The 67,488-nt window shown below is 45.4% G+C and overlaps 1 protein-coding gene across 2 annotated transcripts; it reads right to left on the reverse strand.

The window, feature by feature from the left end:
• Positions 1-21,579: 21,579 nt before the first annotated feature.
• On the reverse strand, positions 21,580-40,292 carry LOC138372386 (probable thiopurine S-methyltransferase). Of its 2 annotated transcripts, none has more exons than XM_069337746.1 (7): positions 40,134-40,292; positions 35,920-36,142; positions 33,412-33,533; positions 31,095-31,221; positions 29,747-29,874; positions 26,984-27,114; positions 21,580-21,814 (listed from the first exon to the last, which is right to left on the reverse strand). In XM_069337746.1, the coding sequence occupies exons 2-7, from the start codon at positions 36,118-36,120 to the stop codon at positions 21,705-21,707; spliced, it is 819 nt and encodes a 272-aa protein (XP_069193847.1). In that variant the 5' UTR covers positions 36,121-36,142; positions 40,134-40,292; the 3' UTR covers positions 21,580-21,704. The 2 variants fall into 2 exon arrangements, with proteins under 2 accessions (XP_069193847.1, XP_069193848.1); XM_069337747.1 differs by having other exon boundaries at positions 35,920-36,158; positions 40,134-40,239.
• Positions 40,293-67,488: the final 27,196 nt, after the last annotated feature.

The raw sequence follows: 67,488 nt of genomic DNA on the forward strand, positions 1-67,488 counted from the left end.
ACGCACTTCCAGAACACCCTTGAGTGACGTACACACTTCCAAGACACGCTTGAGTGACGTACACACTTCCAGGACACCCTTGAGTGACGTACACACTTCCAGGACACGCTTGAGTGACGTACACACTTCCAGGACACTCTTGAGTGACGTACACACTTCCAGAACACCCTTGAGTGACGCACACACTTCCAGGACACGCTTGAGTGACGTACACACTTCCACGACACGCTTGAGTGACGTACACACTTCCAGGACACCCTTGAGTGACGTACACACTTCCAGGACACGCTTGAGTGACGTACACACTTCCAGAACACGCTCGAGTGATGTACACACTTCCAGGACACGCTTGAGAGACGCACACACTTCCAGAACACGGAGAGAGACACGCTACACGAGGGGATTAGCTCATGACCTCAGGGAATATGACGTACTTGACTGCTGTTAACCCTCTCGACAGTGTAATATGTCTGCTCCCTGGAAAGTACAGAAAATAGACGTCGAAATTGTACCCCTCAAGGTGAAAAAGATTCATCATGAACCGGGACAATTACGGTGTGTGTATGGAAGCATGATATCTCGGTTACCAAGAGGCAACAGTTTACATGTATATTGCGACGGGTCGGTGGCGGAGGATGGCAGGGCAGGGTGTGGTGTCCTAATAAGGCCATATACTGAGTTTGGAACTGTGGACAGGTAAATTGAACTTCGACTTGGTAATTATATATCATCCACACAAGCTGAACTGCAGGCCATTCTGGCGTGTTTGGAGGAAGTACGTCATGACGACAAAGATGTTTTTGTATTTGTCGATAACCGAAGAGCACTTGAGTCCTTAAACAGTCTATATCTAGTCTTCCTGTCCATAGTTGAGGATTGTCGGAAAAGGATAACTGAGATACAGCTGAAAGGTCACAAAGTGAAGTTCATGTGGATTCCATCTCATGTTGGTATAGTGCTCAACGAGGTGGCGGATGACTTGGCCAAACGTGCCACAAGTTGACATTAAATGTGTTTTCACAATGAGACAAAAAAGAAGCAAAATCAGAAATATTCAGGCACAGGCAGGAGTAGAGAGGAGAGGTATAATGTATGAGAGAAGTCAAACCATGCAACACTACATGTATGTGAGTCAAAACACCCATTACCCATACGGTAAAAGGAGAAACGCTTGGAGTGACTGTGCACATGCGGCTCAGGCTTGGGTACAAACATTACTGGGAATATGGGATAGATGTTCATGGTAATGACACCAAGTGTAAACTATGTGGTATGTTAAGGTCTCACACCCTTGCCCATTATGTTAAGGTCTCACACTCTCACCCATTATGTTAAGGTCTCTCACCCTCACCCATTATGTTAAGGTCTCACACTCTCACACATTATGTTAAGGTCTCTCACCCTCACCCATTATGTTAAGGTCTCACACTCTCACCCATTATGTTAAGGTCTCTCACCCTCACCCATTATGTTAAGGTCTCACACTCTCACCCATTATATTCTTGATTGTCCGTTGATTAATGTATATAGCAACACTGAGATAAGGACTGTTCCTGAACCAATAGCCTGGATGTGTCACAACGGAAAGGTTGATAATATTCTGGTGAGATATAAGAATTTTGCACCAAGATTGTATAACCTTTTGTTGAATTGTCTGAATATCTATTGCAAATTGTCTGTGTATCTAAGTCATAAAAGTATTTGTGTGTACGTCTAGTAACATATTTCTTGTGTATTGGAAGAAATGTATATGTTTATCTCTCAGAATGTTCGGTAATATGTATATTGTTATGTGTTGCTATATGTATCTCTCTCTTTCTCTCTCTCTCTCTCTCTCTCTCTCTCTCTCTCTCTCTCTCTCTCTCTCTCTCTCTCTCTCTCTCTCTCTCTCTCTCTCTCTCTGTCTCTCTCTCTCTCTCTCTCTCTCTCTCTCTCTCTCTCTCTCTGTCTGTCTCCCTCCCTCTCTGTCTCTCTCCCTCCCTCCCTCCCTCCCTCCCTCCCTCCCTCCCTCCCTCCCTCCCTCCCTCTCTCTCTGTCTCTGTCTCTCTCTCTCTCTGTCTCTCTCTCTCTCTCTCTCTCTCTCTCTCTCTCTCTCTATATATATATATATATATATATATATATATATATATATATATATATATATATATATATATATATGACAGCGTCAGATCACGAAGGAAGAATTGAAACAGGAATTTCCTTAAGTACTTTCGTATTCAATAATACATCTTCAGAAAGATGATATTGAATACGAAAGTACTTAAGGAAATTCCTGTTTCATTGGTGCGGTGGTCACGGTACTGTGTACGTTCAGGGGTGATCCTGGACGGCATGGGCTCGAACCCTGGCCGGGTCAAATAGAGTTCTTAGTCATCTACGGCTTGCGCGTTGATGCAGCTTTCTCACATATATATATATATATATATATATATATATATATATATATATATATTAATATAATATAAAGTTGTATCATTCCATAAGAACACATTTAGAAAACTATATAATTCTAGGAAAAAATCAGAAATATATTATTGGTGGTAATACTTTTAACATTTAACAAGTATTTGCCTCAGTTAATACTTGACAGTGTAGCACAACCTTGGCTAAATTTAGGGTACTTGCCAAAACTTAACCAGTCTAATTTTGTCATGGTTAAGTTAATATTAGTGTGTTAAAACAAGTTAATATAGTAGTGCGTTAACTTCCACGTATCCAGAAATGATAACAAAAGATGATAGCAGCTTAAACAAATGCGACAAATAGGTCTATTCTAACTAGACCTACTTATCAAGTTTTTATTTTTTTTAACCAGCTGTGTTGTGGAGGATTGAACCCCACTGTGTTTAACAAAACGCTTCTCGACCCTGGCATTATATATATATATATATATATATATATATATATATATATATATATATATATATATATATATATATATATATATATATATATATATATATATATATATATATGTATATATATATGTATATATATATGTATATATATTTGTATTGTATAAACATAGATGCTGGCCTGACCCATCTCTTCTGAGTCATTGTACCTCTTAGTAAATAAATGCGTCTATAACAATCTATGTGAGTTTATATGTGTGTGTATATGTGTCTATGTACTTATTTATGCCTGCAGGGTTGAGCACTTGGTCCCCGCCTTTCCCCACACACACTCTCGCAGTATAGTAGTATAGTGAGTATAGTATACTCACTATACTAGGTGAGTATACCCCCTAGGATGTATCTAGTACCTATACCCCCCCGGGGGAGATATATTAGCTAACCTGGGCGTTAGCAACCTGGTATCTATATGCTGCTAGGTGAACAGAAGCATCAGGTGAGAGAAACGCTATCCAATTGTTTCAAATCAAATCCAGTCTCAGCTGGGAGTCAAGCCCGGGTCCGTGGATTTTGAGACGCGGACGCTCACCACTCAGCCGAGGTACCCTGATGTTTGAGTGCAAGTAAGCCTAGGGCCGGTGAGTATGCTTAGGGGAGGTGAGTATACTTGGGGCAGGTGGGCATGATAGAGGCAGGTGGGTATACTTGGGGCAGGTGGGTATACGCTAGAGACGGGCGGGCGGGCCAGCACGTGGACAGCGGGTGACAGGCCCGTGCCTGTCTCACAGAGTCACGTGGAGGCTGCCGGTGTTGGGGGTGGCGGGGAGGGGGGGGGTGTGCCCCGAGTGGGGGATGGAGGGGGGGCAGTGGGAGGGGAAGAGAGAGGGACTGGTGGAGATCTCACTACCTTCCCCTACATTTTTACACACAGCCCCCCCCCCCCCCTTCCTCCCCTCTCCCTCTCCCTCTCTCTCTCATTCTCTTTCTCTCTCTCTCTCTCTCTCTCTCTCTCTCTCTCTCTCTCTCTCTCTCTCTCTCTCTCTCTCTCTCTCTCTCTCTCTCTCTCTCTCTCTCTCTCTCATTATTTATATTTATCTCTACCGTTATCTCTTTAACTTTATCTCATTATCATTGTAAATGAATACTGCAAGCCAGGAGCAGTTATCATTCATCCCCTCAATGGAAGCACGTGGCCCCACAAGAAAGTGGTCAAATCGCTTATTAATACCTTCCACTGGACATAAACGTTAATGAAGGAGTGGATTTTTAATTTTGCCCCGAGGGGCGAATTTATTGGGCAGCGCCACTCATCCTGTGAGTGGACACACCGCCATAGTGACAGTATTGGGCAGCGCCACTCATCCTGTGAGTGGACACACCGCCATAGTGACAGTATTGGACAGCGCCACTCATCCTGTGAGTGGACACACCGCCATAGTGACAGTATTGGGCAGCGCCACTCATCCTGTGAGTGGACACACCGCCATAGTGACAGTATTGGGCAGCGCCACTCATCCTGTGAGTGGACACACCGCCATAGTGACTGTATTGGGCAGCACCATTCATCCTTTGAGTGAACACACCGCCATAGTGACAGTATTGGGCAGCGCCACTCATCCTGTGAGTGGACACACCACCATAGTGACAGTATTGGGCAGCGCCACTCATCCTGTGAGTGGACACACCGCCATAGTGACAGTATTGGGCAGCGTCACTCATCCTGTGAGTGGACACACCGCCATAGTGACAGTATTGGGCAGCGTCACTCATCCTGTGAGTGGACACACCGCCATAGTGACGGTATTGGGCAGCGCCACTCATCCTGTGAGTGGACACACCGCCATAGTGACAGTATTGGGCAGCGTCACTTATCCTGTGAGTGGACACACCGCCATAGTGACGGTATTGGGCAGCGCCACTCATCCTGTGAGTGGACACACCGCCATAGTGACAGTATTGGGCAGCGCCACTCATCCTGTGAGTGGACACACCGCCATAGTGACAGTATTGGGCAGCGCCACTCATCCTGTGAGTGGACACACCGCCATAGTGACAGTATTGGGCAGCGTCACTCATCCTGTGAGTGGACACACCGCCATAGTGACAGTATTGGGCAGCGCCACTCATCCTGTGAGTGGACACCACCATAGTGACAGTATTGGGCAGCGTCACTCATCCTGTGAGTGGACACACCGCCATAGTGACAGTATTGGGCAGCGCCACTCATCCTGTGAGTGGACACACCACCATAGTGACAGTATTGGGCAGCGCCACTCATCCTGTGAGTTGGCACACCGCCATAGTGACAGTATTGGGCAGCGCCACTCATCCTGTGAGTGGACACACCGCCATAGTGACAGTATTGGGCAGCGTCACTCATCCTGTGAGTGGACACACCGCCATAGTGACACTATTGGGCAGCGCCACTCATCCTGTGAGTGGACACACCGCCATAGTGACAGTATTGGGCAGCGTCTCTCATCCTGTGAGTGGACACACCGCCATAGTGACAGTATTGGGCAGCGCCACTCATCCTGTGAGTGGACTCACCGCCATAGTGACAGTATTGGGCAGCGTCACTCATCCTTTGAGTGGACAAACCGCCATAGTGACAGTATTGGGCAGCGCCACTCATCCTGTGAGTGGACACACCGCCATAGTGACAGTATTGGGCAGCGTCACTCATCCTGTGAGTGGACACACCGCCATAGTGACAGTATTGGGCAGCGTCACTCATCCTGTGAGTGGACACACCGCCATAGTGACGGTATTGGGCAGCGCCATTCATCCTGTGAGTGGACACACCGCCATAGTGACAGTATTGGGCAGCGTCACTTATCCTGTGAGTGGACACACCGCCATAGTGACGGTATTGGGCAGCGCCACTCATCCTGTGAGTGGACACTCCGCCATAGTGACAGTATTGGGCAGCGTCACTCATCCTGTGAGTGGACACACCGCCATAGTGACAGTATTGGGCAGCGCCACTCATCCTGTGAGTGGACACACCGCCATAGTGACAGTATTGGGCAGCGCCACTCATCCTGTGAGTGGACACACCGCCATAGTGACAGTATTGGGCAGCGTCACTCATCCTGTGAGTGGACACACCGCCATAGTGACAGTATTGGGCAGCGCCACTCATCCTGTGAGTGGACACCACCATAGTGACAGTATTGGGCAGCGTCACTCATCCTGTGAGTGGACACACCGCCATAGTGACAGTATTGGGCAGCGCCACTCATCCTGTGAGTGGACACACCACCATAGTGACAGTATTGGGCAGCGCCACTCATCCTGTGAGTTGGCACACCGCCATAGTGACAGTATTGGGCAGCGCCACTCATCCTGTGAGTGGACACACCGCCATAGTGACAGTATTGGGCAGCGTCTCTCATCCTGTGAGTGGACACACCGCCATAGTGACAGTATTGGGCAGCGCCACTCATCCTGTGAGTGGACTCACCGCCATAGTGACAGTATTGGGCAGCGTCACTCATCCTTTGAGTGGACACACCACCATAGTGACAGTATTGGGCAGCGCCACTCATCCTGTGAGTGGACACACCGCCATAGTGACAGTATTGGGCAGCGCCACTCATCCTGTGAGTGGACACACCGCCATAGTGACAGTATTGGGCAGCGTCACTCATCCTGTGAGTGGACACACCGCCATAGTGACAGTATTGGGCAGCGCCACTCATCCTGTGAGTGGACACCACCATAGTGACAGTATTGGGCAGCGTCACTCATCCTGTGAGTGGACACACCGCCATAGTGACAGTATTGGGCAGCGCCACTCATCCTGTGAGTGGACACACCACCATAGTGACAGTATTGGGCAGCGCCACTCATCCTGTGAGTTGGCACACCGCCATAGTGACACTATTGGGCAGCGCCACTCATCCTGTGAGTGGACACACCGCCATAGTGACAGTATTGGGCAGCGTCTCTCATCCTGTGAGTGGACACACCGCCATAGTGACAGTATTGGGCAGCGCCACTCATCCTGTGAGTGGACTCACCGCCATAGTGACAGTATTGGGCAGCGTCACTCATCCTTTGAGTGGACACACCACCATAGTGACAGTATTGGGCAGCGTCACTCATCCTGTGAGTGGACACACCGCCATAGCAGCATGTACAACACTCCTCAATAGGAAGAAAACCCGCTGGGTTGTTCATCCTGTCACTTGTACCCAGACACAGCTGGGACTTGCTTGAGGTTATCTTGAGATGATTTCGGGGCTTTAGTGTCCCCGCGGCCCGGTCCTCGACCAGGCCTCCACCCCCAGGAAGCAGCCCGTGACAGCTAACATCCAGGTACTTATTTTACTGCTAGGTAACAGGGGCATAGGGTGAAAGAAACTCTGCCCATTGTTTCTTGCCGGCGCCCGGGATCGAACCCGGGATCACAAGTCCAGCGTGCTGTCCGCTCGGCCGACCGGCTCCCTCCCAACTGCTTAATTGTCTCAAGTGAACAGCTCCTCAAACAAGAAGATTAACATTTGTCAACCCTTAAAATCTTATGTTATCTTGCGGGTGCAATATGGGGGAATCTTCTAAGAACAGTATCTATGTTTGACAAATGGTATTTTCCTAACTCAAACAATTTGGGGTTTATTATTCAACACATATTTCTAATGGCTCATAGATGTTCACATTCACGTAGATAGTGGTCAAGGCGGTGGCCGTCACTCTCACCACAGATTCTGCAACTCCTCTGATCAATTGATGTTTCTATTCCATATCTCCATGGATATTTGTATCCAAGACGGATTCTCGCTATTACTGATTCTCTCCTGCGTCCAACTCCTCTTCGGCCATAATGATTGGGATTGCCAGCTGCAACCATGTTGTACCATCGTACAGATTCACTGGTTTGTGCTTCTATCCTCCTTTCCTCAGTTACCTTGTCACGGTGATGTTGCCTGACAATACCTCTAATTTGTAATTGAGTCTTGGGTATGAAGTATTCAATATGGTCTCCTTCAGCGCCTTCAGCAGCCAGCACATCTGCTCGTTCATTCCCACATATTCCAACATAGGAGGGGATCCCCAACATGGGAGGGGCTCCCCAACATGGGAGGGGCTCCCCAACATGGGAGGGGCTCCCCAACATGGGAGGGGCTCCCCAACATGGGAGGGGCTCCCCAACATGGGAGGGGATCCACAGAAACTTGACGACTCTTCCCTGGTTGGTTGCCATTAAAGCTCTGTTAATTTCAGCGACTATCGCAAAGTTTTCTGTCCGATTTGTATTCAGGGTCTGTAGCGCTGCTTTTGAATAAGTGCAGATCACTGCACCATTAGTATTTCCTTCAAGGAATTTTAACGCCATAACAATGGCAGTTAATTCGTTTTGCGCTGAGGAGGTGTAGTTCCCAATATGTGTTTTTACTTCATTTCTGCATTGAAAGGCATTATTCCTAATTACAGTGTATGCTGCACCAGCCCTGTATTTTCTGCCTGTAAAAAGTGTCCCTTTTACCCATGGGAGGTCGGTCCCGCAGAGGTGCCCCCTATCTATGATCCTGTTTATTCTGTTTCAGGAACCTCTGAATATGGCTTTGTGGTCTCATCGTTCTCTTGTGCCGCCGCCTCTCCCGAATGGATTCCTGATCCCCGTTGTTGGGTGTGTGGATGACACGACTGTGTTTGTCTCCACGGAGGAGTCAGTTCTGGTGGTACCGGATGTTCTGACTCGGTATCGGGCGACGGGGGCGGTGCTTAATCGGGAGAAATCTTGTATGATGGGGCTTGGTGGTTTGGTTTCGAAGACTTCTTAGTTTGGTTCCTCTTTCCAGATTGTGGATTCGATTCGGACTCTTGGCATCCGGTGGTGTAAATCGATGCGATGTCGTTGCAGGACATCGGGAAGTAGGAGGCTGGGAAGCGGTCTCTAGAGGGATATTGGATTCATTTTCCTGTATGTATGGGAGGAAGTTGACTGTTTCAGAGGGGATGCTTCTTAACTATAAGATTCTTTCCAAAGTTTGGAACATTGCCCATACCTTTCCATTGAGGAGGAAGTTCGCCTTGGCCATCAATAAGGGGATTAGGGGTATATCATAAGGCGTTGGCGATATTTTTGGTCACGTTTAGGGAGGGACTGTTGTAAGGGGACGGTGTGTTCTCTCTGGGATTATATTATTGTACGATGTAATGCGTGTTAGTACTTTGTTGAGGTTGTCTTTGGTTGTAGATTGCATTTGTGTCGCCTCCATTTTATACTTGTGCTATTGATGTCCTTCGGAGGCTTTTTCGTGTGGAGGGATTCTTGCTTTTTCCGGCAAGGGGAGGAGTTGTGCCCTCTTGTCGCCCCTGCTGTGGAAGGTTCATTCCCTCTTTTTGATTGGACAGAGGTGTGGCGTACGGTTCATTTGAAGTTTCTAGCTCCATCGCAGAGAGAATTCCTGTACCGGTATTTACACGAGGCGTTGCCAACTATCGAGCGACTGCTGGTGTTTCAGATTAAGGATGATGCCGTGTGTGATCTTTGTGGACGGCTGGAAAATGCATTTCATGTGTTTTATTTTTGCCCAGTTCGGGCGAGGTCGGTGGATTGGTTGACTGGAACGATTGTGCGTTTTTGCTGGTCGGCGTTTCGTATTAATCCTTCACGGTTGTTCTTTGATTTTCAGGCTCTTTGTAAGAAGGTCCGCAATACTATGTTTTTGGTTTTATCAGATTATCTTTATTGTAAGTGGGTTGGGAGGCAGGAGGGGTATACAGTGGAGAAAACCCTGGGGGTTTCTGGAAGGTCGGTTACCTTACTAGAGTTGGCATTTACGTTGGATGTTTGGTGGATCATTTTACTGATAATTATGTGCATTAGGGGGGTAGTGCATGGAGTTATTTTGGGTAATGCGGCGCAGCTATATCTTGAAATCATTGGATTCATGGTGGGGCGGTATGTTCCATTGGGTCGGATAAATGGGGGAGCGTGTTGTTATTTTGTTGCGTGGGAATTCTACCTGATATTTTCTAGCTTCGTTGGGTTGATGGACTCTGGGTTCTGTAGGTCTGTTGCCATTTGTTCTTGGGTTTTTATTGCTTTTGGCGACTTTGCTGAGTATCGTTTGTTGTTCCTGATTGACATATGTATGGCACTTACTTAAATTGACATATGTGTGGCACTTATAAGGACATGTAAGGTACATTTAAAGACATGTATGGTACTTTTAAAGACATATGTTTGATATGTATAGCGGCATATGTATGGTACTTCTAAAGGCATATGTATGATACTGATAAATGCATATGTATGGTACTTATAACGGCACATGGAATATACTTATATGGGCATATATATGGTAATTACACGAGCCATATGTATGGTACTTATAAGGCCATGTAAAAGGTACATATATTGGCATGTGTATGGTACTTATATGGGCAGGAGTATGGTACTTATATGGGCATAAGTATGGTACTTATAAATCCATATGTATGATATTTATAACGGCATATGTATGGTACTTATAAAGGCATATGTATGACACTTATAAATGCATATGTATGATACTTATAAATGCATACGTATGGTACTTATAACGGCACATGGATTATCCTTATATGGGCATATATATGGCAATTACACGAGCCATATGTATGGTACTTATAAGGCCATGTAAAAGGTACATATATTGGCATATGTATGGTACTTATATGGGCTTACGTATGGTACTTATATGGTCCTCCTAATGTTTCCCAACGTCAAGAAAACGGTAAATTGTAAGTGTCCTATCCTAACCTACCAGAGGACCAAACTCAGAAAACGGGACAGTACGTCACTTTGGCGAGCAGCTTACATTTTCTGCCACACAGCCCTTTGCCAGGAAAGAATCGCAGCCCGGGCGAAATCGTCATTTTTCTCAAAACTCAAAATCAAAACCAGCCATAGAATCGTTTTGAAAATGGTACCATTGTGTTTACCACAGCAATTTACGTTTCTTTCTGTAAAGGCTTTCTTTGCTAATTTTCAATATCAAGGCCCAAACACCCATATTTACCGAGATACAGCCATCTCAAATATCAAACATATCATCGTGTTTTCTCAACAAATTATTAAGGAAAATGAGTTGAAAAACATGTAATAATAATTATAAACAGCTGAATAAAAAATGGGTAATGAAAAATAAAGTAATTTCTATATTATTCATTTACTTAGAGATTATTTCGAATGGTACTTATATGGGCATATGAATGTTACTTATAATGGCATAAGTGTGGTACTTATAGGCATATGTATGGTACTTATAACGGTAAATGTATGGTACTTATAATAGCATATGTATGGTACGTATATGGTGTATGTACGGTACATATAATGGCATATGAATGGTACTTATAAAGATGTAAGTACGGTACTTTTAAACATATACGTATGGTACTTATATGGGTATATGTATGGTACTTATATGGGTATATGTATGGTACTTAAATTGACATATGTATGGCACTTATAAGAACATGTAAGGTACATTTCAAGACATGTATGATACTTTTAAAGACATATGTTTGATATGTATAGCGGCATATGTATGGTACTTATAAAGGCATATGTATAATACTTATAAATGCATATGTATGGTACTTATAACTGCACATGGAATATACTTATATGGGCAAATATATGGTAATTACACGAGCATATGAATGGTACTTATAAGGCCATGTAAAAGGTACATATATTGGCATGTGTATGGTACTTATATGGGCAGGAGTATGGTACTTATATGGGCATAAGTATGGTACTTATAAAGGCATATGTATGATATTTATAACAGCATATGTATGGTACTTATAAAGGCATATGTATGACACTTATAAATGCATATGTATGATACTTATAAATGCATACGTATGGTACTTATAAATGCATACGTATGGTACTTATAACGGCACATGGATTATCCTTATATGGGCATATATATGGTAATTACACGAGCCATATGTATGGTACTTATAAGGCCATGTAAAAGGTACATATATTGGCATGTGTATGGTACTTATATGGGCTTACGTATAGTACTTATATGGTCCTCCTAATGTTTCCCAACGTCAAGAAAACGGTAAATTGTAAGTGTCCTATCCTAACCTACCAGAGGACCAAACTCAGAAAACGGGACAGCAAAAACACTTTGGCGAGCAGCTTACATTTTCTGCCACACAGCCCTTTGCCAGGAAAGAATCGGAGCCCGGGTGAAATCGTCATTTTTCTCAAAACTCAAAATCAAAACCAGCCATAGAATCGTTTTGAAAATGGTACCATTGTGTTTACCACAGCAATTTACATTTCTTTCTGTAAAGGCTTTCTTTGCTAATTTTCAATATCAAGGCCCAAACACCCATATTTACCGAGATACAGCCATCTCAAATATCAAACATATCATCGTGTTTTCTCAACAAATTATTAAGGAAAATGAGTTGAAAAACATGTAATAATAATTATAAACAGCTGAATAAAAAATGGGTAATGAAAAATAAAGTAATTTCTATATTATTCATTTACTTAGAGATTATTTCGAATGGTACTTATAGGGGCATATGAATGTTACTTATAATGGCATAAGTGTGGTACTTATAGGCATATGTATGGTACTTATAACGGTAAATGTATGGTACTTATAATAGCATATGTATGGTACGTATATGGTGTATGTACGGTACATATAATGGCATATGTATGGTACTTATAAAGATGTAAGTACGGTACTTTTAAACATATACGTATGGTACTTATATGGGTATATGTATGGTACTTATATGGGTATATGTATGGTACTTAAATTGACATATGTATGGCACTTATAAGAACATGTAAGGTACATTTCAAGACATGTATGATACTTTTAAAGACGTATGTTTGATATGTATAGCGGCATATGTATGGTACTTATAAAGGCATTTGTATGATATTTATAAATGCATATGTATGGTACTTATAACGGCACATGGAATATACTTATATGGGCATATATATGGTAATTACACGAGCATATGAATGGTACTTATAAGGCCATGTAAAAGGTACATATATTGGCATGTGTATGGTACTTATATGGGCAGGAGTATGGTACTTATATGGGCATAAGTATGGTACTTATAAAGGCATATGTATGATATTTATAACGGCATATGTATGGTACTTATAAAGGCATATGTATGACACTTATAAATGCATATGTATGATACTTATAAATGCATACGTATGGTACTTATAAATGCATACGTATGGTACTTATAACGGCACATGGATTATCCTTATATGGGCATATATATGGTAATTACACGAGCCATATGTATGGTACTTATAAGACCATGTAAAAGGTACATATATTGGCATGTGTATGGTACTTATATGGGCATGTGTATGGTACTTATATGGGCATACGTATGGTACTTATATGGTCCTCCTAATGCTTCCCAACGTCAAGAAAACGGTAAATTGTAAGTGTCCTATCCTAACCTACCAGAGGACCAAACTCAGAAAACGGGACAGTACGTCACTTTGGCGAGCAGCTTACATTTTCTGCCACACAGCCCTTTGCCAGGAAAGAATCGCAGCCCGGGCGAAATCGTCATTTTTCTCAAAACTCAAAATCAAAACCAGCCATAGAATCGTTTTGAAAATGGTTCCATTGTGTTTACCACAGCAATTTACATTTCTTTCTGTAAAGGCTTTCTTTGCTAATTTTCAATATCAAGGCCCAAACACCCATATTTACCGAGATACAGCCATCTCAAATATCAAACATATCATCGTGTTTTCTCAACAAATTATTAGGGAAAATGAGTTCAAAAACATGTAATAATAATTATAAACAGCTGAATAAAAAATGGGTAATGAAAAATAAAGCAATTTCTATATTATTCCTTTGCTTAGAGATTATTTCGAATGGTACTTATAGGGGCATGTGAATGTTACTTATAATGGCATAAGTGTGGTACTTATAGGCATATGTATGGTACTTATAACGGTAAATGTATGGTACTTATAATAGCATATGTATGGTACGTATATGGTGTATGTACGGTACATATAATGGCATATGTATGGTACTTATAAAGATGTAAGTACGGTACTTTTAAACATATACGTATGGTACTTATATGGGTATATGTATGGTACTTATATGGGTATATGTATGGTACTTAAATTGACATATGTATGGCACTTATAAGAACATGTAAGGTACATTTCAAGACATGTATGATACTTTTAAAGACGTATGTTTGATATGTATAGCGGCATATGTATGGTACTTATAAAGGCATTTGTATGATATTTATAAATGCATATGTATGGTACTTATAACGGCACATGGAATATACTTATATGGGCATATATATGGTAATTACACGAGCATATGAATGGTACTTATATGGGCATATATATGGTAATTACACGAGCATATGAATGGTACTTATAAGGCCATGTAAAAGGTACATATATTGGCATGTGTATGGTACTTATATGGGCAGGAGTATGGTACTTATATGGGCATAAGTATGGTACTTATAAAGGCATATGTATGATATTTATAACGGCATATGTATGGTACTTATAAAGGCATATGTATGACACTTATAAATGCATATGTATGATACTTATAAATGCATACGTATGGTACTTATAACGGCACATGGATTATCCTTATATGGGCAAATATATGGTAATTACACGAGCCATATGTATGGTACTTATAAAGCCATGTAAAAGGTACATATATTGGCATGTGTATGGTACTTATATGGGCTTACGTATGGTACATCCTCCTAATGTTTCCCAACGTCAAGAAAACGGTAAATTGTAAGTGTCCTATCCTAACCTACCAGAGGACCAAACTCAGAAAACGGGACAGTACGTCACTTTGGCGAGCAGCTTACATTTTCTGCCACACAGCCCTTTGCCAGGAAAGAATCGCAGCCCGGGCGAAATCGTCATTTTTCTCAAAACTCAAAATCAAAACCAGCCATAGAATCGTTTTGAAAATGGTACCATTGTGTTTACCACAGCAATTTACATTTCTTTCTGTAAAGGCTTTCTTTGCTAATTTTCAATATCAAGGCCCAAACACCCATATTTACCGAGATACAGCCATCTCAAATATCAAACATATCATCGTGTTTTCTCAACAAATTATTAAGGAAAATGAGTTGAAAAACATGTAATAATAATTATAAACAGCTGAATAAAAAATGGGTAATGAAAAATAAAGTAATTTCTATATTATTCATTTACTTAGAGATTATTTCGAATGGTACTTATATGGGCATATGAATGTTACTTATAATGGCATAAGTGTGGTACTTATAGGCATATGTATGGTACTTATAACGGTAAATGTATGGTACTTATAATAGCATATGTATGGTACGTATATGGTGTATGTACGGTACATATAATGGCATATGTATGGTACTTATAAAGATGTAAGTACGGTACTTTTAAACATATACGTATGGTACTTATATGGGTATATGTATGGTACTTATATGGGTATATGTATGGTACTTAAATTGACATATGTATGGCACTTATAAGAACATGTAAGGTACATTTCAAGACATGTATGATACTTTTAAAGACGTATGTTTGATATGTATAGCGGCATATGTATGGTACTTATAAAGGCATTTGTATGATATTTATAAATGCATATGTATGGTACTTATAACGGCACATGGAATATACTTATATGGGCATATATATGGTAATTACACGAGCATATGAATGATACTTATAAGGCCATGTAAAAGGTACATATATTGGCATGTGTATGGTACTTATATGGGCAGGAGTATGGTACTTATATGGGCATAAGTATGGTACTTATAAAGGCATATGTATGATATTTATAACGGCATATGTATGGTACTTATAAAGGCATATGTATGACACTTATAAATGCATATGTATGATACTTATAAATGCATACGTATGGTACTTATAACGGCACATGGATTATCCTTATATGGGCAAATATATGGTAATTACACGAGCCATATGTATGGTACTTATAAAGCCATGTAAAAGGTACATATATTGGCATGTGTATGGTACTTATATGGGCTTACGTATGGTACATCCTCCTAATGTTTCCCAACGTCAAGAAAACGGTAAATTGTAAGTGTCCTATCCTAACCTACCAGAGGACCAAACTCAGAAAACGGGACAGTACGTCACTTTGGCGAGCAGCTTACATTTTCTGCCACACAGCCCTTTGCCAGGAAAGAATCGCAGCCCGGGCGAAATCGTCATTTTTCTCAAAACTCAAAATCAAAACCAGCCATAGAATCGTTTTGAAAATGGCACCATTGTGTTTACCACAGCAATTTACATTTCTTTCTGTAAAGGCTTTCTTTGCTAATTTTCAATATCAAGGCCCAAACACCCATATTTACCGAGATACAGCCATCTCAAATATCAAACATATCATCGTGTTTTCTCAACAAATTATTAAGGAAAATGAGTTGAAAAACATGTAATAATAATTATAAACAGCTGAATAAAAAATGGGTAATGAAAAATAAAGTAATTTCTATATTATTCATTTACTTAGAGATTATTTCGAATGGTACTTATAGGGGCATATGAATGTTACTTATAATGGCATAAGTGTGGTACTTATAGGCATATGTATGGTACTTATAACGGTAAATGTATGGTACTTATAATAGCATATGTATGGTACGTATATGGTGTATGTACGGTACATATAATGGCATATGTATGGTACTTATAAAGATGTAAGTACGGTACTTTTAAACATATACGTATGGTACTTATATGGGTATATGTATGGTACTTATATGGGTATATGTATGGTACTTAAATTGACATATGTATGGCACTTATAAGAACATGTAAGGTACATTTCAAGACATGTATGATACTTTTAAAGACATATGTTTGATATGTATAGCGGCATATGTATGGTACTTATAAAGGCATATGTATGATACTTATAAATGCATATGTATGGTACTTATAACTGCACATGGAATATACTTATATGGGCAAATATATGGTAATTACACGAGCATATGAATGGTACTTATAAGGCCATGTAAAAGGTACATATATTGGCATGTGTATGGTACTTATATGGGCAGGAGTATGGTACTTATATGGGCATAAGTATGGTACTTATAAAGGCATATGTATGATATTTATAACAGCATATGTATGGTACTTATAAAGGCATATGTATGACACTTATAAATGCATATGTATGATACTTATAAATGCATACGTATGGTACTTATAACGGCACATGGATTATCCTTATATGGGCATATATATGGTAATTACACGAGCCATATGTATGGTACTTATAAAGCCATGTAAAAGGTACATATATTGGCATGTGTATGGTACTTATATGGGCATGTGTATGGTACTTATATGGGCATACGTATGGTACTTATATGGTCCTCCTAATGTTTCCCAACGTCAAGAAAACGGTAAATTGTAAGTGTCCTATCCTAACCTACCAGAGGACCAAACTCAGAAAACGGGACAGTACGTCACTTTGGCGAGCAGCTTACATTTTCTGCCACACAGCCCTTTGCCAGGAAAGAATCGCAGCCCGGGCGAAATCGTCATTTTTCTCAAAACTCAAAATCAAAACCAGCCATAGAATCGTTTTGAAAATGGTACCATTGTGTTTACCACAGCAATTTACATTTCTTTCTGTAAAGGCTTTCTTTGCTAATTTTCAATATCAAGGCCCAAACACCCATATTTACCGAGATACAGCCATCTCAAATATCAAACATATCATCGTGTTTTCTCAACAAATTATTAGGGAAAATGAGTTGAAAAACATGTAATAATAATTATAAACAGCTGAATAAAAAATGGGTAATGAAAAAAAAGTAATTTCTTTATTATTCCTTTGCTTAGAGATTATTTCGAATGGTACTTATATGGGCATATGTATGTTGCTTATATGGCATATGTATGGTGCTTATAATGGTATATGTGTGGTACTTATAATAGGAAATATATGGTACTTATAATAGCAAATGCATGGTACTTATAAAGTCATCAGTATGGTTCTTATAAAGACATATGTATGATAATTGTAATGGCATATGTATGGTACTTATAATGACATGTATAGTACTTATGAAGACATATGATGGTGCTTATAAAGATATATGTATGGTACATATAAAGACATGAAAAGTACTGGACCCCATACCCCACCCTGTGGGTGGTATAATGGACCCCATACCCATCCTGTGGGTGGTATAGTGGACCCCATACCCATCCTGTGGGTGGTATAGTGGACCCCATACCCATCCTGTGGGTGGTAGTAGACCCCATACCCATTCTGCGAGTAGTAGTGAACCCCATACTCACCCTGTGGGTGGTAGTGGACTCCATACTCACCCTGTGGGTGGTAGTGGACTCCATACTCACCCTGTGGGTGGTAGTGGACTCCATACTCACCCTGTGGGTGGTAGTGGACCCCATACTCACCCTCTGGGTGGTAGTGGACTCCATACTCACCCTGTGGGTGGTAGTGGACCCCATAGCAATTCTGTGAGAAGTAGTGGACCCCATACCCATCCTGTGGGTTGTAGTGGACCCCATACCCATTCTGTGAGTGGTAGTGGACCCCATACGCACCCTGTGGGTGGTAGTGGACCCCATACCCAACCTGTGGGTGGTAGTGGACCTCATACCCATTCTGTGAGTAGTAGTGGATCTCATACTCACCCTGTGGGTGGTAGTGGACCCCATACCTTTCCTGTGAGTAGTAGTGGACCCCATACCCATCCTGTGTGTGGTAGTGGACCCCATACCCATCCTGTGGGTGGTAGTGGACCCCATACCTTTCCTGTGAGTAGTAGTGGACCCCATACCCATCCTGTGTGTGGTAGTGTGGTAGTGGACCCCATACCCAACCTGTGGGTGGTAGTGGACCCCATACCTTTCCCGTGAGTAGTAGTGGACCCCATACCTATCCTGTGTGTGGTAGTGGACCCCATACCCAACCTGTGGGTGGTAGTGGACCCCATACCTTTCCTGTGAGTAGTAGTGGACCCCATACCCATCCTGTGTGTGGTAGTGTGGTAGTGGACCCCATACCCAACCTGTGGGTGGTAGTGGACCCCATACCTTTCCTGTGAGTAGTAGTGGACCCCATACCCATCCTGTGTGTGGTAGTGGACCCCATACCCAACCTGTGGGTGGTAGTGGACCCCATACCTTTCCTGTGAGTAGTAGTGGACCCCATACCCATCCTGTGTGTGGTAGTGGACCTCATAGCTGCTTCTCTGTGTGCTCTTCTGAGGTACTCAAGTGATTATGGAATCACTTATGGTGTTAGAAGCATCACAGTAACAATAATAATAATTATTAGTCTGATAGTTCTAGCACCATAAGCAATTTCACGTTCTAATGGTTCTAGCACCGTTACAGACTCTATAGCCTGATGATTTTAGCACTATCAGAATTAGTTTAGTTAACGATACCCTCATCGATATTTAGTTATCCCTGAATGAGTCGTTTTCTTTAATATGTTAGATTTTAGAGAAAACGAATAATATTTGGGAGACTTGTGTAAATCTTCAGCTAGACGAAACACTTAATTAACTTCCTCTCTTATTATTCTAGAACCATCAGACTCTGTAATCACAGATGGTTAGAATAAGATTATGGAATCGCATACAGTGTTAGAACCTTCAGAGTATGGAATCACTGATTGTTATAAAACCATCAGTTGATGTAATCTTTTATGGTGAGAGAACCATCAGACTATGGAATTATTTATAGTTGTAGAACTATTTGACTATAGAATAGCTTATATTGTTAGAACCATCAGACAATATAATCTGTTATGGTGCTAGAACCGCCAGACTATGGAATTCTTTATCGTGCTACAAACATTGGACTATAGAACCTGTTATTGTGCTAGAACTATCAGACTATGGAATAGCATATAATGCTAGAACCATATGACTATAGAACCGCATATGGTTCCACAACTCTCCGTTACAAAAATGCGTATTATATACCCAGGAAAAAAAGAGAGTTATCGTGCATGCAAATTACGAGGGAATATATTAGTGAACCCCTCAGACAGCCTGAGGGAAAATTAATGAATCAATGAACAATTTAGTATAAAAAAAATGCATTGAAAGTCAATTTAATGCCTCTATGCGTACTAGTGGCTTTAGGTATTGTATGTACTATCTCTATCATTAAATCCATCATTGTGCATGTAACTCAATGGATGTACCTTTACCTGAATACAAAATCTAAATCTAAAATTTAAATCTATAAGGCAGGTCACAGAGCCAGCCAGCCGGCCTCCAGGACCTTGGTGATCTAGGCTTGAGCGACCAGGGAATCATCACCTCACCGAATTCATCATTTTCCGCAAAACTCAAAATCAAAACCATAGAATCGTTTTGAAAATGCGACCAATGGATTGCATATTGCATTTCTTTGCTTAACTCTTTCTTTCCTAATCTAATCTTTGATCATTTCTTTACTAATAATCTACTTCATTAACTCCGTACCAGATCTTCCTGCTTCATCAATATTAAGGCCTTAAAAGCCATATTTACCTCGATACAGCCAACTTAAATATTAAAAAATCATCATGTTCGCTCAACATGTTATTAAGAAAAATGAGTTGATGAGCAAGTAATAATAATTATAGTGAGCGTAATAAGAAATGGATATTAAAATATATTCGTATTTTTTTCCCTATTTGTCCGGATATATTTTTGTTTATTTGTTTAAGCTGTTGGAAGATTACTATCCAATCACTATGTAGATACTCTTCTGTCTGCAATGTCATCAGGATGTTGGATAACTACTGAACAGAGACCTTCCTGAATCAGGATGTTGGATATCTACTGGAGAGAGAGAGAGAGAGGGAGGGAGAGGGAGAGGGAGAGAGAGAGAGAGAGAGAGAGAGAGAGAGAGAGAGAGAGAGAGAGAGAGAGAGAGAGAGAGAGAGAGAGAGAGAGAGAGAGAGAGAGAGAGAGAGAGAGAGAGGGAGAGGGAGATATATATCTGCCTGTATAAGGATGTTGAATATCTGCTGGAGAGAGAGATCTGCCTGCATTATCAGAAGCATATAGGATATGTAAGCATGCGAGCTATCCTACCTTATCAGGATGTAGTATACCCGCGGAGATGGGTACAGAGGAATAATTAGCCAGTGTATCGTCAGGACACATGATTCCCACTGAGGCTACACATAACTGAATTGTCAAGAGAATGTAGATATCCATAGATTGGTGATGTTCCCTGCAGTGTAGGATATCAACAGCTGTGCAATATGCCGTTATTCACGTCAGGATGTAGGATATCCAAAGACACGAGTGTAGGATATCCAAAGACACGAGTGTAGGATATCAGATCTTCCTCTTGTATTACCAGTATGAATGACATTCCAGAACATATCCTTCCTGTTATCAATAAGATAATCGATATCCCAGGATCTCCTTTGTGATCTGTTTCATCAACTCTGTACCAGACCTGCTTCATCAACTGGATGAACCCAACACCAAACTTGCTGGTTGGTCAGTAAGGTATTGTGGTGGTCTTAATAACCCTCCAGAGGTTGACAGGTCTTAAGCCCAACACCAAACTTGCTGGTTGGTCAGTAAGGTATTGTGGTGGTCTTAATAACCCTCCAGAGGTTGACAGGTCTTAAGCCCAACACCAAACCAATACTAAAAATGCAAATCAATATGTATATTTAAGCTATAGCAATACAGGAATGGTATATGTACACATACATTATAATGAAATTTAAATAATTCCTTGACGAATATGGAGTTTTGAGTCCTGAAGGATGATTCTAGCTACTTCGAGTCCTTAGGAACCATAAGGATATGGCTATCAAACAGGGAATCCACCCCCCATGCCTCGCTGATGTCCAGAGTCTTCAAGACCAGCATGTCCCTGGATGGTCCTGTGGGTTGGGATTTGGGGTATGCAATTAGTACTGTGATTTAATAATTTGTAAAAATCCTTTGAAATGTAATTTATTAATGGTGATTAGATGTATTAAAGTTCCCAAATGGTAAAGGAAATTGTAATTGGGGGCTTAATAACATTCTTAAATACTGAACTTACTAAGAAACCAATGTAATTATATTTTTTATAAATATTATTAGTTTATTATTATTTTTGTAAATATAAGTTGGTCATATCTACACGGACATATTAAACCAACTATGTGTACAAGAAAATGTAGCTATTACTTGGTACAAAATTACAGCAATAAATACAGCAACTAACAGATGAGTAAAGGAAACTAGCACTGTTTACAGTCATTCAAGGCTAAGTGTAATGTGATTACAAGAAAGTAAGTATTTATCAAAAGAAGCCACCAAACAGGGAAGGCTGTGTAGCACCATCAAATGTGCGGAATAATCAGAGGGCGCCTGATTATCACCAAGGATGACAATACAAGAACAGAAACGCATAAGGCGAACGATATCAAAAGTATCCGAGTCACCAAGAATTCTATCGAGGGACAGGCGACCGCGAGGGGCGGTCGGAAAGCAAGACACACGCTCGTCCTGGAAGTCAGGACATTCAAGAAGGACATGCACGACCGTAAGAGGGACAATGCAATTTGGACAATAAGGAGCAGGGCGGCACTCCATTAAGTGACCATGAGTTAAGCGAGTATGGCCAATATGCAACCTCGCCAGAGCCGTTTCCCATCGCCGGTTACAGTGGTAGGAGGACGGCCATAAGGACACAACTCTTAAGAGTATGCAGTTTGTTACTAGTAACAGAAGACTAACAAGCCAGCCAACAGATAAGGATGGAGGAATGAATAACTGGGTAAAAATCGGAATAAGGAATACTTTTACGAGAGATGGGGCTAGAGCATACAGCTTCCCTAGCAGCAGCATCCGCACACTCGTTTAAAGAGACACCAATATGGCTGGAAACCCTGCAAACTCAACTGACTTACCCTGCAAAGGGTAAGATCGTCGACATAGAGAGAGAAGACGCCAGAAGGAAGTGAGGAAAGAAGACCTTAGAGGGCAATTAGAAAAAGAATAGTGCTCAGAACACTACCTTGGGACACACCTTCATATTGCTGGAAAGAGGCAGAGAGAGCGGTACCAAGGCGCACCCGAAAGGAACGACGAGAGAGGAAGCTTTGGAGAAAGTGAAGGAGATTACCACGAAGGCCAAAAGAATGAAGTTGGGACAGAATATGATATCGCTAAGTGGTGTCTTAAGCCTTTTCCAGGTCAAAATGGACGACAATAACGGAGGTCTTCGCAGCAAAAGCATTATGAATATAGACCTCTAAGTTCCCCAGGACACCTGTTGTGCTGCAGCACTTGAGGAAACCAAATTGAGAAGGGGAGAGGTGGTGATAGTGTTCTAAGAACCACATCAGACGAACGTTAACCATACGTTCAAAGAGTTTGCAGACACAACTCGTGAGGGCAATAGGGCGAAAGTCCTTAGGGGAAGTTTCCAGAGACCCTGGTTTTCGAACAGGGAGGACAACGGCATCGAGCGAGTCCTCAGGGACTGACGACGACTCCCAGATCCGATTATACAGGCTCAATAAATACTGAGACGTGCACGGAAGGAGATGGCGAAGCATCTCATAATGAATGCCATCGGAGCCTGCTGCCGTAGAACTGCAGAGGGCCAGGGCACCTTACCTTGAGGTTACCTTGAGGTGCTTCTGGGGCTTAGCGTCCCTGCGGCCCGGTCGTCGACCAGGCCTCCTGGTTGCTGGACTGATCAACCAGGCTGTTGGACGCGGCTGCTCGCAGCCTGACGTATGAGTCACAGCCTGGTTGATCAGGTATCCTTTAGAGGTGCTTATCCAGTTCTCTCTTGAACACTGTGAGGGTTATGTTAGTTATGCCCCTTATGTGTAGCGGAAACGTGTTGAACAGTCTCGGGCCTCTGATGTTGATAGAGTTCTTTCTCAGAGTACCTGTTGCACCTCCGCTTTTCAACGGGGGTATTCTGCACATCCTGCCATGTCTTCTGGTCTCATGTGATGTTATTTCTGTGTGCAGGTTTGGGATCAGCCCCTCTAATATTTTCCATGTGTAAATTATTATGTATCTCTCCCGCCTGCGCTCAAGGGAGTACATATTTAGGCTCTTTAGTCGGTCCCAATAGTTTAGGTGTTTTACTGAGTGGATTCTAGCAGTAAAGGATCTCTTCACGCTCTCCAGGTCAGCAATTTCTCCAGCTTTGAAAGGGGCTGTCATTGTGCAGCAGTAGTCCACTCTAGAGAGCACAAGCGTTTTGAAGTGTCATCATCGGTATAGCATCTCTAGTGTGAAAAGTTCTTGTTATCCAACCTGTTATTTTTCTTGCAGTTGTGACGGATACTTTATTGTGTTCTTTAAAGGTAAGGTCTTCCGACATGAGTACACCCAGATCCTTTACATTGCCTTTACGTTCTATGTTATGATTTGCCCGAGTTTTGTACGTGGTTTCCGTTTTTATATTTTCATTTTTTCCATAGCGCATGAGCTGGAACTTATCTTCGTTAAACACCATATTATTTTCTGTAGCCCATAGAAAGACCTGATCTACATCTGATTGGAGGTTTGCCGTGTCCTTCTACTCTCATGAAGATAGACTCAGAGGTGGGGGGGGGGGGCCAAGGAAAAAAGCGAAGCCTTCTTTCCCGACGGGGAGGAGGAAGGAGACGAGCCAGGCTTACGGTCCTGACTCAAAGAGACAGGTGTTCCAGCACCAACATACTGGGCAACAGGCTCAAGCGTCTCAACAGGAGAAGAACAACGAAAGCAAACAACACGATGATCGCTAGGAGAGTGATGGACACCAGCCCGCACAGACAGGCGGCATGGAGAGCTAAGAGATGGAGGAGAAAGATGGGAAGGAGGATCGGAGGGAGATGAGAAAGAAGATACAGGAGACATGGGTAGATTGGGTAGAAAGAAGGGGGAACCCCACACAGAGAGCCAGAAGGGGGACCCTTTTGGACAGAACGTAAAAGAACTGGGGAGGAGGTAGTGGGCGTATCTGGGTCTAAGGCCTGGAAATGGTTGCGAGACTGAGGAAGGTGGGAAGGACGAGGAGAGGAAGAGCGCAACACTCGAGCATAAGAGACGCCAGTGAAAGGGGGGAGACGGCGGACTTGGCGCCTCGCCTCAGTAAAAGACAACGTTCCCGGTTCTTCAAGTTGAGGATGGCTGCCTCAAGTTTGTAATGTATACACGCGGGGGGGAGAAGGTAGGGTGGGCCTCACCGCAATAGAGGCAGCAAGCCTGGGGAGAAGAGCCCTCCAACTTAGAGTGACCTTCGTCCCCACACAAGGGACAGAGTACTGGAGCATCAGAGGGCACCATGCCCAAACCTCCAGCACTTATTACAGAGCCGAGGAGAGGGAATGTACTCCTGAACGGAGCACCTGCCACCAGCAGAAATGACAGGGCAGAAGGGTCCGACCATAAAAGGTAATTTTCACAACCCGTAGGGGCTGACGACGATGATCACGACGGGTACGAATAAACGTGTCCACCTGGAGGACAGAATGGCCCTGGGCTTCAAGGATATGCTCGATATCTTCGTGGCAGTCCTTTGGATTCCTAACACTGGTTGCATCATGGTGTGGGAGGAGAATAGTGCCAACACTGGCGTTTAACCGAGCGCCGCCCACCAAGCCCCCTCATGACAACAATGGACCGGACAGGGAGGGGGAAAAGGTGCAGTAGTCACAATGAGAGACCGAGCCATGTCAGACCGAGCCATGTCAGGAGACGAGGAGTTCACCACTGGGGGCTTGGGACTCGACCCTACCACAGAGGAGGGATGGAAGCGGGAGGAAGTAGTCTGGTCTGGGCCCAATGTAGCGGGGGCTACAGAGCCCGGTCTTCCAACACAGTCCGACTTGGGGGGGTGGGGGGGTTTTGGTTGCCCACCCCACGAGCCTGAGAAGTTATAAGAGGATCATTATTCAGCGACAGAAACGAGGCGGTAATACTTTCATTCACGAATGAGCCCCCACACCCACCATAAACCCACAATTAGAGAATAGGACACCCAACAAGAGACAGGCTGGGCCCCCAAAGGATGAGTTGTGAGTATACGCCCCACAATCCGTGGAACCGTTAGTCCATCGAGATCGGGTTAGCGACGAAAGAAGGATTGACAATAAAAGCGTCCTCTCGCTCGTGACATTGGGTACCACAGTTCTACGGGTGAGAGAGTGTGCCTCCCCAAACACCTGGGCATCAAAACAGAAGATGTCCGAAATAATAATCAAGACTGGCAAAAGGTCGACTGGCAATGATAAGTAGAAAGGAAAAGAGGGGGGGGGGAGAAAATGAAACATAAGAAAAAGGAAAAGACTTCCAGCATAATTAGTGAAGACAGCAGCAGGAGCATAAGGCCCCAAAAGGTCAGAGGACTGACCCATGGAGCATCACACTCCGGCAGCCGCCCACCAAGACCCCTCACGATAACGGGCTAGAAAGGGAAGGGGTACTAACATTTCAGTTAACCCAGCTCTATGTATGAAGCTAAATATATATTATTTAGTCCTTTCTAAATACGTTAAATGAAGTAAGTAAGTAATTATCAAAAGAAGGCACCAAACTGAGAAGGCTATGTAGACGTTAAATGAAAGTCATCGCCATATTGAGTGACATTCAAGAACAATTTATCACACGAAGGAAGATTTACAGATGCACGATGTTAAGGGCTTCAACCATCTACATCTAGTTTTCACCATGTACCTGGTATATTATTATATAGCGTCAGGCATTAACTACTATTGGTTTGTTTTATCATACTCGCCTTGCGTTCCTTCCACGCCTTCATTTACTCCTTTTGACATTTCATCTTTGAGGGCCTTTTTGTTTTTCTCTTTCATGCATTTATTTTTATTTCCTGTTTTAATATAGTTAAATCATTCCATTCTTATTTTGTACTTATTCTGTCCTCTTCTCCTCGCATCTCTTATCGTTTATAAAATCCGAGAACTCCCCCTTTCCCTCATCTTTACTACACTTTGGCCTTCTTCCCCATCTTTACAACATCTCACCTTCTTAGTCCAAGCAGTTCTACGTTCATTCTGACTTTACTGAAGTTATTTCATCTACTTTACTCTTACCGAACTCGAGCTTGACGGTTCTGAAGGAGATGGAGTGAGGGAGCCCAGGGGTGGGTGCAGGTCCATCATGGCACACCTCCAGGAAGTACCTGCAGTCCTCCTTCATCGCCTCCTTCACCACCTCCAGGTACCTGCCAACACAAGGACGTCACTAGAGGTACACAATGACCTCCCAACACCACCTCCAGGTACCTGCCAACACAAGGACGTCACTAGAGGTACACAGTGACCTCCCAACACCACCTCCAGGTACCTGCCAACACAAGGACGTCACTAGAGGTACACAGTGACCTCCCAACACCACCTCCAGGTACCTGCCAACACAAGGACGTCACTAGAGGTACACAGTGACCTCCCAACACCACCTCCAGGTACCTGCCAACACAAGGACGTCACTAGAGGTACACAGTGACCTCCCAACACCACCTCCAGGTACCTGCCAACACAAGGACGTCACTAGAGGTACACAGTGACCTCCCAACACCACCTCCAGGTACCTGCCAACACAAGGACATCACTAGAGGTACACAGTGACCTCCCAACACCACCTCCAGGTACCTGCCAACACAAGGACGTCACTAGAGGTACACAGTGACCTCCCAACACCACCTCCAGGTACCTGCCAACACAAGGACGTCACTAGAGGTACACAGTGACCTCCCAACACCACCTCCAGGTACCTGCCAACACAAGGACGTCACTAGAGGTACACAGTGACCTCCCAACACCACCTCCAGGTACCTGCCAACACAAGGACGTCACTAGAGGTACACAGTGACCTCCCAACACCACCTCCAGGTACCTGCCAACACAAGGACGTCACTAGAGGTACACAGTGACCTCCCAACACCACCTCCAGGTACCTGCCAACACAAGGACGTCACTAGAGGTACACAGTGACCTCCCAACACCACCTCCAGGTACCTGCCAACACAAGGACATCACTAGAGGTACACAGTGACCTCCCAACACCACCTCCAGGTACCTGCCAACACAAGGACGTCACTAGAGGTACACAGTGGCCTCCCAACACCACCTCCAGGTACCTGCCAACACAAGGACGTCACTAGAGGTACACAGTGGCCTCCCAACACCACCTCCAGGTACCTGCCAACACAAGGACGTCACTAGAGGTACACAGTGGCCTCCCAACACCACCTCCAGGTACCTGCCAACACAAGGACGTCACTAGAGGTACACAGTGGCCTCCCAACACCACCTCCAGGTACCTGCCAACACAAGGATGTCACTAGAGGTACACAGTGACCTCCCAACACCACCTCCAGGTACCTGCCAACACAAGGACGTCACTAGAGGTACACAGTGGCCTCCCAACACCACCTCCAGGTACCTGCCAACACAAGGACGTCACTAGAGGTACACAGTGGCCTCCCAACACCACCTCCAGGTACCTGCCAACACAAGGACGTCACTAGAGGTACACAGTGGCCTCCCAACACCACCTCCAGGTACCTGCCAACACAAGGACGTCACTAGAGGTACACAGTGGCCTCCCAACACCACCTCCAGGTACCTGCCAACACAAGGACGTCACTAGAGGTACACAGTGGCCTCCCAACACCACCTCCAGGTACCTGCCAACACAAGGACGTCACTAGAGGTACACAGTGGCCTCCCAACACCACCTCCAGGTACCTGCCAACACAAGGACGTCACTAGAGGTACACAGTGGCCTCCCAACACCACCTCCAGGTACCTGCCAACACAAGGACGTCACTAGAGGTACACAGTGGCCTCCCAACACCACCTCCAGGTACCTGCCAACACAAGGACGTCACTAGAGGTACACAGTGGCCTCCCAACACCACCTCCAGGTACCTGCCAACACAAGGACGTCACTAGAGGTACACAGTGGCCTCCCAACACCACCTCCAGGTACCTGCCAACACAAGGATGTCACTAGACTAACCGCTGACTCTTATTTAAAGAACCTGTTCATTGAATGCTCTCAGGGACAATAATTATGGAAAGGTCTATCTAAACTAAGTCGAATGGTATTTTTAGACGTAGTTGTATAATATATATATAAGCAGTCGGTACTAGACTTTGGTGTAGTACCGACTACATTGGCGTTTGCCTTTCCATTGGAACCTGCTGCATGGGTAACAGCTTCTTCCCCGTATCAAGCTATCCTGGCTGTGTGCCCTAGAGAGGCCACTCCAGACCGACAACCAGAGCACAACTCCATAGTCTCCTGAGACTGATGGATGCCTACTACTAAACTATACCACATTAATTAACTAAACCATAGATGATAGTGGGAACTAATTAACAGTCACAGCAGCTTCCTGTTCAGATTTGACGTGTGTCAGATGACCTAAGCTGACGTCCAGTTTTTTGTTTTTCAACTTTTTGTTTGACAGCTTAAATATCAGCTTCAGGAGCTGATACAGCTTAAATACTAGCTTCAGGAGCTGATACAGCTTAAATAAAAGCTTCAGGAGCTGATACAGCTTAAATAAAAGCTTCAGGAGCTGATACAGCTTAAATAAAAGCTTCAGGAATTGAATTAACGTGTCTGGCTGCTTAAGGCTTACATTCCATTTTTTTTATTTTCCCCATTTTTTGTTTACCAGCTGTTTTAATTTAACGCGAAAATGTATTAATTGTGGCTTTGTGGTGGTCTTTCTTGTAGGGTCGACGTTCGATCCCCAATGTCTTACCTTCCTAGGACATCGGAAATTAGGCCATAGGAGGTTGTTCCCTAACTGCGCCCCCCCCCCTTATCCTCAGGTGACCTACCGGAGCCTGTCGCCCGGCCGGATGGCGGTGTAGGCGCCCCAGTCGAAGACAGCGTCAAAGTTGCCCAGGGCTCCTGGCGGCACCTTGGTCACATCGCACACATACACCTGCAGGCGGCCGTCACTGCTCTGCGGGAGGAGGGAAGAGTGACAGAGTCCTGTCTGTTGACGACCACAGACAAGGTGGGTGATTATCCTGTCTGCTGCTGAGCACAGTGTCTCTGGGTGATGGATTAGTGAGAGCGATGACGATGGATTGGTGAGTGTCTGGTGGTGATGGATTAGCGGGAGGATTTACCCTGGTTATATTAAACATTTACAAAAGTGAACGACAGCTTCCTTATATACAGAGCAATAGTCTCGTAAGGGTATTATTAACCCTGCCTAGGCCTATAACAGGTACCATATGGTCAAACGTACAAAAATGGACTGTCGTAGACAACATGCTTCATACCTGGTTGATGGGGTTCTGGGAGTTCTTCTACTGCCCAAGCCCGGCCCGAGGCCAGGCTTGACTTGTGAGAGTTTGGTCCACCAGGCTGTTGCTTGGAGCGGCCCACAGGCCCACATACCCACCACAGCCCGGTTGGTCCGGCACTCCTTGAAGAAAACAATCTAGTTTCCTCTTGAAGATGTCCACGGTTGTTCCGGCATCAATGTCCATGTTCTGTATTATTTTGTAGAGGCACGACCAATGCCAAAACCCAAAGCTAAATATTCCAAGGCCTAGTGTAGCTCATATATGTACTATATTAGGCCTAAGATAGCGTACAATAAGCTGGAAATTACTTTACGCATTAAACACGTTTGGTTAAAAACAAAAAAGTACCTTTTTATTTTTTTTAGTATGTCGTTTGCCATTTTGTATGATATTCAGCGATACAAAAGGTGACTCTGTACAAGTCCAACAGTACATGCTGTGTACGTTTGACAAAATAGTTGCTGCAAAAAATATCATTACTGTAGTAAGAGATCACGTCTTTCTCCAAAGTTATGAATTTTCTCCAAAAAATTCGGTTTTCGGAGGTAGAGATCCATTATGAGGATTTGGTCCGTTATTAAGAGGAATCCGGTACACAGAGGTCCGATCTTTTTGGAGACGTTCCACTAAGCTCTTCCGATCCATAACCATCTCTACCACTCGTGCTCAACCACTTGGGGTGGACGGTAGAGCGACGGTCTCGCTTCATGCAGGTTCAATCCCCGACCGTCCACAAGTGGTTGGGCACCATTCCTTTTTCTCTCCGTCCTATCCCAAATCTTTATCCTGGTCCCTTCCCCGTGCTATATAGTGGTAATGGCTTGGTGCTTTCGCCCCCTGATAGTTCCCTTCCCTCCACCACCCATACCTTGTAGAGCTTCCCGAAGGCAAGGTCCTCGGTGGCGTGCTGGAGATCGGGGTACAGGTCGAAGAACTGCTTGACTGGCTTCTCCACTCCCTCCAAGCCCACCACGGTGTTGCCTCTGTCGTACAACCTGACGAAGGAGGAACTGGTTACTCAGAGTAAGTCGCAATAACGCAGCTAAAAATTTGACACCCTCGAACCCACACATCTGAAAATAAAATGGACGTTTTGGTCCGTCCTAGATCCTCATGTGACGACGTTCCGGTCCGTCCTGGACCCTTATGTGACGACGTTCCGGTCCATCCTGGACCCTCATGTGACGACGTTCCGGTCCATCCTGGACCCTCATGTGACGACGTTCCGGTCCGTCCTGGACCCTTATGTGACGACGTTCCGGTCCATCCTGGACCCTTATGTGACGACGTTCCAGTCCATCCTGGACCCTTATGTGACGACGTTCCGGTCCGTCCTGGACCCTTATGTGACGACGTTCCGGTCCATCCTGGACCCTTATGTGACGACGTTCCGGTCCATCCTGGACCCTCATGTGACGACGTTCCGGTCCATCCTGGACCCTTATGTGACGACGTTCCGGTCCGTCCTGGACCCTTATGTGACGACGTTCCGGTCCGTCCTGGACCCTTATGTGACGACGTTCCGGTCCGTCCTGGACCCTTATGTGACGACGTTCCGGTCCGTCCTAGACCCTTATGTGACGACGTTTCGGTCCGTCCTGGACCCTTATGTGACGACGTTCCGGTCCGTCCTGGACCCTTATGTGGGGACGTTCCGATCCGTCCTGGACCCTTATGTGACGACGTTTTAGTCCGTCCTGGACCCTTATGTGACGACGTTCCGGTCCGTCCTGGACCCTTATGTGACGACGTTCCGGTCCGTCCTGGACCCTTATGTGACGACGTTCCGGTCCGTCCTGGACCCTTATGTGACGACGTTCCGGTCCGTCCTGGACCCTTATGTGACGACGTTCCGGTCCGTCCTGGACCCTTATGTGACGACGTTCCGGTCCGTCCTGGACCCTTATGTGACGACGTTCCGGTCCGTCCTGGACCCTTATGTGACGACGTTCAGGTCCGTCCTGGACCCTTATGTGGCGACGTTCCGGTCCGTCCTGGACCCTTATGTGGCGACGTTCCGGTCCGTCCTGGACCCTTATGTGACGACGTTCCGGTCCGTCCTGGACCCTTATGTGACGACGTTCCGGTCCGTCCTGGACCCTTATGTGACGACGTTCAGGTCCGTCCTGGACCCTTATGTGGCGACGTTCCGGTCCGTCCTGGACCCTTATGTGGCGACGTTCCGGTCCGTCCTGGACCCTTATGTGGGTACGTTCCGGTCCGTCCTGGACCCTTATGTGGGGACGTTCCGGTCCGTCCTGGACCTGGACACGACTTGATAATGAAGCAAAATGTCATCACTTCATTCCCCGAAGTGTGGGTTGAGTGTGTTGACTAATTTACCCCGGATGAGCAGCGACGCCTCCTCCTATCTGACATTTTCCTCATGTTAACAAATGAGCAGGAAAATCATACCCATTTCAGTAAGATAATTAAGGAATGTGTAAGAAATACTACGCCTCAAGATGAAGGTTTCATAGCGCATGTGTTCAATAAATGATACATATAGCAGCCATGACACCTTACAACGTGATCTGGGACAATCATACTTATTGCTGTGACAATCATACTTATTGCTGGGACAATCATACAATTATTGCTCTAATTTGTGTTTTTAAATCTGCCATATCATACAGTATCTATAGTTATCATTACGATCTACGGTCTGTAGATCCGAGTAGCTCTTGCCCACATTACAGATAGGTACTCTGATTAACTACGACTGGTAAATCACATCTAATAAAGTTGTTAAATCACATAAACTACGTCTTCACAATAACAGGCTTAAGAACCACAGTATAATCATGCTACGATCACGGAGGACTAGCCTAGACCCCGCGTTCTGACTTAGAGGTCTCTGCTTACCAAAATACAATTAAACAAGTTACATAAAACAAATGACAAATTATTTTGTGTGTGTATCTATGTCCCTCTAGGACGCCTATGCCAGTGAATGACTTCTAGGTGAGCAAAGGCATCAGGTGTAAGGAAACGTACCCCTAATTCTCGCCTTGCACGGGAATTGAACCCGGGACCATTCTGTTGAGAGCTGTCTGCATTGACCAATCCCATTAAATAATAAACCAATAGCAAATACATAAATCTCGCATAACGCCAACATAGTGTTTGAAAAACAGGAAAACCTGTTTATGGAAAGAGAAGGGATACGAGACAGACTAACTCACCAGCGGAGGTCGGGCGACCTGCCACACAGGGGTACCAGCACTCTTCCAGGCTCCGAGGGTAGGAGCTCCTTCACGTGCTCCACCAGCTCAGCTGACGGATGTCCCTTCGACCCGCTCCAGGGCTGGCAGGGAGTAGTTGTAAGAGTTAAGTCAGGTAGATATGGTAAGAGTTGATGGGGAATTGTGAAGTGCACGGGAGAGTTAGGACTCCCAACCCACACAGCTGAGGATAAAGCCAGAGGCGAGTTGACCAGACCACACACTAGAAGTTGAAGGGACGAGACGTTTCGGTCCGTCCTGGACCATTCTCAAGTCGATTGTGAAGAGGAGGTAGAGACAGGCAATAAATAGGCAAGAGAGAGCTGAGGAGGAAAGTAAGGTGTAGGGGATAGTAGTAATAATGAGAACTGCAGAAGGCCTATTGGCCCATACGAGGCAGCTCCTATTAAAACCACCGAAGGAGATAGTAATAGGAATAAGAAGAGGATGGCAAGGGAGCGTAGGAGAAGACAATGAACAGAAAAAGGGGAGAAGAGAGAAAGAAAAGGAAAGAGAAAGAAAGATAAATGGAAGGGGTAAGCTTATGTTAAGTCACGTTTGTTAGAAAGATTACTGCATTTGAGTATATACTGTGAAAGGGAAGAGTCCACAGCAACAAAGCCAGGACTCAAGTTCATGTTGGGTACATTGTGTATTAGAGCCGATTCTACAAGACGGCGTCTGTGTAGAGTAGAGGCAGGAAAGATTAACGCCAGAGGCGAGATTTTAAATCATGTTATAAAAGTCCAGGATAGCTAAACGTTGCCACATAAGGGTCCAGGACAGCTAAACGTTGCCACATAAGGGCCCAGGACAGCTAAATGTTGCCACATAAGGGTTCAGGACAGCTAAACCTTGCCACATAAGGGTCTAGGACAGCTAAATGTTGCCACATAAGGGTTCAGGACAGCTAAACGTTGCCACATAAGGGTTCAGGACAGCTAAACGTTGCCACATAAGGGTCTAGGACAGCTAAACGTTGCCACATAAGGGTCCAGGACAGCTAAACGTTGCCACATAAGGGTCCAGGACAGCTAAACGTTGCCACATAAGGGTCCAGGACAGCTAAACCTTGCCACATAACGTTTAGCTGTCCTGGACAGTTACGTGACAACTTTTAGCTGTCCTGGACACTTAGGTGACAAAGGTCCAGGACAGAAACTGGACATCAATGATCTCTAAACTAAGCTCTTCACATGTATAGTGACCTACATTCAGTAGTCATTTGCCTATCAAGCATCCTAGCTGCACCCATCCAGTGACAAGGTCACGCACCTGTACACCTGTGACACTGTTACACCTGACAGTGTGTTTACCTGTAACACTGTTACATAGTGTTACAAGGTAACGACCTATAACACTATGTAACAATGTCCCCCCCCCCCCCTTGTTCTAATTCTTTATGCCTCCAAGGTATAGAAAGTGGCTGTTATTTCCCCTCTCAAACTCTGCTTTGACCTTTGACCCCAAGATAGCCGAGGGAAGAACTGTTGAAGGCTGGCAACTCCTTATCCAGATAAGAGCAGCCTCGTTATCTAGATAACGAACATGACACGGCCAGGACAGGGTGAGAAAGCTACCATCATTCTCCAGAAGCTAAATTAATACTTATTGACGGCTTCAGTATCAGCATTGTAACACACTAGAAGGTGAAGGGACGACGACGTTTCGGTCCGTCCTGGACCATTCTCAAGTCGATTGTGTCGACTTGAGAATGGTCCAGGACGGACCGAAACGTCATCGTCCCTTCACCTTCTAGTGTGTGGTCTGGTCCTCATACTTTAGCCACGTTATTGTGACTCATCGCCTGCACTGTAACACACGTTATAGAGATGAGTGTTACATAGCGCAACACTCCTTACAGAGTACAATTTAAAATCATTGTTTTGCATTGAATTTATTTGGATAATATTAATATAATTTGTTTCTGAATAAACACTGAAGCTCATTGATATTTGTAAGTACTGGCATGAGGTCCCTTGGTAATCTTTTATTTTCACGCAGTAAGTCAAAATAACGCGGCGGAATATTTGACACTCGACCCACATATCACAAAATAAAGGAACTGACAAGGTTTCGGTCCGTTTTGGACCATTATCAAGTGGTGTGATAATGGTCCGAAACGTCAGTTCCTCTATTTTCTGATTGTGGGTTGAGTGTCTTCTAATTTAAGGATTGAATAAATTGTTCTTAAAAGGGTTTCATATGACGTAATTTCATGTCTTTCAGTCAACTTCACTTCACTTCTCACTACCTTCCGATTTCTATATTTTAAGCAATAAATTACAATGTAATAAAAGTGAGATCGCCGGAGTGTTTCAAGCGTTGGTTAGACATAAGAGTAAATCTGGGTGGGTGATAAATAGGAGCTGCCTCACATAGGGCAAAAGGTGTTCTGTATTTTCCGATATGCCATCACTCATTTGCACCTTTCCTGCCATAAATATAGTGACAAAAGCCTTAACTCACCCACTTCTCATAGAGATGAGCCCAGTTGACCAAACTCCACTCCAGCTGTTGCAGTAGAGGGTCCTTCTTCATTTCAGAGACGGCGTGGTTGTTGAGGCCTTTAGCGTGGCTGTTGAGGCCTTTAGCGTGGTTACACTGCACGTCCTCCTCCTCCCCCCCTGGGTGAGCACCGTGGTGGTGGTGGTGGTGGGCGGCGTTCATGGTTCTCTATTGTAAAGATGTTCTGGAATTCAATATAACTTAAATTCAACCATTAGAAGTTGCTGACAACAATGAAGAGGATTGGTCGCATCAAGTTTCATAAATAAGTGGATAACGAGTAAGTAATTATCAAAAAAGGCCCCAAGCCAGGAAGGCTATGTAGCACCATCAAATGTGCGGGATATTCAAAAGGTGCTAAATATCACTAACGATGTCAACACGAGAACAAAGCACACAAGGCGAACGATATCAAATGCATCTGATTCACCAAGGATACTATCGAAGGACAAGTGACCGCGAGGGACGGTCAGGAAGCAAGACACACGAAGGAAGCAAGTGTCCGTGAGTTAAGCGTGTATCGCCAATACATAACCTTGCCAGAGCTGTTTCCCACCGCCGGTTACGGTGGTAGGAGGAAGGCCATGGGGACACACAACCCTTAAGAGCACGCAGCTTGTTACCAGTAACAGAAGACCAACGACCCTGCCAACGGGCAAGGATTGAGGAATGATTAACTGGGTAGAAGTCGGAAAAAGGAATACCTTTACGGGAGATGGGACAAGTGCGGGTAGTCTCTTTAGGGGGAGTGTCCGCATGCTCATTTAAGGACACGCCAAAATGGCTGCAAACCCAGCAAAACTCCACTGTCTTAAACCTGCTGAAGATAAGAAACAGCCATTGTTGAATTTCGACTACCACAGGATGGACTGGATTAAAGGACTAAGAGCCATGAGGGGACTGCAAGAGTCAACAACAACAAAGGAAGATTGACTGCGAGAAAGCAGTTGAAGAGCATACAAAATAGCATAAAGTTCTGCCGTGAAGACGCTAGTCTCCGGAGGCAGGCGACACACACAGGTGTGGTCAGGAAAAACAACAGAGTAGCCAACACCGTCTGCAGACTTAGACCCATCGGTGAAGATGGATATGGAGCGGGAGTGTGAAGACAAGTGTTCAGTGAAAAGCGTTTCAGAACTGTAGGAGTGGTAAAAGCTTAAGTCATGTGGGTCAGGGCTGTACAAAACTTAGGAAAGGGGGGGACCCTCCACGGGGGCAAGGATAGAATGACACGAGGAGAAATATTGCTGACACGAACCGAAGAGAACCTTGCAAGCAAGACAACCGCACAGAAAAAAGTACGAGGTGAAAGGGAACAGGGACGACAGGAGGGGTAAAGGTCAAAGAACAGCATAAGCGAGAGTGAGGGTGCTGTAGGGGCCATACAAGGTAGTGATCACGGCGATCCTGTAGAGACAGGACGCCGGTTTTAACATACAGGCTGAAGGTAGGAGTCGAACGTAAGGCACCAGAGCTGAGGCGCAACCCAGTATGGTGCAGAGCATCAAGACGGCAAAGGGTAGAGGGAGAAGCAGACGAGTAAGCAAGACAACCATAATCAAATTTAGACAGCATGAGAGGAATGTAAAGAGCGGTGTGTACCTATCAGCTCCAAGAAGTATAGGAAAAGACCTGAATTAAGTTAAAGGCCGTAGAGCATTCAACACGGAGGTAAGAGATATGGGGCGACTAAGACAAAGGAGTGTCAAAGAATAACCCCAAAAGCTTATCTCTGTACACAAGAGGGTGACCATAAAGTGACAGGGGGGGGGGGGGGACGAAGAACGACCTGCTTCTGAGTAAAAAGTTATAGCTCAAGCTTTAGTTGTAGAGAACCTGAAGCCATGATTGGTGGCCGAGGACGACACGGCATCAACGGCAAGTTGAAGCCACCGTTGGAGGGAAGGCGAATCATCACCACGACAACAAAGGCTAAAATCGTCAACATACAGAGCTGAGATGATGTCAGAGGGAAGAGAGAAGACCATTGATGGCAACCAGGAAAAAGAGTACAGCCCAGAACACAACCTTGGGGTACACCATCGTATTGCAAAAATAGAGGCAGAGAGAGCAGTACCAAGCCTCACAATAAAGGAACGACTAGAGAGGAAGCTTTGTAGCAAGAGAAAGAGACTACCACGAAGACCACCAGAACAGTTGGGACAGAATGTGGTATCGCCAGGTAGTGTCATATGCCTTTTCCAGGTAAAAAAGGACAGCAACAACGGAGGTCTTAGCAGCAAATGCAGTACGAATATAGACCTCCAACTTCAACAAGACATTAGTTGTGTTGCGACACTTGCAAAAGCCAAATTGAGAAGGGAAGAAGTGGTGATAGTGTTCCAAGAACCACAGCATATGGTCATTGACCATACATTCAAAGAGATTGCAGACAACTCGTGAAGGCAATGAAAAACGAACTTTCAACAATGGGTATTCATACCCATTGTTGAAAGTTCGTTTTTATGGGTATTCAATGAGTATTCATACCCATTGTTGAAAGTTCGTTTTTCACCTCATCCACCTCACCCAAATGTAGATATAAACCTCGAAGATGTGTAAGCTCTATTCAGTTTCAGTTGTGTGTTTGTAAACTAAAGTCTTTGAAAATGTAATAAGTTTTACGAAACGCGCTCAAGTATCGCGTCAGACTAGAAATAAAAATGAATTTTGGAGAATTGATCTTTGAATTACCATCAACAGTGAAAAGAAACATAAGAAAGATAGAGAAAATTCGTGTAAGAATTATTAATCTTACTTTTTCGGCCATATTTAATAATATATGTCTACAGGAAAGACTGCTACCAAAATATACTAAAATATATATATATATATATATATATGCAGAATAACCACATATGAAAAATAGAAAATGCTTAACGCGTTTTCGGCTAATTCGCCTTCATCAGAGCAAAGTAGAATCAATTTGATTCTACTTTGCTCTGATGAAGGCGAATTAGCCGAAAACGCGTTAAGCATTTTCTATTTTTCATATGTGGTTATTCTGCATACTTGGATCAGTGTTTTTGTGATCATTGTTGCATATATATATATATATATATATATATATATATATATATATATATATATATATATATATATATATATATATATATATATATATATGTCGTACCTACTAGCCAGAACTCACTTCTCAGCCTACTATTCAAGGCCCGATTTGCCTAATAAGCCAAGTTTTCATGAATTAATATATTTACTATAATTTTTTTCTTATGAAATGATAAAGCAACCCTTTTCTCTATGTATGAGGTCAATTTTTTTTATTGGAGTAAAAATTAACGTAGATATATGACCGAACCTAACCAACCCTACCTAACCTAACCTAACCTATATTTATAGGTAAGATTAGGTTAGGTAGCCAAAACAAGCTAGGTTAGGTTAGGTTAGGTAGGTTAGGTAGACGAAAAAACATTAATTCATGAAAACTTGGCTTATTAGGCAAATCGGGCCTTGAATAGTAGGCCGAGAAGTGCGTTCTGGCTATTAGGTACGACATATATATATATATATATATATATATATATATATATATATATATATATATATATTAGTACACGTTAGACTCTTATATCTAGTCACCCCCCCCCCCCCACAAGGGACTCAGGATGCAACCCCACAAACTCCCAGGTACCTATTTACTGGTAGGTGAACAGAGGCATTAGGAAACGCACCCAACTACCGGGAACGTTGTCTATCTAAACTAACCAATTTCCTGACAACTTGTAATGTGGTAATCATGTCTCGCCTAATTCTTCTGTCTTCCAGCGACGTGAGGTTCAATTCAAGGAGCCCTTCCAAGTAACTCAAACCCCTTCGGTCTGGTACTAGTCAAGTGTCATACAGTTTGAACCTTCATCAACTTGGTCTTATGTGTGACAACAGACCGGTGTGGACCAGGCTGGGGCCGTGAACCTGCATCGATTCTCAACAGGATTTATACTCCCTTCAGAAATGCATACTCTGTTGTGTACGTTTTCTTTGACATTACCCATTATTTGACATTACTGTACTGCAATAATGCATCATAATGGGAGGGGCACATAAAAAACGGGAAATTCAGACAAATAGGAATCATGCAATAGGCTACAACAATTAGCAACACAATAGGTTACCTCACTATTGGTTTGTTGCACTAATGTACTTAAGTAGCCTACCTGAGCCAGAGGGCATCAATATTGCAGGGAACAGGAGGAAACGTCGAGTGAGAGAGAGAGAGAGAGGAGCGTGACTCCTCCTCCTCCGGGTGTTGTTGGTACACTGACACAGAAAACGGGGACTTAGCACATTGTTTACATCGTGACTCGGCAAACCTTTATGGTGTAACCTTGAAGCTGCGACTAGATACCGCCAGAGAGCCTCACTTCCTCACGATGACTACGCCAGCCCGTCCTCCAAACAAAGAACATAAACTAAAGTCCATTCCATGCACCCGCCAACATAGGATATATAATCTTGATGAATGAAAAACGGTTTACGCACGACTCACAACTGATGACGTCCGAACACTTCCGGAACAAGTTTTTTTTTTTTTTTTTTTTTTTTTTTTTTTTTTTTTTTTTTTTTTTTTTTTTTTTTTTTTTTGAGATATATACAAGAGTTGTTACATTCTTGTACAGCCACTAGTACGCGTAGCGTTTCGGGCAAGTCCTTAATCCTATGGTCCCTGGAATACGATCCCCTGCCGCGAAGAATCGTTTTTTCATCCAAGTACACATTTTACTGTTGCGTTAAACAGAGGCTACAGTTAAGGAATTACGCCCAGTAAATCCTCCCCTGCCAGGATACGAACCCATGACATAGCGCTCGCGGAACGCCAGGCGAGTGTCTTACCACTACACCACGGAGACTGCCGTGGTGCTTCACTGACGACTTTTTTTCGAACCACAACGCTGTAAATGCTTCACCCACGTACTACAAATACAAATAATCGCCAACAGAACCTAAACACATAACCTAACTTATGCCTAAATATGCACACTATGCTATTATAATATTAATTTATATTTGAGAAAATTTCCGTTTTCAATGAACAGATTATTATTATTATCAACATCTTTATTGACAAAATTAATTACAATTTTGCCTAATCTGAGGATTTTGATAGTCTTATTAAAGTGAGGATAATGCTGGTATTCACTGTCACGCAGGACAGAGGGTCATACACAAGACAATAGGTCTAAACTGTAGGCTGAAGCACATATATATCACGGTTACAATCAATGTTTTAATGTATGGATATGTGAAAACAACTTTCTACTGTGCACTGCCACACAAGGGCAGGGATGGGTTCATAAGTGATGCAGCTTAGAAGTAATATAAATAAAAATTGTTCTTCATTCTTTAAAATGGACAAGCAAATTTTGGATAAATTGTTAGGATGTCGTCCAGAACACCTGAGTCAATAAAATAGTTACACAGTTGGTGGTACAATAGGCCAGGAGGTCTAAAGTCCTTTACGGTTTCACATTCAACAATATAGTGTTCTAGTGAATGCATTAGAGGTTTATCACAGAGTTTACAATCTGAGTATTCTGGTAGTGGCTCAGCCTCACTAACCTGCCAGATGTGTCTATTGCCAAGGCGAATTCGCGCAATGACTACATCACATTGCCTGGTCCGGTTACTGTGCTGACCATACAAATACCTATTATTACAAAACTTGTCATAACTTTTAATACTGCAGCTTTCAGGTCTCTGTGCATTTCTTAGTTCTTCTAAATCTGAATTAATTTCTTTAATTTGTATGTTTCTAATAACTGCATTAGATAGTCTGTCATGTTCACAGAAAACGGTACCATCCGTTTTCTATGTGCGGCGGCTCAGACGCCAGGAGGAGATAAACAACAGAGAGCGTACAGGACGCCCGCCAAGCTTGGAAGCTGCTAGTCTTGTATCAGTTCAAGTATTAAAGTCAATAACCAAGCAATGGCTTTATATCAACCCTACAACCAAGACTTCCTCAGTAACACACAACACCACATAGTCCAAAGTCATAATCAATGTTTTCTTTCCTGCAAGCTTCATTGGCCAATTGATCTACAAAGTTATGTTTCCCAACTCCAACATGGGATGGGATCCACACAAATTTTATTCAAGAGTTATTATCATTGGCAAAAATTACATTCCATTTAATATTACAAGCTACTTCAGACATACAATGTGATGGGTTATTTAAGGACTGCAGAGCACTTTTAGAGTCACAGAAAATAACTCCACCACCATTGAGCTTAAGGTATTCAGTGGCTAGATAAATGCCCAATAGCTCGGTCTGTGTCGTGCTTGCCCAGTTGTTCAATCTCTGTGTACTAGTCATGATCATTTCATTCCCTTTATACACTGCACATGCACAACCTGTTCTACCAGTGCCTAACTGCACAGAGCCATCAGTAAAGGCATAGGATTCAGTCGGTTTGCATGATAAAATTTATGAATGCCTCTGTGGGGTCGACCTCTGGATGGAATAGACTTAGAGTCGAGGACGGGTTGGTTTACTGGGAAGTGAGGTCTAGCTCCTTAGGCCCTGATTACTATATAGCCTTTTCGTACCTGTTCCGTTACAATTTAAATATTATCATGTTCGAATTCTTTGTCGAATCTGACCTTAGGGTGAAGTTAAAGGTGGCTTCCACATCTATTTTTTGTGCACTTCACGTGTTAGGCGCTTGTTCAGAGGGTACGAATATTTCCTATAATTTCTTACACATTTGCAGACAGTCTTCAGAAACCTGATTTAGGTTTTAAACGATGTTCTTACGTGTCTTAATACTTGCTGGTTGGTCAGTAAGGTATTGTGGTGGTCTTAATAACCCTCCAGAGGTTGATAGGCCTTAAGTCCAACACCAAACTTGCTGGTTGGTCAGTAAGGTATTGTGGTGGTCTTAATAACCCTCCAGAGGTTGATAGGCCTTAAGTCCAACACCAAACTTGCTGGTTGGTCAGTAAGGTTTTGTGGTGGTCTTAATAACCCTCCAGAGGTTGATAGGCAGTAAGTCCAACACCAAACTTGCTGGTTGGTCAGTAAGGTTTTGTGGTGGTCTTAATAACCCTCCAGAGGTTGATAGGCCTTAAGTCCAACACCAAACTTGCTGGTTGGTCAGTAAGGTATTGTGGTGGTCTTAATAACCCTCCAGAGGTTGATAGGCCTTAAGTCCAACACCAAACTTGCTGGTTGGTCAGTAAGGTATTGTTGAAGTTTACCTCAATATCCCCGAAACATCCCGATATATGGTCAGGACTACAACACAACAAACCAGACACGACAGGGCTCATCTCACCAAGACGTATCAAATAATAACCCAGACAATTTGTTGTTTTTTTAAGTTTAATGAAACTTCCGATTGATTCTAACTCCTACGTCGCAGATTCTCCTGCCGTCTCCCCTTAAAATACATTTTCTTTGATGATAAAATTCCAGTTTTCTATCACAAACTCTCTTAAGCATCCTTGAGCCTGACAATGCAGAGTGATCAATTACAACAAAACCATTTTACCTCGCAATTATACACAATTACATCAACTCACGCTTAAGATAATCACTATATTACTTATTTCTCAACTAAATCCTGCACATACTCAGTGCTGGCAAGAGAGTGGAACAAAATAATATACATTTTCAACAACAAATCATTCAGGCATCGCCATTGTTGATTACGTAAATAAACCAGACTGTTGATTGTTCTCCGGATGTATTATACAACAACCATAAGAGGCTGTTGTATAATACAACTCTTGGAAATATGGCCTATGTGTATTATCTTGTATCTCTATGTTGTATTATTGTGTCTGTGGGTGAGGGGGGGATGGTGTGAGGGTGGTGGGGGAGAGTGTGAGGGTGTGGGGGGGAGAGGGTGTGAGGGTGGTGGGGGAGAGGGTGTGAGGGTGGTGGAGGAGAGGTGGTGGTGGAGAGGGTGTGAGGGTGGTGGTGGGGGAGAGGGTGTGAGGGTGGTGGTGGGGGAGAGGGTGTGAGGGTGGTGGGGGAGAGGGTGTGAGGGTGGTGGGGGAGAGGGTGTGAGGGTGGTGGGGGAGAGGGTGTGAGGGTGGTGGGGGAGGGTGTGAGGGTGGTGGTGGAGAGGGTGTGAGGGTGGTGGGGGAGAGGGTGTGAGGGTGGTGGGGGAGAGGGTGTGAGGGTGGTGGGGGAGAGGGTGTGAGGGTGGTGGGGGAGAGGGTGTGAGGGTGGTGGTGGGGGAGAGGGTGTGAGGGTGGTGGTGGAGAGGGTGTGAGGGTGGTGGGGGAGAGGGTGTGAGGGTGGTGGTGGGGGAGAGGGTGTGAGGGTGGTGGTGGGGGAGAGGGTGTGAGGGTGGTGGTGGGGGAGAGGGTGTGAGGGTGGTGGGGGAGAGGGTGTGAGGGTGGTGGGGGAGAGGGTGTGAGGGTGGTGGGGGAGAGGGTGTGAGGGTGGTGGGGGAGGGTGTGAGGGTGGTGGTGGAGAGGGTGTGAGGGTGGTGGGGGAGAGGGTGTGAGGGTGGTGGGGGAGAGGGTGTGAGGGTGGTGGGGGAGAGGGTGTGAGGGTGGTGGGGGAGAGGGTGTGAGGGTGGTGGTGGGGGAGAGGGTGTGAGGGTGGTGGTGGAGAGGGTGTGAGGGTGGTGGGGGAGAGGGTGTGAGGGTGGTGGTGGGGGAGAGGGTGTGAGGGTGGTGGTGGGGGAGAGGGTGTGAGGGTGGTGGTGGGGGAGAGGGTGTGAGGGTGGTGGGGGAGAGGGTGTGAGGGTGGTGGGGGAGAGGGTGTGAGGGTGGTGGGGGAGAGGGTGTGAGGGTGGTGGGGGAGGGTGTGAGGGTGGTGGTGGAGAGGGTGTGAGGGTGGTGGGGGAGAGGGTGTGAGGGTGGTGGGGGAGAGGGTGTGAGGGTGGTGGGGGAGAGGGTGTGAGGGTGGTGGGGGAGAGGGTGTGAGGGTGGTGGGGGAGAGGGTGTGATGGTGGTGGGGGAGAGGGTGTGAGGGTGGTGGGGGAGAGGGTGTGAGGGTGGTGGGGGAGAGGGTGTGATGGTGGTGGGGGAGAGGGTGTGAGGGTGGTGGGGGAGAGGGTGTGAGGGTGGTGGGGGAGAGGGTGTGAGGGTGGTGGGGGAGAGTGTGTGAGGGTGGTGGGGGAGAGGGTGTGAGGGTGGTGGGGGAGAGTGTGTGAGGGTGGTGGGGGAGAGGGTGTGAGGGTGGTGGGGGAGAGGGTGTGATGGTGGTGGGGGAGAGGGTGTGAGGGTGGTGGGGGAGAGGGTGTGATGGTGGTGGGGGAGAGGGTGTGATGGTGGTGGGGGAGAGGGTGTGAGGGTGGTGGGGGAGAGGGTGTGAGGGTGGTGGGGGAGAGGGTGTGATGGTGGTGGGGGAGAGGGTGTGAGGGTGGTGGGGGAGAGGGTGTGAGGGTGGTGGGGGAGAGGGTGTGAGGGTGGTGGGGGAGAGTGTGTGAGGGTGGTGGGGGAGAGGGTGTGAGGGTGGTGGGGGAGAGTGTGTGAGGGTGGTGGGGGAGAGGGTGTGAGGGTGGTGGGGGAGAGGGTGTGATGGTGGTGGGGGAGAGGGTGTGAGGGTGGTGGGGGAGAGGGTGTGATGGTGGTGGGGGAGAGGGTGTGATGGTGGTGGGGGAGAGGGTGTGAGGGTGGTGGGGGAGAGGGTGTGAGGGTGGTGGGGGAGAGGGTGTGATGGTGGTGGGGGAGAGGGTGTGAGGGTGGTGGGGGAGAGGGTGTGAGGGTGGTGGGGGAGAGGGTGTGAGGGTGGGGGGGGGGAGAGGGTGTGAGGGTGGTGGGGGAGAGGGTGTGAGGGTGGGGGGAGAGGGTGGTGGGGGAGAGGGTGTGAGGGTGGTGGTAGAGAGTGTGTGAGGGTGGTGGGGGAGAGAGTGTGAGGGTAGAGGGAGAGGGTGTGAGGGTGGGGGGGGAGAGGGTGTGAGGGTGGGGGGGGGGGGAGAGGGTGTGAGGGTGGTGGGGGAGAGGTTGTGAGGGTGGTGGTGGAGAGGGTGTGAGGGTGGGGGGAAGAGGGTGGTGGGGGAGAGGGTGTGAGGGTGGTGGGGGAGAGGGTGTGAGGGTGGTGGGGGAGAGGGTGTGAGGGTGGTGGGGGAGAGGGTGTGAGGGTGGTGGGGGAGAGGGTGTGAGGGTGGTGGGGGAGAGGGTGTGAGGGTGGGGGGGGGAGAGGGTGTGAGGGTGGTGGGGGAGAGGGTGTGAGGGTGGGGGGGGCCACAATCAATACCTGAGCCACAGTAGTGTGGGTGGGGGGGGGGGTGGGGGGGGGTGGAGGCAGCATACTCATCACAGCTGGTGGTGTGCACTCCCCCCCCCCTGGGGCCCCTCACTCATTGTACTCTCCTCATACTTCTCACTCATTGTCCTCACAGTCCACTCTCATTGTACTCACTGCAATAATCCCATAATCTTAAGCTACACTCATTATAATCCCTCACTACCTCACACTCATTGTACTCCACCATCCAGCTCACTCACTATACTCATTCAGCTACCTCACTCATTGTACTCCCCTCACTAATTATATTCACATAACACTCATTGTACTCACCTCACACTCCCGATACTCACCTCACACTCACGGTACTCACCTCACACTCACGATACTCACCTCACACTCCCGATACTCACCTCACACTCACGGTACTCACCTCACACTCACGATACTCACCTCACACTCACGGTACTCACCTCACACTCACGACACTCACCTCACACTCACGGTACTCACCTCACACTCACGGTACTCACCTCACACTCACGGTACTCACCTCACACTCACGACACTCACCTCAAACTCACGACACTCACGACACTCACCTCACACTCACGACACTCAACTCACACTCACGACACTCACCTCACACTCACGACACTCACCTCACACTCACGACACTCACCTCACACTCACGACACTCACCTCACACTCACGACACTCACCTCACACTCACGACACTCACCTCACACTCACGACACTCACCTCACACTCACGACACTCACCTCACACTCACGACACTCACGACACTCACCTCACACTCACGACACTCACCTCACACTCACGACACTCACCTCACACTCATGATACTCACCTCACACTCCCGACACTCACCTCACACTCATGATACTCACCTCACACTCACGACACTCACCTCACACTCACGACACTCACCTCACACTCACGACACTCACCTCACACTCATGATACTCACCTCACACTCACGACACTCACCTCACACTCACGACACTCACCTCACACTCACGACACTCACCTCACACTCATGATACTCACCTCACACTCCCGACACTCACCTCACACTCATGATACTCACCTCACACTCACGACACTCACCTCACACTCACGACACTCACCTCACACTCACGACACTCACCTCAAACTCACGACACTCACGACACTCACCTCACACTCACGACACTCACCTCACACTCACGACACTCACCTCACACTCACGACACTCACCTCACACTCACGACACTCACCTCACACTCACGACACTCACCTCACACTCACGACACTCACCTCACACTCACGACACTCACCTCACACTCACGACACTCACCTCACACTCACGACACTCACCTCACACTCACGACACTCACCTCACACTCACGACACTCACCTCACACTCACGACACTCACCTCACACTCACCTCACACTCATGATACTCACCTCACACTCCCGACACTCACCTCACACTCATGATACTCACCTCACACTCACGACACTCACCTCACACTCACGACACTCACCTCACACTCACGACACTCACCTCACACTCACGACACTCACCTCACACTCACGACACTCACCTCACACTCACGACACTCACCTCACACTCACGACACTCACCTCACACTCACGACACTCACCTCACACTCACGACACTCACCTCACACTCACGACACTCACCTCACACTCACGACACTCACCTCACACTCACGACACTCACCTCACACTCCCGACACTCACCTCAGAATTTGTCTAAAGACACAGATAACATTTACTCAAAGATGAAATACAGTGTGTGAAAATTATTCATCACAATATACCTGAATTTACCTGAGGGGCCACTAAGACTCGCGTGGCCTCGGCGAGGACAGAAGGCCGTCGGCTTGTCAAACGTCTGCTCCCCCTCACAGCCCTGTAATAGACAGAATAATTAACATACATCCTGTACAACTCCAAATTAACCTTTTGGGCAGGTTAATTACCTAATTTCAGCAGGTTAGTTACCCCCTATTTCAGCAGGTTAATTAATTTTTTATCAGTAGGGGAAAATTAACCTTTACCAGATTGGGTAATTAACCTTCTTGAGCATGTTAATTAACCTTTGCTAACTAGTTAATAACATATAAACAGGTAGATTAAAACAAAACAAAAAGTTAATTAAAAAATCAGCAGGTAAATCAGCTTATTTCAAGGAGTCAAGTGACCTTATTTTAGCGGATTAATAAGCCCTTTGCGGCTTATTTATTGGCTAAAGTTATTTAAAGTTATTTATAGATATTTAAAGTAATTTACTTCCGCAAAGATATTTCTCTTTAGACATGTTGGGGCTGAGACCACTGGAGTGTATGGTCTGTGAGGATATAAGGACAAGGAGCTGGGATATGAGGACAAGGAGCTGGGATACGAGGACAAGGAGCTGGGATATGAGGACAAGGAGCTGGGATATGAGAACAAGGAGCTGGGATATAAGGACAAGGAGCTGGGATATGAGGACAAGGAGCTGGGGTATGAGGACAAGGAGCTGGGATATGAGGACAAGGAGCTGGGATATGAGGACAAGGAGCTGGGATATGAGGACAAGGAGCTGGGGTATGAGGACAAGGAGCTGGGATATGAGGACAAGGAGCTGGGATATGAGGACAAAGACCTGAGATATAAACAGATGGGTGTAGGCACGGGGCCCAACCACTTTGACTATCCAGGGATTCGAAGGCCAACCCTGCACGAAGCATGGCTGCATCTTAAAGCTGCCTAACCAACACATATAATCATTCTAGACCAAACACGTAACTCGCCGGAATCCCCAATCTGAGAGAGATTATGAAAACGACTCGAGCCGTAAGCTGTAACACCGGATGATTAATCCGTGACTAATCACCCCTCTAATGGCAATTAGCATGATAGATCTAAGATCACAGTTAATAGAAGAAAGGTCTGAATTTCGTTGTAAGTTCTGAGACTTTGAACAAATCCACAAGGGCCGTGACGAGGATTCGAACCTGCGTCCGAGAGCGTCCCAGACGCTGTCTTAATCGAGTGAGCTACATGGTCAAACGAGTTGAAACTGAAGTTCTACTGAACTTACTGGACCCTTACTTTTGACCATGTCGTAGCTCAGTCGATTTAGGCAGCGTCTGGGATGCTCTCGGACGCAGGTTCGAATCCTCGTCACTGCCCTTGTGGATTTGTTCATTTGATGCATCACGCTATTGTGATTTCTGTGTGTTCTCTGTGTTCTCTGAGACTTTGTTATCTTTATCGAACCTGGCCCCAAAAGGGCTCAGGGAGTAGAAGAACTTCCGAAATCCTCTTTAGGTAAGATCCAGGTCTGGTTTGGGCTCTTATATAGTTAAGGCAGAAGCAAAGTCAATATTTTCACCCTAACCTAACTCCTTGGTATCTATTTACTGCTAGGAAATGATGCACAATCGTCTCTGTTCCGTATGGAAATCGAAGACGGGATCATCAGTTGCGAGTCGAGGACGTAGACCACCAAGCTATCAAACACAGAATATCCTTCCCCCCCCCCCATTCCGTGAACTGTCACACCTCACTAGGCCTATCAGAACAATTCTAAGCCAAAGTTTAAAAGCTCTTTGAAGGCAATATTTAGGCCTGATGGTCACTAATGACCTCCAGGGGCCAGATTCACGAAGCAGTTACGCAAACACTTACGAACCTGTACATCTTTTGTCAATCTTTGGCGGCTTTGTTTCCAATTATTAAACAGTTAATGAGCTCCGAAGCACCAGGAGGCTGTTTATAACAATAACAACAGTTGATTGGCAAGTTTTCATGCTTGTAAACTGTTTAATAAATGTAACCAAAGCCGTCAAAGATTGAGGAAAGATGTACACGTTGGTAAGTGCTTGCGTAACTGCTTTCGTGAACCTGGCCCCATGACCCTAAGCCAACACAGAGCACATGTGACCTCACCTCACAGGAACGCCTCTCACCTCCACAAAACTGACTGCAGTCGTCGGCAGAAAGTTGTTTTGATATTTACAATCACAACCCTGCAACATGGATTGTGAAAAAACTAGTTTTTGTGAAAAAAAACACATAGAAACATATCCACAAGATTAAACCTATTTGTGAAATTTGGTTAATTTTATTAATTTTTATTATATATTAATTTTAATATAAAGATCTCTCTATCATGGTAACTTGAGCACATTCATCTTTAACGTTCATACATCATCATACTCATACATACTCATACATTTCTGGACATACAATGTCCAAAAACGTTTACAAAAAAAAACGCACAACCAAACCACAACGTTTTTTGACGTTCAATGAACGTTGAAATAAACGTTGGGATAATGTGTGTGTTCTGGGGTCAGAGGTCAGGTCAGAGGTCAGCAGTTAACCTGAGCCAGTTTGGTCGTTACCACCTCTCTCTCATTACACTCAGTCATTAAGACTCCTGGAAGATTAACGAAGACGTTAAGCCCCTGGACTTTTGGAAGATCAACGTAGACGTTAAGCACCTGGACTCTTGGGAGGTCAACGTAGACGTTAAGCCCCTAGACTCCTGGAAGATCAACGTAGACGTTAAGCCCCTGGACTCTTGGAAGATCAACATAGACGTTAAGCCCCTAGACTCCTGGAAGATCAACGAAGACGTTAAGCCCCTGGACTCCTGGAAGATTAACGAAGACGTTAAGCCCCTGGACTCCTGGAAGATCAACGAAGACGTTAAGCCCCTGGACTCCTGGAAGATCAACGAAGACGTTAAGCCCCTGGACTCTTGGAAGATCAACGAAAACGTTAAGCCCCTGGACTCCAGGAAGATCAACGAAGACTTTGAGCCCCTGGACTCTTGGAAGATCAACGAAGACTTTGAGCCCATGGACTCTTGGAAGATCAACGAAGACTTTGAGCCCCTGAACTCTTGGAAGATCAACGAAGACTTTGAGCCCCTGGACTCTTGGAAGATCAACGGAGACGTTAAGCCCCCGGACTCTTGGAAGATCAACGTAGACGTTAAGCCCCCGGACTCTTGGAAGATCAACGTAGACGTTAAGCCCCTGGACTCTTGGAAGATCAACGTAGACGTTAAGCCCCCGGACTCTTGGAAGATCAACGTAGACGTTAAGCCCCTAGACTCCTGGAAGATCAACGAAGACGTTGAGCCCCTGGACTCCTGGAAGATCAACGTAGACGTTAAGCCCCTAGACTCCTGGAAGATCAACGTAGACGTTAAGCCCCTAGACTCCTGGAAGATCAACGAAGACGTTAAGCCCCTAGACTCCTGGAAGATCAACGAAGACGTTAAGCCCCTGGACTCCTGGAAGATCAACGTAGACGTTAAGCCCCTGGACTCCTGGAAGATCAACGAAGACGTTGAGCCCCTGGACTCCTGGAAGATCAACGTAGACGTTAAGCCCCTAGACTCCTGGAAGATCAACGTAGACGTTAAGCCCCTAGACTCCTGGAAGATCAACGAAGACGTTAAGCCCCTAGACTCCTGGAAGATCAACGAAGACGTTAAGCCCCTGGACTCCTGGAAGATCAACGTAGACATTAAGCCCCTGGACTCCTGGAAGATCAACGAAGACGTTAAGCCCCTAGACTCCTGGAAGATCAACGAAGACGTTGAGCCCCTGGACTCCTGGAAGATCAACGAAGACGTTGAGCCCCTGGACTCCTGGAAGATCAACGAAGACGTTGAGCCCCTGGACTCCTGGAAGATCAACGTAGACGTTAAGCCCCTGGACTCCTGGAAGATCAACGAAGACGTTGAGCCCCTGGACTCCTGGAAGATCAACGAAGACGTTGAGCCCCTGGACTCCTGGAAGATCAACGTAGACGTTAAGCCCCTGGACTCCTGGAAGATCAACGAAGACGTTGAGCATCTCTCATTACCTTTCCTATTTAAAACACAAAAATACACCTACAAATGCATACAAATAAACATACAAACAGGTATTAATACACACATACAAAAAAAAATACAACACATAAACAGGTGTATTTCTCCCAGGTGCAGCTAGGTGAACAGGTGCATGAGATGCAAGGAAAAGTGCCCAAACATACCCCCCGCCCTGGCCGGGGTATCGAACCCGGGACGAATCAGCCTGGGTAGGCCTGGAATTAAGGCTATACCACCACCCTTCAAGAAACACAGTTCCTTGCCCAAACGTTTCTCCTCGTGACAACAAACTATTCCATCATCAAAGATGTTAACATTTCTTCTATTCAAGCCCGTTAAGCTTTTTAACGCCAAATTAACTGAATTTAAATGATCTTTAAACTCTAAATTATAGTCACTTTAAACTCTGCATAAATCTCTGAATTATATTCAGTCTGATGAACACATGTCAGAAGATGGTACAAACAGGAGAGGAAAGTGAGCTGAACATGTTACAAACAAGAGAGGAAAGTGACCTGAACATGGTACAAACAGGAGAGGAAGGTGACCTGAACATGGCACAAGAGAGGAAAGTGACCAGGACATGGCACAAGAGAGGAAAGTGACCAGGACATGATACAAGAGAGGAAAGTGACCAGGACATGGCACAAGAGAGGAAAGTGACCAGGGCATGGCACAAGAGAGGAAAGTGACCAGGACATGATACAAGAGAGGAAAGTGACCAGGACATGGCACAAGAGAGGAAAGTGACCAGGACATGATACAAGAGAGGAAAGTGACCAGGACATGGCACAAGAGAGGAAAGTGACCAGGACATGGCACAAGAGAGGAAAGTGACCAGGACATGGCACAAGAGAGGAAAGTGACCAGGACATGATACAAGAGAGGAAAGTGACCAGGACATGATACAAGAGAGGAAAGTGACCAGGACATGATACAAGAGAGGAAAGTGACCAGGACATGGCACAAGAGAGGAAAGTGACCAGGACATGGCACAAGAGAGGAAAGTGACCAGGACATGGCACAAGAGAGGAAAGTGACCAGGACATGGCACAAGAGAGGAAAGTGACCAGGACATGGCACAAGAGAGGAAAGTGACCAGGACATGGCACAATAGAGGAAAGTGACCAGGACATGGCACAAGAGAGGAAAGTGACCAGGACATGGCACAAGAGAGGAAAGTGACCAGGACATGATACAAGAGAGGAAAGTGACCAGGACATGGCACAGGAGAGGAAAGTGACCAGGACATGATACAAGAGAGGAAAGTGACCTGGACATGATACAAGAGAGGAAAGTGACCTGAACATGGAACAAACAAGAGGGTAAAGGGGTCGAATCACCTGACCCCAGCAGGTCATGTACTAACCATCCTCAGGAAGTCATACCAACAATAATACTATACAACTCTCGCTTATCTATGTACCGCCAAGTCAACACACACGCCTCAAGGGAAAAGGAAATGTTGCCCAATCGCTTCAGTGCTGTACATGGACTTAACTGGCGTGTCTCGACTGTGAACCAAGGACGCAGACCACAAGGACTCAAACTGATGATTAAATCAACAGTTACAATCTGAAGGGTAGACATCACCTCGTATTATTCAAGAAGTCTTCGTATTAACACGTCGTATTTTGACGTATACTCTACCTGAGGGCCACAGATTGTTGTACTAGAAAATGGCAGCGGCTCGCGGAAATGACGTACTCTCCCGTTTTCTGTTTTGGGTCCTCTGGTAGGTTAGGATAAGGGCACTTTAGTATGATAGTTTCTTGATGTTGGGAACCTTAGGAGGACGGGCTCGTAAAATACCATGTGGGTGGACACCATATAAAATCAAACACCACAACATACATAAACTTAACAACATCAGCGGCATCTGCAAGTCTATTAAATATAAAAACGCCATTTTGTAACGTACATCAGGAAGAAGGCGTCCTACACACACCAGATTCCGGACGTAGCTTTTAAACCTTAATTAAATGAAATTACTCCTAAATCAAGATATATTTAGGTCATTATACCACACCTACGCGAGACCAACACAGGGGTATGCAGCTCCAGCATGGTACCCACAGCTAATCAAACACACACACAAATATTTACGACAATGCAGTACATTTTGCTCACAGCCACCTGACAGCCGTGACTGTGGGGCCTTGTGACCGGGGCGGACGAGCTGAAGAATTTTTGTCGTCGAGGAAATATATTCTGTCGTTTGTGGTAAGAGAAGGAGAGACATTCTTCTATCACGATCATTCCCGGCCACGGTGAATGTTGTCCTCCGGTGCTGTGGCGTCGTGGCTCTCTAGCCCCCCCCCCCCCCCCCCCCGCACACGCACACGCGCACACACACGCACACGCACACACACGACATGATCACATAGGGGGGACATGATCACCACATTCAAGATTCTGAAGGGGATTGATAGGGTAGATAAAGACAGTCTATTTAACACAAGGGGAACACGCACAAGGGGACACAGGTGGAAACTGAGTGCCCAAATGAGCCACAGAGATATTAGAAAGAACTTTTTTAGTGTCAGAGTGGTTGACAAATGGAATGCATTAGGGGGTGATGTGGTGGAGGCTGACTCCATACACAGTTTCAAGTGTAGATATGACAGAGCCCGATAGGCTCAGGAATCTGTACACCTGTTGATTGACGGTTGAGAGGCGGGACCAAAGAGCCAGAGCTCAACCCCCGCAAACACAACTAGGTGAGTACAACTAGGTGAGTACACGCACACACACGCACAGGGGAGTACAGACAGACAGGCAGATTAAGAGTGACCACTGAAGGCACACTGTCCCACACAGTCTTCACTAACCATTCTTAGTTGGACAAACTAGCCCGAACAGGCCAGCCAGAGCATGCATGATGAGACCAGGATTTCGAACACTGGTAGACACGAGGAAAAATCCGAACACTGACATACATGAAGATTCCGAACACTGGAAAATACCAAAGACAATTTCAACCAGCGACAGCCATTAGTAATCTTCCGAACAGTGGGAAACACGAATAAGATTTCGAACAGCAAGAAACATGTGTAAGATTGCCGGGCTGTATGAAGGTGTGCTTCTTACAACGAACACTTGCAACCAGTCCAATCACGGTTTCAGTTCTTCCATTTCCTATTTTGTATTTATATATATTTATGTGAATATCACCAAATAGATGTTCTTGGCGCTTGGAATTTAAGGTTGTTCATTCCCCATTCAGCCCAACCGGTAGACGGTAGAGCGACGGTCTCGCGTCATACAGGTCGGCGTTCAATCCCCGACCGTCCACAAGTGGTTGGGCACCATTCCTTCCCTCCTCCGTCCCATCCCAAATCCTTATCCTGACCCCTTCCCTGTGGTATATAGTCGTAATGGCTTGGTTATTCCCCCTGATAATTCCATTCCCCCTTCACCCTTATTCTAGAGGGTTGAGTATTTTGTTCATAATCTTTGAACATATATTGTTATTTCCGTGTCAGAGGTGCTGAAGAACAGCAAGAGAACCTTCTGCTGTTCTACCCTGATCTCACCAATCAGGTAAGATAGAAACAGATGGAATCTAACCAATCAGAAACAACATTTCAGTATTTTCAGAAAGAATTTTATTTCTACTAAAACAAGAATTTGTTCTCACTCTTCTAATGTGTTGTTTGGTCATCTGCAGCTATGTTATTGTGACCCGTCGTCTGTATATATTGATCAAACAGATCAACGTCTTACTCTGCTTAATATCCTTTAAGTGTCTGTCAGTCTTCCCTTCTTACATGCAAACGTCTCAAGAAGCAACTGAGGTTTTTTGAAGACTGTCTTGTGGAGGAATTCCTCCCTTGTTCCTCCTCTCATCTTCTACATTCATCTTGTTCTTACCTTGTTCTTGACTGTATCTTACCTGTTCCTCACCTCTCATCTCATTCTCTTACCTGTTCCTCACCTCTCATCTCATTCTCTTACCTGTTCCTCACATCTCATCTCATTTTCTTACCTCTCATCTCACTCTCTGACCTGTTCCTCACCTCTCACCTGTTCCTCACCTCTCACCTCACTCTCTACCCAAGTCTTCAATACACATTTAATAATGACACATTATATACATTGTGGTAAATAATGTACATAAATATTTTTCTTACGTAAATAATTGGCTGTAAATGTGTGTAAATAAACCCAACTATGAATGTGCTAACTTTTATGAATAAAACATTTGAAATTGATGATTGATTGATTGGAGATTAAGCCAGCCAAGAGGTGGCAGGGGGCCGGTCGGCCGAGCGGACAGCACACTCGACTTGTGATCCTGTGGTCCCGGGGTCGATCCCGGGCGCCGGCGAGAAACAATGGGCAGAGTTTCTTTCACCCTATGCCCCTGTTACCTAGCAGTAAAATAGGTACCTGGGTGTTAGTCAGCTGTCACGGGCTGCTTCCTGGGGGTGGAGGCCTGGTCGAGGACCGGGCCGCGAGGACACTAAAGCCCCGAAATCATCTCAAGATAACCTCAAGATAGCCAAGAGGTGGCACGGGCATGAATAGCCCCGTAATGGAAATTGATGCCCCAAGCACCCCGAGGCTGTTTACAACCATAACAACTTTTGGGTTGTGAGAAGTTTTCCCAGCTCGTAAGCTGTTTACTAGATGTAAACACAGCCGCCATGATGGAGGGAAGATGTAGAGGTTTCGTACGAGCGTGAACGCTTGCAGAGTGCCACGAGGCCCTGACCGTGCCTGTGTCGGCGGGATTATAGCAGGTCCGAGGCACTGGTGCCACGTCACGTGCCTCCGTGGCATTACAGGATGGCACCGCGACGCATTGTGACGTGTTATGACGCATTGTGACGTATCATGACGCATAGTGACGTATCATGATGCATTATGACGTACCGTGACGCATTTTGACGTACCGTGACGCACTGTGACGTACCATGACGCATTATGGCGTATCATGACGCATTGTGACGTACCATGACACATTGTGATGACCATGACGCATTACGACGTACCACGACGCATTACGACGTACCACGACGCATTACGACGTACCACGACGCATTACGACGTACGACGACGCACAACGCACGTTACGCAGCCCTCGCCACAACATCAAAGACAAATCCCTTCAATTTTCACGACGGCTTCACTTCATGCAGGCTCGGTGCTCAATCCCCCGATAACCTCAGCGGTTGGGCATCGATCTTTCACTCCGGCCTCCTATCCAAGTTCCCATATCCTGTCCTCATATCCCTTAAGATGTTCAGTCACCCCAGACTTAATTAGCGCTTTCTCCTGCTAATTAACCAGGCAATTAGTCTGTCTCATATCCCTACAGTGTGCTGTAGGGTCCTGGTGGCTTAGCACTGTCTCCTCCCAATTCCCTGATCCTAAGATGTATCAGGAAAGTTCAGAACATGTTCAGACCTGGTTTTCTCCATCTTTATAAGTTGTAATCTCACGATAGCAGCATTTATAGCCACGATAACCAACCACAGCCATGAGTGTTAGTGGTTGAATAAATCCATGAGTCCTAGTGATTAAATAAATCCATGAGTCCTAGTGATTAAATAAATCCATGAGTCCTAGTGATTAAATAAATCCATGGGTCCTAGTGATTAAATAAATCCATGGGTCCTAGTGCTTAAATAAATCCATGAGTCCTAGTGATTAAATAAATCCATGAGTCCTAGTGCTTAAATAAATCCATGAGTCCTAGTGATTAAATAAATCCATGAGTCCTAGTGATTAAATAAATCCATGAGTCCTAGTGCTTAAATAAATCCATGAGTCCTAGTGATTAAATAAATCCATGAGTCCTAGTGCTTAAATAAATCCATGAGTCCTAGTGATTAAATAAATCCATGAGTACCAGTAGCTGAATAAACCCATGAGTGCCAGTGATTGAATGACTACCACCACCAACCACCTTACTCACTATTCCTCCCTTCTCCTCATCACTTTCAAACCGGTTTGGTGAATATGAGGTGATAATGACACAGCCATTGACCTCCTTCCTCATAAATTCGAGGGTTCAATAAGACCGCATTTTGGGCGAGCGAGAAAGATTTTTCAGCCCCGAGGAGAATGGTTTACGAAATGGGATTTTTACGAGAGCGAAATGGGTTAATATGGTGCCGTGATGTTATCATGCTGGGGGTTATGTTATCATGCTGCGGGTTATGTTATCATGCTGGGGGGGTTATGTTATCATGCTTGGGGTTATGTTATCATGCTGTGGGGTTATGTTATCATGCTGTGGGGTTATGTTATCATGCTGTGGGGTTATGTTATCATGCTGGGGGTTATGTGGTGTTATCATGCTGGGGGGTTGTGTTACCATGTTGGGGGTTATGTTATCATGCTGCGGGTTATGTTATCATGCAGGGTGGTTATGTTATCATGCTGGGGGGTTATGTGGTGTTATCATGCTGGGGGATTATGTTATCAAGCGGGGGGTTATGTTATCATGCTGGGGGTTATGTTATCATGCTGGGGGTTATGTGGTGTTATCATGCAGGGGTTTATGTTTTCATGCTGGGGGTTATGTGGTGTTATCATGATGGGGGGGGTAATGTTATCATGCTGGGGGATTATGTTATCATGCTGGGGGGTTATGTGGTGTTATCATGATGGGGATTATGTTATCATGCTGGGGGTTATGTTATCATGCTGGGAGTTATGTTGTGTTATCATGCTGGGGGTTATGTTATCATGCTGGGGGGGTTGTGTTATCATGCTGGGGGTTATGTTATCATGCTGGGGGTTGTGTTATCATGCTGGGGGTTATGTTATCATGCTGGGGGTTATGTTATCCTGCTTGGGGGGTTATGTTATCATGCTGGGGGGGTTATGTTATCATGCTGGGGGTTATGTTATCATGCTGGGGGGTTATGTTATCATGCTGGGGGTTATGTTATCATGCTGGGTATCATCTCCCATTCGGTATCCTGTGTCTGGCCTTCTGTTTCCCCCACCTAGTTTCATGACCTCACATTTACTCGGGTTGAAGTTTAGTAGCCATTTCTTGAACCACTCATTCTTTTTATCTAAGTCATCTTGTAGCCTCATACACTCTTCCTCCGTCTCAATCCTTCTCATAATTTTTGTATCGGCAAACAATGAGAAGAATGTGTCTATATCTTCTGGGAGATCATTTACACATATCAGAAACAGTATAGGTCCAAGGACTGACCCCTGCGGGACTCCACTAATGACGCCTCGCCACTCCGAGACCTCACCCCTCACCGTGACTTCCTGTCTTCTGCTGCTTAGGTACTCCCTTATCCAATGCAGTATGTGTCACTGACAAGGAGGATACATGTCAGTGATACGGGTCGGTAGTTTTCTATCTTGTATATTGGTACCACATTGGTCATTTTCCAGTTGTCAGGAAGTTCTCCCGTTTCTAGGGAGGAGTTATATATTATGGCAAGTGGGCTGCACAATGCTTCAGCTGCCTCTTTCAGTACCCAGGGGGATATTTTGTCTGATCCAGCGGCTTTGGTCACATCCAGTTACTGTAGTTGCTTCTTTACTCCTGGTGTCACTGTTACTCCAGTGAGGCTTTCCTGTAGAAGCGTCCGGTCAGTTTGGGCTCGAAGCTCTACTGGCAAATCAGGGTACAGCTTGAATACTTCCTGAAAGCCTTTGTTAAGTCCCCCTCACATACCTCGTTATCGTTTTCTGTGTGTCCTCCCTCGCTTTTGTCAAGTGTGATAACGTGCCGGTGATGAGTCACAATAACGTAGCTAAATTATGTTGACCAGACCACACACTAGAAGGTGAAGGGACGACGGCGTTTCGGTCCGTCCTGAACCATTCTCAAGTCGATTGAGAATGGTCCAGGACGGACCGAAACGTCGTCGTCCCTTCACCTTCTAGTGTGTGGTCTGGTCAAGTGTGATAACGTGATCACAGAGTCATCGTCCTCCAGGCATGACTATAGAACATTGTATCCTGAGGCCCAGACAGTACTGTAGAGGAGGGCGTGAGACACAGCAGGTGCACTAGAGGGATACTGTGTCATCATACACAGTCATCGTCCTCCCGGCATGACTATGGACCAGTTGAGGCTGGGACACAGCCTTCTATGTCGTGTCATCCTGGTACCACTTCTCTCCCACACTCATGAGCTATGTGTACTCATATATGTGCTCCTTGTACGTGTTGTGGTATCTTGTGTTCAGTGTTCTCTCTACATCTTCTGTTCAGTGTTCTCTCTACATCTTCTGTTCAGTGTTCTCTCTACATCTTCTGTTCAGTGTTCTCTCTACATCTTCTGTTCAGTGTTCTCTCTACATCTTCCCTGCTCATTGCTTCCAGACAAGGCGTGTTGAACCATGGGGGTTATGCTCCTCTTGCTTCCCTTAAAACCCTTAAGTGGTGGTATAAATCTTGCCTCAGCTTCTTAGAGTTTGTCGGTTACGTAATCCATCATATCCTGTGTGGATTCTCCTCCGAGGTCTTCCCCATTCTATCCGGCTCAGGAATGCTCTGACCTTTTGGTATTCTCTCCTGTATGTTGACCTTATATTCTACCCTGTGTTACATCTTTCTGTGGTCTTAATGCTTACTATACAGTCAAAAATTTAACCACAGTGGTCGCTGGCTCCTAATGGCATGTCATAGTCTATGTTTTCAAGGTCTTTCTCTTTCGTGTACTCCTTGTTCTGGTGCCAGAGTGCCACCGTCTACTGTGAGTGGGTGGTCCAGAGTGCCACTGTCTACTGTGAGTGGGTGGTCCAGAGTGCCACCGTCTACTGTGAGTGGGTGGTCCAGAGTGCTACTGTCTACTGTGAGTGGAAGGTCCAGAGTGCCACCGTCTACTGTGAGTGGAAGGTCCAGAGTGCCACTGGATGCTGCTGCAGTCATCTCTCTTCATCTCAAGCATTCCGCCTCTTTCTTTTGTCTATAAACATTGATATACATCCTCGTTGTCTATACCATGCATAGATTACTTCTCTATCACCATCCCTAAGACCTATTCTTCATAAATTTACAATTTCTCCCTCTTGTGTCCGAAAGGTATTATGGTGGATAGGGGAAATAGGCTGAAAGAGGAAGGCTTGAAGCAGATCAATATTCCCCCTGCCCCCCCCCTCCCCCCTCAAACGACGTTGAGTTTGCATAGCATCAACGTAAACTTAGCATTGAATCGACGTTGGTTTAACGTAAATCTTGCATGGTTTATCTTCTGCAATATGTTGAAATTATATTAAGGTAAAGAAAACGGGATTTTTAGTTACTGATAAGCCTTGTATGAACGATATTAACTCCTTCACTCTCACTGATATTCACAGCCTTAAATAATAGGTTTACTGACCGTTTATGAGGAGTATGAGGGTTTACATACCGTAAACGAGTGGTATAGTTTCATGTATATATATACATATATATAATACATATATATAATATGTATATATATACATATCTATATAAACTTCTAGGATAGCTTCGTCTACGGCAGAAAGCTGCATTTTCACACTGGCTTGAACCCGAGTCACCCAACCACTTGGGCTGAACGGTCTGGCTTCATGCAGGTCGATGTTCAATCCCCGACCGTACATAAGTGATTCGGCACCATTCCTCTACCTCCGTCCCATCCCAAATCCTTATCCTGACCCCTTCCCAGTGCTATATAGTCGTAATGGCTTAGCGCTTCCCCCCCCCCCTCATAGTTCCCTTCCCTTGCACCAGAGGGGACCTGGCTGGTGCGAGGCTAATTTTCCACACTGGCGTGAGGGGAATTATTCAGGGCAAGATCATGTCCCCTCACACCATTTTCCCCTTGAGAGGCTGGTGGTGGTAGAGGCCCCTCAAGGGACAGGTTACAGAGTCCACTAGAGGCCTGTAATGACCTCAGGAACTGAACCTCTAGCAAGTTACAGTCTTACAGTTTAGCCCATATATCAACAATGGGGTTCAAGAACGGTCACAAGATGCTTAATTTCAATCACGTTTTCCTTGCTTGATCAGGCTTGAAAAAAAAGGCCTGTTTGATTTTAACTCGGCCAAATGCAAAGTTACGAGGCTAGGGACAAAGGTGAGGAAGACCTATATACAGTAGATATCCAATGTCAGACTCACTTTCGAGTATGCAGCGCCGACCGAGATCCCTCAACTGGAATATGACACTAAGAAATCCATTTGAGACATGATCGCGGAATACAAGATTTTAACAAGAAGGCGTGAAATGAACAACAAAATCATGTTCAAAACAAAGAACAACGGAACGACAAGACACACATGCAAACAGGAGACACACATGCAAACAGGAGACACACATGCAAACAGGAGACACACATGCAAACAGGAGACACACATGCAAACAGGAGACACACATGCAAACAGGAGACACACATGCAAACAGGAGACACACATGCAAACAGGAGACACACATGCAACAGGAGACACACATGCAACAGGAGACACACATGCAAACAGGAGACACACATGCAACAGGAGACACACATGCAACAGGAGACACACATGCAAACAGGAGACACACATGCAACAGGAGACACACACGCAACAGGAGACACACACGCAAACAAGAGACACACATGCAAACAGGAAACACACATGCAACAGGAGACACACACGCAAACAGGAAACACACACACGCAAACAGGAAACACACACACACGCAAACAGAAAACACACATGAGACACATAGACGGCAGAAAATAATACTCACGCGTAACAGCGGTAAAAATACCTGTATTGAATTAGATTTAGAATTTCTTGAGGACACGAGAATGCACAAAATATGAAACTGAACACATGTGTATAATTTTGATTCTTGTTTTGTATTTCTATACAAGTATTGTGTATGATAGTTATGTACTCCTTAATACACATGTATTGTTCCCGGTCTGTCTACCTGACTACCTACATACATACCTACATATCTACCTATCTGCCTCCTTGCTTGCGTCCTTGCTTGCGTCCTAGCTTGCGTCCTAGCTTGCGTCCTTGCTTGCGTCCTTGTTTGGGTCCTAGCTTGCGTCCTAGCTTGCGTCCTTGCTTGCTAGCTTGCGGCCTACCTTGCGTCCTTGCTTGCGTCCTAGCTTGCGTCCTTGCTTGCTACTTTGCGTCCTAGCTTGCGTCCTAGCTTGCGTCCTAGCTTGCTAGCTTGCTTGCTAGCTTGACTCCTAGCTTGCGTCCTTGCTTGCGTCCTAGCCTCAACTTCTCTGTCTATCGCCACCAGGATACAAGTGAACCAAAGAGCCAGACGAGCACACACCAACACGCCACAAAAATGAACCTAAGTTACAGAGGCCAGAGAGGTGATATTGATGGCGAGAGGTCTGGAGACCCAGCCTCCCTACGGCTCACTCGGTCCAATCCTTACACCGATAATACACTCCAATGGCCCTCAATAAACCCGGGACAGGACGACAGCTTGTTTATGAATGGCATACTTTCTCTGTACCGTTGAATTAATGCTTTGGCAAAAGCCTGGAGTCATGAAATGGTCACTAGCACACACAAGGGCGCTGGTGGCTATGTGGGCAGTACGCTGGACATGTAATCCTGTGGACCGGGGGTTTCTTTCACTCTGTTACCTAGCAGTAAACAGATACCTGGGAGTTAGGCAGCTGACACAGGCTGTTTCCTGGGGTGAGGGGGCGGGAATTTGTATTAGTTAGTAACAAGTGATTGACAGTTGAGAGGCGGGCCGAAAGAGCAGAGCTCAACCCCCGCAAGCACAACTTGGTGAGTTCAACTAGTGAATAGACAAACCCACACACACATGTGCGCACACAAGCACATGCACACAGTAGGCAGTAAGTAAAATGTCACCCAAAAGTGTCAGGAGGCAGTAAACAGGTTCATCCCGGCCCAAAAGGAAAAATCCGAGAAGCAACAGAAGAATCCATGGTATAATAGGGCATGTATGGAAGCAATGGGACTGAACAAAAGGGCGTGGAGGAACTTCCGGAATAACAGAACACCAGAAAGCAGAGAGAGATACCAGAGAACCAGGAATGAGTACGTCAGGGTGAGAAGAAAAGCAGAGAAAAGTTATGAAAATGATATAGCAAACAAAGCCAAGACCGAACCAAAGCTACTCCACAGTCACATCAGAAGGAAAACAACAGTGAAAGAACAGGTACTGAAACTTAGAACAGGCGAGGACAGGTATACAGAGAATGACAAAGAGGTGTGTGAATAACTCAACAAGAGGTTCCAGGAGGTCTTCACAACAGAACAAGGTGAGGTCACTGTGCTAGGAGAAAGGGAAGTAAACCAGGCGGCCTTGGAAGGGTTCGAAATTACGAAAGAGGAGGTCAAGAGACACCTGCTGGATCTGGATGTTAGAAAGGCTGTTGGTCCAGACGGGATCTCGCCATGGGTACTGAAAGAGTGTGCAGATGCACTTTGCTTGCCACTCTCCATAGTGTATAGGTCACTGGAGACGGGAGACCTACCAGAAATATGGAAGACGGCGAATGTGGTCCCAATATACAAAAAGGGTGACAGGCAAGAGGCACTGAACTACAGGCCAGTGTCCTTAACTTGTATACCATGCAAGGTGATGGAGAAGATCGTGAGAAAAAACCTGGTATCACATCTGGAGAGAAGGGACTTCGTGACAACCCATTAACATGGGTTCAGGGAGGGTAAATCTTGCCTTACTGGCTTAATAGAATTCTACGACCAAGTGACAGAGGTTAAACAAGAAAGAGAAGGCTGGGTGGATTACATTTTCTTAGACTGTTGGAAAGCCTTTGACACAGTATCCCATAAGTTGGGATACTGTGTCAAAGGCTGGTGCATAAGTTGGAGTAGCAGGCAGGAGTAACTGGTAGGGCGCTCCACTGGATATGGGAGTACGTAAGCAATAGGAAGCAGAGAGTTACTGTGAGGGGTGAGACCTCAGACCGGCGTGAAGTCACCAGTGGGGTCCCACAGGGCTCTGTACTCGGTCCTATCCTGTTTCTGATTCACGTAAATGATCTCCCAGAGCGTAGACTCATTCCTCTCAATGTATGCGGACGATGCCAAAATTATGAGAAGGATTAAGACAGAGGAGGACAGCTTGAGGCTTCAAGAAGACCTGGACAAACAAAAAATGGACCAACAAATGGTTGTTAGAGTTTAACTAGAGCAAATGTAATGTAATGAAGATAGGTGTAGGGAGCAGGAGGCCAGATAGACGGTACCATTTGGGAGATGAAATTCTTCTAGAATCAGAGAGAAAGACTTGCGGGTTGATATTACTCCAGACCTGTCCCCTGAAGCTCAAATCAAGAGGATAACATCAGCGGCATATGCCAAGTTGGCTAACAGAAGAACGGCCTTTAGAAACTTGTGAAAGGAATCATTCAGAACCCTTGTATACCACATTTGTCAGATCAATCCTGGAGTATGCAGCTCCAGCATGGAGGCCATATCTCTCCAAGCATAAAACTAAATTGGAAAAGGTTGAAAGGTTTGCCACCAGACTAGTGCCTGAACTGAGGGGCATGAGCCATGAGGAGGGACAAAGGGAATTAAACCTCACGCCGCTGGAAGACAGGAGAGTTAGGGGGGACATGATCACCACATACTAGATTCTCAAAGGAATTGATAGAGTAGACAAAGACGGCACATGCACTAGGGGACACAGGTGGAAACTGAGCGCCTAAATGAGCCACAGAGATATTAGAAAGAACTTTTTTAGTGTCAGAGTGGTTGACAAATGGAATGCATTAGGCAGTGATGTGGTGGAGGCTGACTCCATACACAGTTTCAAGTGTAGATATGATAGAGCCCAATAGGCTCAGGAATCTGTACATTAGTTGATTGACGGTTGAGAGGCGGGACCAAAGCTATAGTTCAACCCCCGCAAACACAACTAGGTGATTACACAAACACACTCACTCACTCACACACACACACACACACACACACACACACACACACACACCCACACCCACACACACACACACACACTCACACACACACACACACACACACACACACACACACACACACACACACACACACACACACACACACCCACACACACACACACACACACACACACTCACACACCCACACACACACACACACACACACCCACACACACACACACACACACACACACACACACACAGACACAGACACACACACACACACACACACACACACACAGACACACACACACACACACACACACACACACACACACACACACACACACACACACACACAACAGAGACGAGAGAGCGGACTTGGGATAATGCGTCACATCACCGTAACATCAACATTGTGGCAGCAAGAAGGAGCTACACCAAGCAACCTTTACAGCGCCATAAACAACCCTGAATGATGACTTCCTCTGGCAGACGTCCCAGCTTTTATAGTCATCAGTTACTACAAGTGTAGAGGAACCATTACTTCCCCGCCCTGCTAGTTGGCACCACAACGGTGTGACTACCCTGGCTAACCCAGCTCACTCTATCCTCCCAGCTCACCCTATCCTCCCAGCTCACCCTATATCCTCCCAGCTCACCCTATCCTCTCAGCTCTCCCTATATGTCCTCCCAGCTCACCCTATATGTCCTCCCAGCTCACCCTATATCCTCCCAGCTCACCCTATATATCCTCCCAACACACCCTATCCTCCCAGCTCACCCTATCCTCCCAGCTCACCCTATATGTCCTCCCAGCTCACCCTATATGTCCTCCCAGCTCACCCTATATCCTACCAGCTCACCCTATATATCCTCCCAACACACCCTATCCTCCCAGCTCACCCTATCCTCCCAGCTCACCCTATCCTCCCAGCTCACCCTATCCTCCCAGCTCACCCTATCCTCCCAGCTCACCCTATCCTCCCAGCTCACCCTATCCTCCCAGCTCACCCTATATGTCCTCCCAGCTAACCCTATATGTCCTCCCAGCTCACCCTATATCCTCCCAGCTCACCCTATATATCCTCCCAACACACCCTATCCTCCCAGCTCACCCTATCCTCCCAGCTCACCCTATATCCACCCAGCACACCCTATATCTTCCCGGCACACCCTATATCCTGTCCAACTCACCCTGCTGACTTCTCTCTGGGTCTTCAAACAAGGATATTTAGAGTCAGTGCCCAATCGTTTCTTCCTGTACATGGCTGGAACTCCAACTGTCGGTTCGTATCAAAAACTTACGCATGAGCATGGAGTTGTGATCATATTACCCTCAAGACCAAGAATCAAAGCTGAGGAAAGTAAGCTTCTAAGTAAGGTTCAAAGTCAAAGATCAAACTCAGGGTGAAGGTTTCATTTTCAATTGCAATGTTGTAAACAAAACTAATTCGTCGAGGTCACAAGGCCAGAAAGCAGTAACTATTTTATTTAACACTGCCGTATGGGAATGTTATAACAAGGCAATCCTTGTATCGTCTGGAACATGTGCTAACTATATATAGCATTACTAACAATTGCCAGGTGCAGCACAAACAACAGCAGGACCACTAACAACGCC

The sequence above is a fragment of the Procambarus clarkii genome, chromosome 38 (genome assembly GCF_040958095.1).
Source record: "Procambarus clarkii isolate CNS0578487 chromosome 38, FALCON_Pclarkii_2.0, whole genome shotgun sequence".
In the NCBI taxonomy this organism is placed as follows: domain Eukaryota; kingdom Metazoa; phylum Arthropoda; class Malacostraca; order Decapoda; family Cambaridae; genus Procambarus; species Procambarus clarkii.

Coding starts and splice junctions, on each gene's coding strand:
- LOC138372386 (XM_069337746.1), bottom strand. CDS start 36,120: ATGAACGCCGCCCACCACCACCACCACCACGGTGCTCACCCAGGGGGG. Junction 29,875..31,094: donor CCTTCGGGAAGCTCTACAAG/GTATGGGTGGTG, acceptor CTCCTCCCGCAG/AGCAGTGACGGCCGCCTGCA. Junction 27,115..29,746: donor CGGCCGGGCGACAGGCTCCG/GTAGGTCACCTG, acceptor TTGTGTTGGCAG/GTACCTGGAGGTGGTGAAGG.